Source organism: Apium graveolens, chromosome 7, assembly GCF_009905375.1.
Source record: "Apium graveolens cultivar Ventura chromosome 7, ASM990537v1, whole genome shotgun sequence".
Taxonomy (NCBI): Eukaryota; Viridiplantae; Streptophyta; class Magnoliopsida; order Apiales; family Apiaceae; genus Apium; species Apium graveolens.
In genome coordinates this window covers 238,704,193-238,776,281 of record NC_133653.1, presented here as the reverse complement: position 1 = coordinate 238,776,281, position 72,089 = coordinate 238,704,193, and the positions used below count along the sequence as shown (strand labels likewise).

General features: G+C 35.1%; 1 protein-coding gene and 1 long non-coding RNA gene across 5 annotated transcripts; one reads left to right on the top strand and one right to left on the bottom strand.

Annotated features, from left to right (window-relative positions):
* Positions 1 to 45,058: 45,058 nt before the first annotated feature.
* On the bottom strand, positions 45,059 to 47,404 carry LOC141672935 (uncharacterized). The gene is made up of 3 exons (XR_012555743.1): positions 46,938 to 47,404; positions 45,849 to 46,009; positions 45,059 to 45,676 (listed from the first exon to the last, which is right to left on the bottom strand). It is a non-coding gene; the product is annotated as an uncharacterized LOC141672935 (long non-coding RNA).
* A 2,466-nt stretch (positions 47,405 to 49,870) lies between these two features.
* LOC141674492 (uncharacterized) lies at positions 49,871 to 56,989 on the top strand. 4 transcript variants are annotated; one of them, XM_074481197.1, is made up of 8 exons: positions 49,871 to 50,029; positions 53,301 to 53,645; positions 54,551 to 54,715; positions 55,071 to 55,142; positions 55,328 to 55,386; positions 56,234 to 56,384; positions 56,469 to 56,539; positions 56,634 to 56,989. In XM_074481197.1, exons 2-8 carry the CDS (start codon positions 53,307 to 53,309, stop codon positions 56,803 to 56,805), a joined length of 1,029 nt encoding a protein of 342 aa, XP_074337298.1. In that variant the 5' UTR covers positions 49,871 to 50,029; positions 53,301 to 53,306; the 3' UTR covers positions 56,806 to 56,989. The 4 variants fall into 4 exon arrangements, with proteins under 4 accessions (XP_074337298.1, XP_074337297.1, XP_074337300.1 ...); XM_074481196.1 differs by having other exon boundaries at positions 55,053 to 55,142; positions 56,634 to 56,987; XM_074481199.1 differs by having other exon boundaries at positions 55,053 to 55,142; positions 56,469 to 56,535; positions 56,634 to 56,769.
* Positions 56,990 to 72,089: the final 15,100 nt, after the last annotated feature.

Here is a 72,089-nt window from a genome sequence, read left to right as displayed (position 1 = left end):
AAGATTCTTCTCGCAACGGTGGTGCCTTCGAAACGTGCAACGTTGGTTCTTCATCGGCTTCCATCAACTGGTTGCCTCCGGCGTGAAGCTCGTCCTACTACCTAATTCTAAGTTAAATCGTAGCTTCTCTTACACGAATTCTCACAAGAATCGATCGCATATTCTTCAAAACCACATGAATAGTAGGGTAACATACCCATTCTCCGTCGATCTGTTGATTCCTCATTACTGTAGGATCTGAGAACTCACTATACCTACAGTGTTGCGATATTCTCCTTACACTTCCCTCAACAATCATGGCTTACCCATTCCGTATCAGACCTGCTAACCCTAATTCGCACTCAACTGAACTTCACCTGAGTATGCCTAGGGTCTTTCCTATCCTGTACGACCTATCATCCCTATGTTACTTTCACCTATTCTTATTTCAGTGACCAATAACCTGCAGCTCAGATACCAACTTGTAACAACCCAAATCCGGGATCAAGATTTGGTGTCATGAAACAATCTTTACATAAAATAAAAGAATGCTCAATTAACCCCTTTAATCCGGATCGTTTACAGGTTATGGTATGAAACAAGAATCTAATCTTCTACAACTTACAACAACTAAAATACAAATGAGAATACCTTTGTCCTAACGCTCTTGTCATATTCCTCTAATTTCTTCAACTTCTCGCAACAGAGATTTCTCTAACTTTTGCTGTCTATCAAAGCTATTCACTTTTATCCTTATCTGTTTCTGGCAGAAATAAGAATTTACAAAGCAAGAGTGAGCCAAAAATACCCAAGCAAGTATATAATTTGAGTTTCAAGCATTAATATCAAAAGAAAGACTTCCGGAAAAAATCTTAAAACAGTTTTAAACAATTCTATTTATTTTGAGTGAGTTGAGCGAATAAACGTTGGCTGTCACCAGTCTTTAACTATAAATTCAAAAATGACAAGCGATTCCCCGATTCATCTCCTGAATCAGGGTTTTGTCCGGTTTTGGAATCATAAAACCATTCGAGAGAGAATGTCGTTAATGGCGATCAACAACAAATTAGACTGGACACTAGTTCGGATCTATATCCTGTTGATCAGTCAGGATACAGTGCAGATCTATACCTACCTGTATAGATCCAGTCGGGTCCCCAGGCACTACGGCCCATCTCAAGGCACCGGTTATGTTTCGGTCCTTAGGATTAAGTAAAACTTAATCCCCAAAGTATCACTATCCAGCCCATGGAGTATTTTGATATCAAATTATTTTGAATTCAAAACATCCCAATTCAGGGTTCGCAAATAACCCGAAAGAATGGGTATTTTCTCAAGAGAGCAATCGAATTATAGGAACAAGAATAAAAGAACATGCATAATCAGAGTAATTATAGTGAAATGTAAAACATTTAACTATTCTGAACTTAGAATAGGAACGAATAAATATTTGCACTAATTTAAAAGAAAAATCAGGAATACTTGCAGTATTTAAAAGAAAGTTCGAGAATACTTGCCTCAATAAGTTTTAACCGTTATTACTGGTTGACTTTGGTTCGACTTGAACGTTCGGCTTTACCGTCAAACTACTATCCCGTTTTGGATACGATCCCAATAGTCGGGCCCTTCAATTGGAACTTCGTTGATCTCAACGTCTAATCACTAGATCGTTCCCAGCCCGATGTCGATACTTGGGTTTTCCGTCTAGGACATACAGGGTTGAAATACCCTAATTCAGATAACCGCTTAAGCTTAACATCAAATCGCTATCCTATTCTACCCATACGATTTCATAACCGAACTCATATTTATATATATTATTGAAATACACATAGCAATTATGGTTCACATCTTCGAAACTTGGTTTGGTATTTATTTTCGGAAAATACATATATTCGTCGTTTTGAAAAATAGGGCAATCGATTATTTGTAAATTATTTTGTCTCAATCGCACTTAAGTTCATATTATATAACTATATATGGTTATTCGACGTCTCCGATAATTATAGGTTACGTTCCCGTAATTTTGGAATTAATTTCCCGAAAATCGGGTAGCGTCTCCTTTGTTTATCGGCCTATCCGTCGAAATCAAATCGACGTCAAATCATAACAACAACCACAACACAATCCAATCCACAATCCAATTACCAATCCCAACCACCGACATGAATTCAATTATTATTTACTGTTATTCGTATTTTATATTTCATTTCATTTCGAAATTAATTTCTCAACTAATTTTATTTATTTATAATTTAGGACTCAGAATTAATCATCATCGTCCACCGTCGGCTCGCCAAGGCTCATCGCCGACGGTGATAAAATTCGTCGGTACCCGTTAGGTTCGGGTTTCCACACGAATTCCACCGATTTACAATTAATAATTTTCCCGCACGATTTTTTTTATTTCACGAAACTTTAATCAAATAATCCCGCAAAATTAATAAAATTAATTAATTAGTCCTGACAATATACACAAATCAAATCGGAAAAACAGAGTAGCACAACACCGTCAGCCAAGAATCAGAATCACAGCACCATCGGCCCACGCGTATACGCGCAGCCAAAGAAAGAACAAGGCAGAACCAGATAAACGCAAAGGCAACGCAACAAACACAGCAATACACACAAAAATCGCACACATACGCACAGATGTATACGACACGCGCCACGTAACCCCCTCACCGGAAAAGAAAGGGGAGGCGGCGACGAAAATAAAAAGAGAGGCAGCCACAAGGCAATTACCGGAATAAGGCGGCAGTGTTCGCCGGAAAAAAAAAGAAAAGAAAAGAAAACAACGGCGGTCGGTACTTACCAGAAACGGGAAACAGCGAGGGTGAGGAAGAAAAAGAAAGAGATTGAGGAGGGAGAGGGATTGGAGAAAGAATAGAGATGAGAGAGTAAAGAAATCAGTCGAGAGAGGCAAAGAGAGAATACCCGATAGGAAGGGGAAAAAGGGGGCGCGTGAGGAACAGGGAAAACTAGACAGTGTTTTGCTTTTTATTCTGTTTTGTTTTCGTTATTATCTATCCATTTTATTAGCTTCTGATTCATTTTTGCCTAACTTAACGAAATAATTACGCGTAAGATTTTGTCGAAATATTATAAATTATATACCCCACTTCTCGGAATATTTAAAAGTTAACAAAATAAAACCTTTATTATTTTGGAATCATTTTTGGAACTTATATCAGACCCGTATTTAACAAATTAACGAATAAACGTGTGAGTAAATAAAAGCCAGAAAATTTCCAGAATAATTTTAAAATTCTCGAAATGTTTAAAAGTTAATAAAATAAAATTTTCATGATTTTTGAAACATCTTGGAATTAAATATTGATTTTATAATTAAATGAAATCAGAAAATCATTTAGAGATAAATAATCAATAAAATATTTATTTCTAAATTTTATAAACTCCTAAAAATAATAAATAAAATTATAAAGCAACAAAAATAATTTTAGACACAATTTTTAGCATTTATAAAAATAAATATTCAATAAAATCACTTTAAAAATAAATTAAGTTCATACAACTCGATAATTATTTACAAAATAAATCTTCGCATCCAACAAATCACAAACAATGAATACTACAGCGACACATAGCTGACAGAACCATCACATATTTTATTTGTTTAATAATTCAATAATTATATGTACATATCGGATCAAAAAAATAGGTTATTTAGCCGCTAAGTAACTAAAAGATGATACCATTTTAATATCAGAATTGGATAATTATCAAAACAGAGACTCTTATAAAATACTTTATACGAAAATGAGGTAATAATATCTCGCCTTTTGGGAATACGAATTTTTATCGATCTATAAAATGATTTGCGTATCGGAAATTTCACACCGGGACTCGTACAGGTCAAACCGTACCCCGGATCGAAAAAGTCAAAACACGAAAAGTGTTCAGAATTATCAGATTAGGTTAGGAAGGAGTTTTCAGAAGAGTTTCGGGTTGTAAAAACGCAAAAACGATTGAAGTGGAACGATTTCTGATTCTAAAAAGTAAACGTAAAATAATCTTTAACAATTCTATAAATTCTTATAAAGTCATATAATAATCCAAAAATTACCAGAAAAATACCAAAATTATCTATATTTAATTCTGGATAATTAAAAATTAAAATATCTCAATTTTATCAGAAATAACATCCAAATACTATTATTCATCATCAAATAATTCACCAAAATTCATATAAAAATCACATAATAATTATTTATTGATAAAAATTATTACATAATATTTCCCAGACGTTACATGCCTGGCTCTCAAAAGATTTCTCTATAAACATGGAGGGGGCTCTCACACAATTTAAAGAGGAGTAAATTACCATACTTGGGAGTCATGCCAAGGTACTCACCTCACAGGAGGTATGTGATGCCATTACAGTGGTCTACAAGGCTCATCTCAAAGCCTTCAACTACATTGGTAAATCTCTAGAAAAGACTCTGGATGGTCATCAAAATAATGTCAAGAAAATGTTTAATCAAAGGACTGATGAGCTCATGCCAACCTTCACAGAGATGAAAGCAAAATTCAACAAATTCTCAGATAAGCTTCAAATTCTCACTCTCTTACACCAGTTGAAGAAAATATATCCAAATTGAGGGATTCTTTCATAACATTGCACAATGCGATCTAGACTCAAATTACCAAAAATAATGACACCAAGGTTAAACTGGATCAGTTGTACTCTACTAGATATGAACCATCAACCTTGGTAATGAAGGAGATCAAAAATGTTGTTCATAATTCTCTTGGTATTATCTTGGCATCCATTTTGCAGCCAATACCTTCTACATCCACAAACCTCCAAATCTAAACTCTTCAAGCTCAAGTCACAGATCTTCAACCCTCCAACACTTCTCTGTCAACTATAGTCTCACATCTTACCTCCCTTGTCATAAGTCAATAACAAGATATAAACTTACTAATAGACTCTCCGAAATACTTGTAAATGCAGACATTAGTGTCACTGGGAGCTATTATGGGTGCTTTAAACATACTGTAATAACCCCAAAATTCTGGACTTTTTGTAACCCTTATGAATAGTGATTTTGCAGATTATGCTGAATAAGAAAACTTTTCATGCCTCATCTTGTAGAGGTTCTTTTATTGTTATTCTGAGATCTTATTAGTACTCTATATGGTATATAAGTGTATGTAAAGATCGTCAGAATCCAAATTCGAACACTTTGATTTTTCCCGAAAATCCACCAGATACCGAAAGAATTGAGTATAAGGTAACAGGATAAAAAGGATTTAAACTCAAGGATTATAAGAGAGGATCATAAAAGGAATATAATGTATTGAGAAAGGTTAAGGGAACCCAAGTAATAAGATCCCGGGTATGATCCCTCAAACGATAAACAAAAACGAAAGTTAAGCGAACCGTATAACAGATCAGCGATCATTAGCCAAGTAATTACGAGTTAATCAAAGAGGTTAGTGATGATGATGTCATCACACCAACAAGAAGAAGACAAGTGTGGGAAGATGACATAAGAGGATGACATAAGCATGACACAATGGGAAGGAATTGTTGGTTGATTATAAGCCAAACAATTTAATTAAACAAAACAAAGGAAGCAAACAAGCCAACAATTCATAACACAAAATCAAATTTGAGAAGTTGACTTTGCATTTCTAAGAAGAAGCTCTCGGCCCTTTTCTTTTTCCAAAGAAGAAAAAATCCAAATTCAAGTTCCAAGCTTTGATAATTAGTGAGGTAATTATCTAAGGTTCCTTGTACATAGATATAGATATCCTATGAATCTAAGCTTCCAATTCCTTCACAATCTCTTCCAATAATTCATGGAAGAAGAGGATGAATAGTGTTTTCAAGAACTTGAAATTTTGATCTTGTGTTTTGTTTAGATAAAGCTTTTGTAAGGATTTTCCAAGGTTGTTTCAAGCTCATTAGTTACTCCTACTCACAAGGAAGGTATAATCTCTTAACCTAGCCTTAGTATTGAATGTTAAGAGCTTGTTATGAGTAGTATAGTTCATGAGAGGCATGATTATTGTATATTTAGAGATTGGTTGGTTTTGTAATGTTTTTGGAGTTGTAAATCTTGATTATTAGTTAATGAACTTAAGTATAAGCTTTTAGTTCATGATTGAGAGTAGTATAAATTGGAAATCTTGAGATGTTGGGGCTGTTGTAGTAGAGTATGGATGGAGTTTGGTTGTAGTAATGATGGTGGGATTGATTGTGGATTGATTTGGAGTGGTTTAAATTTGGTAATCGCATAAACATAATCGTCGTAATGCACGATTTACCTTAGACTGCTTTTGTTCTTAACATCAGGACCCGTGAACTCACTGTTAGGTTTTGACCATTACGATGATTAGATAGTTCATGTTACGAGCTTCGTTTTGATATGTGGTTCGCTTGAATCCGATGTACGGTTTAGGAGAAACGACCATTTTAAGTAACGGCGTTTCACGAATGAACCATTACCCCTCGCCTTACTTTGAAACCTTGGTTAAGGACCTTAAATGACTAATTGGGGTATGAAACAATTATGTAAAGTGGATTAGGCAGTTGGTAGGGTACTTGCGAAAGAATCACCTTAAAATTCTTAATGGTTAATTTATTAAAAATGGTGGAGCCGAGGGTACTCGAGCGACTTAAGTGAATAGTTAAGCGCAAAAGCGAACGTTAGGGTCTAATTGGTTAAAGTCTAGATTCTTAAGCGACTTTGGTTTAATTCCAACTTATATGTTGTTTATAGGTTACCAGACTCATCCCAGGACTTTTACCACCCCCAGTCACTCAGGCAAGTTTTCTACCCGTTATACTGTTGTGGTGATGTATATATGTATATGCATTATCTTGTGAATAGATGCATGATTGTTATTAGCAAAATCTTGCGATATATTGGAGCATGCTGATATGGTTTATATGCATGCATGTTTCATAATATTTATATCTAACTGTTGATTCCAATGCTTATAAGCAGCATAATACCTATGCTAGAGATAAGCAGTAGTTGCGTATACCCTTAGTATAGGGGACCCAAAGGCAAACATTTTCTAAAACCGGGAGTCGATGTTCCCGAGTATATATAGATATATATTTATATATATATATATATAGTTTTAAAACTATTAATCGAATAAGGTTTATTCGATAGCTTTATTTTATTAATGAATATTATTTTGAATATTCATTCGAGGACTTATGACTCCGTTTATTTTATTTAATGAATATTATTTTGAATATTCATTCGAGGACTTATGACTCCGTTTATTCTATTTAATGAATATTATTTTGAATATTCATTCGAGGACTTATGACTCCGCTTTTTTACTAAATAATATTCTTTAGTTTCGATAATCAAACTTATTTTTTATTATTCAAATAAAGATCGTACTTTCGTATAAGTATATCTTTGGTTATTTATTATTCATTTCAAGTATGAGTCTTAAAACTTCTACTTCCATTATTTTTATAGAAATTATCCTTTATGGGAATATTATTTAAATAATAATATTTAGATATTCTCCAACATATCGGGACTGATTTATTTTATTAAATCAGTATTACTCAAAACATTCTTAAAAATATTTTCGAGTCTTCAAAATGATTTTTAAAAGTTAGAGCGGATCCCAAAACTCGTTTTCAAATTTAAAGATCTTCCTTTTTGAAGGGGACTTGAATACTCGCTCAAAAATCTAAAGGATCTGGCTCTGTGGTATATTTATATTCACAACGAGGTTGCTGTTTTGGATAAATGAATTGATTACTTACTTAACATTCGGGAAGTAAGCCCATCTATTTGAGTCGGCATAAGCAACATGGGCTCAGTGGGCGTCCATAAAAGTGTAAGTGGCTCAGTGGGAGTCCATCAATGCGTAAGTGGCTGAGTGGTAGTCCAGCATAGGTCCTAATGCGGCCAGGGTGATGACCAGTGGGGAATTCGTCCATCTACTAGTAGAAAAGGTTACTTATTGGTATCTTTGTCTGATCAGCAAGATATCGGGTTTATGCCAAAATTCTTTTCTTTCCAAAATTCATTGGATATTACAAACTTTGTGCATACTTTACATGACAGAGGTTTCCAGGAAATGTATAAGAGATATATATGTGGATATATATATCGGGACTTAATGAAGTATCTCGTAACTTCATTTCATTCAATAATATTTCAAATATTGAATCTATTCAACTCTTAACTTGTGGTCTCATCTATGGGATGAACTTTTCAAACCTATTATACTTTGAACAGTGATAGTTCAAGTAGTTTTCTAAAATGGTATAAGTATAGTGAAGTAATTGGTAACTTCATCTTCCTTTAAGCTTATATCCAGTAAGTAATTACCTTACACTTGATAAAGGGTTCTAGTAAGTTATCCATTTAGATACTTGCATTATTGTTTACACTATATATTATCTTGCGAGCTGTAATGCTCACTCTTGCTTCATTTCTTCATCACACAACAACAGTTAGGAAAGATGGTCACACTCAAGCAGACCCAGCGCAAGCGCGTGGGAAGCGTTCCGCGTCTTCCCGTTGATATCGTAGTTGTTATAGCTGCAGAGGTAGATCTATTTGTAGATCAGGCATTCTACTTTTGGGAATCAATTATGTATAATTATAACTTGTGGCAGATAATGGCAATTAACTGTAAACTTATCAAGTAATCATTTTGGGTTGTAATAACTTTTAAATTGTGGATTCAAGGACTTGTACTTATTTCAATTTCATCTCTGAGACTATAACGTGTTGTGGTGTGTGTTAGTGTGGGGTCACATCATGAGGTTATTTATTATTAATTAAGTTAAGTGATATTATGGAAAGAAAGACCGTGACGACCCGGATCCCCGACCCCGGATCTGGGGGTGTTACAGAAATGGTATCAGAGCTAAGCGTTATAAACCTCAGAGATGATGCGACGATATAATAATAAACTCACAAAGATAATAAGAACTTTTGCCAAGTTCATAGTCGGACTACTTAAAGTAGCACTGACAATTAAAAACCTTACGAGAACCCATATAAGTATCATGATAGTAACTTAGCTCGTTTAATGTGTAGGCACATGAGATTGAGGACCCAGAGATGTTCAAGTGTGAGCATGATGAGGCACTGCTAGATGTCGAGGATCAGGAGGAGCCTGAGATGGAGGAGGAGGAGGAGGAGGTCCCCTTAGAGGAGTCAGAGACGGAGGTTATTGCGAGTTCAGATGAGGAGGACCCGGATGAGGTCCTAGTAGCTGAGGAGCATGTCAGAGCTATGGTAGAGTACACTGGTACCCCTTTACCCTCACTCCCGGTGGTCAGAGCTCCTACCCCTCCACCACTATCTTGGAGACCCTATGATGACAGCTCTGAGACCCATACTCCCGAGCCTAGGCAGACCGAAGAGGCACCCCCAGCGGCTCCGGATTCACCACCTCTCGACCCTGCCCATAGGCAGTCTTTGTTAGCTCACGGCTATGTTCAGGATGTACTGAGGACTCGAGTGGCTGTTGCTGAGGCCCGACTGGATGAGGTCAGGAGGGAGTTGGAGGTGGAGAGGGCTGGTAGGCGTGCCCGAACTTATGAGACTAGAGCTACCATACCCCGATCCCTGAGGAGGGAGCTAAATGGGATAGAGCTCACGACCCGTACGAGACTCCGATCACTCCAGGAGGACAGACATTGCAGGATCTCTAGTAGGCAGGCTGTATAACGACTCGTGTATTTTTATTTTATTTCTATTTTATTTGAAAGTGTAATAAAGGTTTAAGTAAATAAATAAAATGTGTATAATGGTTTTTGGAAGCGGTTATTGATTGTTATTTAATTAATTACGATTTGTTGATAAGTGGGATTGAATTGTGAGATTTATTAATGAGTTACATGATTTATTTTGCTTGTAAAAGTGATTTTATGGTAATTTTAATTCCATAAATATTTGGGTTGTCTTTAAAATTGGTTTTCTAATTTTATAATTTCAATAATTATTTTTAGGACTTTATAAAATTGAGAAATCAATATTTTGTTAATTATTCATTTTTAAGTAATTTCCTGAGTGTGTTAAATGCTAAAATCCATATTTAATTTTGGGAATCTTTAAAAATTATGAAACTTATAATTTATTAAGTTCGTATTATTCTGAGAATTTTAAAATTATTTTGGAAATTTTCGGAAATCGTTTTACCCGCGCGTCGTTTCGTTATTGGTTAAAAAGCGGGTATAAAGCGTACCTTAAAAATTATTTAAAAATTTTGAAATTTATATTTTTATTTATTTCGAGATATTTATAATATTTTAGCGCTGTTTTCGTAATTTTCGGAGGTTGTTTTATTTGCACCTCATTCTATTAATTTCGAGTTTCATGGGCAAAACAGACTATCAACCCTTCATATCTATCTCAATTGCAACGTGTCAGAATTTTAGAAAACTAGTGCTACGTGTTGCAATTGTAGTGCTACAAGAGAAAAAAAAACAAAACCCCCCACCCCCTTGTTTTTCTTTCCCTCGGCTTCACTTCCCCTGTATCTCGATCTTGTCTCTCTCTATCAATCTATCAGTTCTCTCTCCTTATTCCTCCATTTTCTTTCTTTTTCTCGTCTTCTTCCTCCTTGCTCTGTTTAATTCTTGCTCGGCTGCGTTGTTTCAGTCACCGTTTTCCGGTATCTTTTCCGGCTACTCGGTTCTTGTTTCTCTGATACATGTATATGTACCTGTGTGTATATATCGTATGTCTGTGTTAATTATGTGAGTATATGTGTGTGTAGCTGTGTTTGTTGTTACTCCGATTTGGTGGTTTTCGGTGGGACCTGATTTACACGCGCGTGTGTGTGTGTCTGTGCGTAGTCTGTGTTGTAAAATTTATTTACTATTTTTATTAATTTTAATTCCTTTGTATGCAGGAATTATTTGATAAAGCATTCATGATATTAATAATTCGTGCAGGAAATATTTTGGAATAATCGGTAGAATTTATTTGGATACCCGAATATTTTTGGGCACCAATAAATTTTGCCGTCGTACCACGATGACTCGTTACGAGCGGACGGTGGATGGTGATGACGATGTTCTGAGTCCTAAATTTTATAAATAAATAAAATGATTTTTCGTAAAATATTTTCGGACTTAAATAATTAATTGCGATTGGTGTTGGGATGTAAGTTGTATAAAAGGGTAAAATAGTATTGTGGATGGTTGAGAATTGTTGACGTCGATTGCAATCGACGGGTAGTCTTATAAATAAATAAGATGCTGCCAAAATTTCCTAAAAATATGTTCGAAAATATATATTTATACGTGTTACCCTAACAATATTTCCGACTATGTGACTATGTGATTACGGGTTTGTGTGTATAATAATAATACGAGTCGGGTTTTCGGATTTGGGTTATTAGGATTTGAGGATATCAAGCATGTCGGTATAACTAATTAGGGTATTCTGTAATTATAGATCCCAATCGAGTCGTTCCAGGATCGAAGTCAGCGTGAAAGCTATTAGGGTTTGTAAAGCGTTGCAAGGCAAGTACCCCTGACCATTCTTTTATGGTTCAGTGTATATGAATAGCTAAATGTTTTATTCTCGTAATGGAACAGAAATGTTTTAAGTTACGTATCCCCTGTAGTTATAAAATCATTGTTTTCGAATTGTTTTGGGGAAAAGTAACTTCGAAAGGTACCTGTCTCAAATGAAATGATTTGCGAAACGGATTTTATATGTGTGCTGGCTAAATAAATGATTTGAAAATGAGATAGGTACAAGTGTTTTTGAAAACTGGATAAAACAGTCAGATATGGGATACATTGGGGCCAGAGTAGGCCTATTGAGGTGGCGTAAGAGGCTAATTCGGTTGCACGCATTACAAAACCGATTAGTCCAGCAGGTCAGAGACCTAGCTAGTCTCTGAGTTCCGGTACAGGTAAATGGGATGGCAGTTAGAGCCATCTGGTGTTGATAGCCTGATCAGCTGTCTTCACATATCCGCTATGTATCTGATTGGGATTTATGAATTATATGAAAGCATGATTGATTGATACAGCGGTTTTATAAAATGGTTAGCATGCTAAAATTGGACTCTGGTATTACGCAGCACACTATAATGTTGATTTCACAAAGCATGCTAATTAGTGATATCCAGTTACTTCGATTATCATTATGAAATATTGATATCATGATTACAGCTCTGTTCCCATTATTGTTACATTGCTGTTTTAATCTGTTATTCATATTTGGTACTGCTGAGCGATTATGCTCACCCTTGCAAATTGTTATATACATTTCGCAGATGCCTAGAAGATCAGTCAGACCGACCCATGTTCCCGCCCCTACTTGACCTGGCTCCTCTGAGGTAGTTCGTATCAGACCATGAGGTCTGAAGAGTTGCTGAATAAAGTTAGTGTGTCGTAGATAGTGAATAAAGAGTTTGTAATATTAAGAATCTGAATTATACTTGAACCTAGACCGGATCTTGGTTTGGGGTCAAGTTAATATATTCTAATAATAATTCTGTTGTTTATAATTTTTGAGTAATTGTGTTTAGTGACGTCAACTCCTGACCCCGGAGTTGAGGCCGTCATAGTTGGTATCAGAGCTACAGGTTCAAGTCCCTGATTCAGGTTAGGGATTGTGTCAAGTAGGTGATAACGTGAGTCTTTAAGTGTGAGTCAGCAACTCATATAGAGGAGCAAATCTTTAGAGTCAGTCGAGGGTTCCGACGGCCTTACCCTGGCATCTATTAAATGTTTTGATAGAATTGCCTTGACCTGGTTGTGTCTTGCCTGTATATTTGTTATGTTGGCAGTGGCCTATTGCGATTTCGAGTTCTCCATCTCGGGCTTCTGATTCGGATAGCTCAGATTCGGAGAAACCCCTTGATGCTGTTGCCGAGGAGACCCCTATGCCTCCTCCCCCAGTTCCTTCTTATGTACCTCGAGACATCCCTGGATCTGGTCCTCGTCCCCGTTGGGTACGTAGGTCTGTGTCTGCTGTCAGGGATTTCCCTCCCGGCTGCGGTCCCAGTTCTTCCATGATGAGACATCCGGCACCTCCTGTGGCCCCTAGTGGTATTTCTTCACCGATCCCTTATCATGTGCATAGGGCGGTGAATACTTCCTTTATCAGAGAGCAGAGTCCAGAGTTTGCTGCCCAGTTGGACCAGGTACCTATTACACCATTTCAGGGTATTTCTGCCCCTTCCCCTGAGGTGCGAGCCCGTGTGAGAGCATTGACCCAGATGGCTGTAGAGAGGGCTAGGTTTGTTGACCATTTCATTAGTTCAGAGTTCAGAGCTGTGCAGTATCAAGACCTAGTGAACGGGCTAGTATTTGAGCTAGGTTCCATTGGTGGCAGTGGTAGAGACTAGACAGAGCTGCAGTAGAAGGATGCAGAGCTCAGAGTTGACTTTTAGGAGTTCTGTGGTGGTTTTCTTTGTATATGTACATTATGTTGTGATAGTTCGTAGTAGGCGAGGCTGTTATGACAGCCAATTTTGGTGTGTATTCGGATGGTTCTTTATAGTTGGATTTTCAGTTGTACCGGTTGGATTCTGTTGGTTATTGTATTGTAGCTGCTTTATCTTATTTTTCAGTTTTTATATATTGTGCGTTGCTATTATTGTTGTTATTGTTATTGTTGATTCTGTTGCTGGCATTTTTAGATTATAATCATTCACTCAGGATGGATCCAATTATAATGGGGGATGAGAATATTGTCTTAGTGGCAACGCTCTCCTGATGCATGAATATAAACTGTTGGAGCAATCCATTTTCCTATATATGACTATTATGTTTCAGGAGATGCCACCAAAGAGAAATTCTCAGCCCAATAACGGATCTGTTGGGGATCCTTCCATGAGTGATTTGATGAACTTGTTGCGTCAGCAGACTGTACAGCTGGCCCAACAGCAACAACAATTCCAGCAACAGCAGCAACAATTGCAACAGCAACAACAACAACAACAACAACAACAACAGCTCATACAACAACAACAACAACAGCAAATCCAACAGCAGCAACTACAAATCCAACAGCAGCATGAGATGAGAGGGGCAAATCAAGGTGTTAGTTTTAAGTCTTTTCAAGCAGTGAAGCCCCCAGAGTTTAAAGGAGAAGTAGATCATGTTGCTGCCAGAATATGGTTAAAGGAAATGGAAAAGGCGTTTGCGCTCACTAAGGTGAGTGAGGATTTAAAGACTGATTATGAAAGTTATTTTCTGAGGAATGATTCGAATTATTGGTGGGAATCTACGCGAGCCCTGGAAGGAGAAGGTCCAGTTCCCTGGGCCAGATTCACAGAATTGTTTTTGGAAAAATACTTTCCAGCCTGTCTCCAAAGTCAAATGGAGATGGAGTTTTTGGAGCTGAAATAATGAAATAGGAGTGTCACGGAATATGAAGCGAAGTTTACGGAGTTGGCCTGTATAGCACCGGAATATGTGAGTTCAGAAGCCCAACGAGCAAAGCAGTTTCAACAAGGGTTGAAGCCAGAAATAAGAAGTGGAGTTGTAGCTTTACAACTCAATACATATACTTCGGTAGTTCAGGCTGCCTTGGTGATAGAGAGTGATCAGAAGTTAGCTGCAAAGGAGCAGGGTGAAAAGAAGAGGAAATTTGAAAGCGGACCTGCAAAGTCAGAAGCAGGAATAGTGAGTCGGAAGTTTCAGCGTTGGTTTGGCAGAAATAAGAATAAAAAGTTTAAAGGGCAGAACTTTCCCCAAGTTAAGCCCGGTACAACATCAGTTAACTCTGCCCCGACGAGGATGAGTAAGCCAGTGGTTGATTGTAAGACGTGTGGGAAAAAGCACAGTGGACAGTGACGAGAGAATGTTAATTGTTTTAAGTGTGGACATAAAGGTCACTATTCCACGGAATGTAAGTCTGAGATTTAAGGAGTTACTTGTTTTAGTTGCGGCAAAGTGGGACACATAGCTAGGAATTGCAAGTCAGTGACCCAAGGTAATGCGGGAAGGAGTGTGTCTCAAGGACCAGCAACCAGTACTGCGAGAGCTAGGACTTTTAAGATGACCCAGAAGTCTCCAGTTCATGACTCTGATGTGGTTGCAGGTACGCTTATTCTTAATTCCGTACCTGTTAACGTTTTGTTTGATTCGGGAGCGTCCAAATCTTTTATATCTGTCAATTATGCGAATAAGATGCAATTGATGCTAGAAGACCTAGATGAAGCCTTAACTATAGAAGTGGCTAATAAAGATAAAGTACCTGTAAAACAATTTTGTCCTAGTTGTTCCCTAGAGATTTCGGGGTATATGTTCCCTGTTGACTTAATACCCTTCGAGTTGGGAGACTTTGATGTTATTTTAGGTATGGATTGGTTGTCTCGATATAGGGAAAATATTGATTGTAAGAAAAAGAGAGTTGTTCTGTACACCTCAGATAATGGAAGAATCAGTTACCAAGGGCAGAGGCAAGATAGGAAGTTTCTCTCAGTGATGCAAGCAAGAAAATTGCTGAGACAAGGATGTGAAGCGTACTTGGCTCATGTAGTGGATACGAAGAAAGAGGCCCCTATTTTTTGATGACATCCTCATATATTTAAAGAATCCAGAAGATCACGCGGTGCATCTGCAGATTGCCCTTCAAAAGTTAAGAGAAAAGCAATTGTATGCTAAGTTTTCTAAGTGTGAGTTTTGGCTGACGGAGCTACAGTTTCTTGGACATGTGGTGAGTAAGGAAGGTATCAAAGTAGACCCGGTAAAGATTGAAGCCGTATCAAAATGGGAGCAACCGAAGACACCCATGGAAATAAGAAGTTTTCTTGGATTAGCAGGATATTATCGAAGGTTTGTGAAAGATTTCTCAAAGATTGCATCCCCACTAACTAAGTTGACCAGGAAGAATGAGAAGTTCGTTTGGACGGAAAAGTGTGAAGAGAGTTTCTAGGAGTTAAAGCAAAGATTAGTGACGGCTCCAGTGTTAGCATTGCCAGATGAGACATGAAACTTTATAATTTATAGTGATGCTTCTCTGAAAGGATTGGGATGTGTGTTAATGCAGCATGACAAAGTGATTGCATATGCCTCCAGACAACTAAAGCCTCACGAACAAAAATATCCAGTTCATGACCTTGAATTGGCAGCTATAGTATTTGCTTTAAAGTTATGGCGTCACTACTTGTATGGAGAGAAATGCGATATTTACACCGATCATAAGAGCCTGAAGTACATATTCACGCAGAAAGACCTGAACATGAGACAGAGAAGGTGGTTGGAGTTGATTAAGGACTATAATTGTTCAATTAATTATCACCCAGGTAAAGCCAATGTAGTGGTTGATGCCTTGAGTAGAAAGGAAAGGCTGAATATGATTAAGATTGCGGAAGAGTTGGCACAAGACTTAGAAAGAATGGGAATTGAAGTTCGAGTACCTAATGAAAGTCAGGAGCAGCTATATGAAGTTACTTTCCATCCAGCATTGATGGAAAAGATCAAAAGGTGTCAAGAAGGAGTTATGGAACAAGAGTTGGATACTTTGACAGGAGAAGAGCTGTGTACTCAAAAAGATAGTCAAGGTTTGTATAGATTTTCTTCCAGAGTTTGGATTCCTAATGTAACAGAGTTGAAGAACGAGGTATTGCAGGAAGCACATAACTCTAGGTTTTCTATCCACCTTGGTAGTACCAAGATGTACCAGGATTTGAAGAGAAATTTTTGGTGGCCAGGAATGAAGAAAGATATTGCCAATTGGGTAAGTAAATGTCACGTGTGTCAGACGGTGAAAGCAGAGCATCAACGATCGAGTGGATTGTTACAACCTTTGGAGATTCCCCAATGGAAATGGGAAGACATTGCTATGGATTTTGTAGTGGGATTGCCAAAGACGAGAGTGAATCATGATGCTATTTGGGTAATCATTGATAGATTGACTAAGTCGGCGCATTTTCTTCCGATTAATGAAAGATATTGATTGGAAAAGTTAGTTAAGTTATACTTGGATGAGATAGTTACCAAACATGGAGTTCCTGTTTCTATAGTGTCGGATCGAGACCCGAGATTTAATTCCAGGTTCTGGACTGAATTCCAAGAGTGCCTAGGAACGAAATTAAATATGAGCACTGCTTATCATCCTCAGACGGATGGCCAAAGTGAGAGGACAATTCAGACCATAGAGGATATGTTGAGAGTCTGTGTTCTAGATTTTAAGGGTAATTGGGATGAGCACCTACCTTTGATTGAGTTCTCATATAATAACAGCTACCATGCCAGTATAGGGATGCCACCTTATGAAGCTTTGTATGGACGAAAATGTAGGTCACCATTGTGCTGGGATGAGGTAGGAGAAAAGAAAGTGTTAGGCCCTGAGTTGGTTCAGCAGACTAGAGATGCTATAGTGTTGATTCGGAAAAGATTGGAAGTAGCTCAAGATAGACAAAGAAAATACGCAGATTTGTATGGGAAAGATGTGGACTTTGAAATAGGAGCGTTGGTGTTACTAAAGGTATCGCCTTGGAAATGGTTAGTACGATTTGGTCAGAAGGGTAAACTTAGCCCTAGATTCATAGGACCCTTTGAGGTTTTGAAGAAAGTAGGAAAGGTCGCTTATGAGATAGCGTTACCACCGCAGTGGCAGCACATTCATAATGTGTTCCACGTGTCTATGTTGAAGCCCTATATCCCTAATTCGAATCAAATCATAGAATATGAACCGATTGAGCTTCAACCAGATTTGTCTTATGTGGATCAACCGGTCCAAATTTTAGACCGTAAAGAATGAGTTCTTAGGAATAAATCGATTCCTATAGTAAAAGTTTTGTGGAGAAATCCTCGAGTAGAAGAGTCTACTTGGGAATTGGAGTCAGACATGCTTGATAAATATCCTCATTTGTTTAGTTAAATTAGATTATGGGGACAGAATCTTTTTAAGGGGGAAGGAATATAACGACTCGTGTATTTTTATTTTATTTCTATTTTATTTGGAAGTGTAATAAAGGTTTAAGTAAATAAATAAAATGTGTATAATGGTTTTTGGTAGCGGTTATTGATTGTTATTTAATTAATTATGATTTGTTGATAAGTGGGATTGAATTGTGAGATTTATTAGTGAGTTACATGATTTATTTTGCTTGTAAAAGTGATTTTATGGTAATTTTAATTCCATAAATATTTGGGTTGTCTTTAAAATTGGTTTTCTAATTTTATAATTTCAATAATTATTTTTAGGACTTTATAAAATTGAGAAATTAATATTTTGTTAATTATTCATTTTTAAGTAATTTCCTGAGTGTGTTAAATGCTAAAATCCATATTTAATTATGGGAATCTTTAAAAATTATGAAACTTATAATTTATTAAGTTCGTATTATTCTGAGAATTTTAAAATTATTTTGGAAATTTTCGGAAATGGTTTTACCCGCGCGTCGTTTCGTTATTGGTTAAAAAGCGGGTATAAAGCGTACCTTAAAAATTGTTTAAAAATTTTGAAATTTATATTTTTATTTATTTCGGGTTATTTATAATATTTTAGCGCTGTTTTCGTAATTTTCGGAGGTAGTTTTATTTGCACCTCATTCTATTAATTTCGAGTTTTAGGGGCAAAACAGACTATCAACCCTTCATATCTATCTCAATTGCCACGTGCCAGAATTTTAGAAAACTAGTGCTACGTGTTGCAATTGTAGTGCAGGAGAGAAAAAAAAACAAAACAAAACCCCCTACCCCATTGTTTTTCTTTCCCTCGGCTTCACTTCCCCTGCATCTCGATCTTGTCTCTCTCTATCAATCTATCAGTTCTCTCTCCTTATTCCTCCGTTTTCTTTCTTTTTCTCGTCTTCTTCCTCCTTGATCTGTTTGATTCTTGCTCGGCTGCGTTGTTTCAGTCTCCGTTTTCCGGTATCTTTTCCGGCTACTCGGTTCCGATTTGGTGGCTGTGTTTGTTGTTACTCCGATTTGGTGGTTTTCGGTGGCGCGTTATTTACACGCGCGTGTGCGTGTGTCTGTGCGCAGTCTGTGTTGCAAAATTTATTTACTATTTTTATTAATTTTAATTCCTTTGTATGCAGGAATTATTTGATAAAGCATTCATGATATTAATAATTCGTGCAGGAAATATTTTGGAATAATCGGTAGAATTTATTTGGATGCCCGAATATTTTCGGGCACCAATAAATTTTGCCGCCGTACCGCGATGACTCGTTACGAGCGGACGGTGGACGGTGATGAAGATGTTCTGAGTCCTAAATTTTATAAATAAATAAAATGATTTTTCGTAAAATATTTTCGGACTTAAATAATTAATTGCGATTGGTGTTGGGATGTAAGTTGTATAAAAGGGTAAAATAATATTGTGGATGGTTGAGAATTGTTGACGTCGATTGCAATCGACGGGTAGTCTTATAAATAAATAAGATGCTGCCAAAATTTCCTAAAAATATGTTCGAAAATATATATTTATACGTGTTACCCTAACAATATTTCCGACTATGTGACTATGTGATTACGGGTTTGTGTGTATAATAATAATACGAGTCGGGTTGTCGAATTTGGGTTATTAGGATTTGAGGATATCAAGTATGTCGGTATAACTAATTAGGGTATTCTGTAATTGTAGATCCCAATCGAGTCGTTCCCGGATCGAAGTCAGCGTGAAAGCTATTAGGGTTTGTAAAGCATTGCAAGGCAAGTACCCCTGACCATTCTTTTATGGTTCAGTGTATATGAATAGCTAAATGTTTTATTCTCGTAATGGAACAGAAATGTTTTAAGTTACATATCCCCTGTAGTTATAAAATCATTGTTTTTGAATTATTTTGGGGAAAAGTAACTTCGAAAGGTACCTGTCTCAAATGGAATGATTTGCGAAACGGATTTTATATGTGTGCTGGCTAAATAAATGATTTGAAAATGAGATAGGTACAAGTGTTTTTGAAAACTTGATAAAACAGTCAGATATGGGATACATTGGGGCCAGAGTAGGCCTATTGAGGTGGCGTAAGAGGCTAATTCGGTTGCGCGCATTATAAAACCAATTAGTCCAGCAGGTCAGAGACCTAGCTAGTCTCTGAGTTCCGGAACAGGTAAATGGGATGACAGTTAGAGTCTTCTGGTGTTGATAGCCTGATCAGCTGTCTTCACATATCCGCTATGTATCTGATTGGGATTTGTGAATTATATGAAAACTTGATTGATTGATACAGCGGTTTTATAAAATGGTTAGCATACTAAAATTGGACTCTGGTATTACGCAGCACACTATAATGTTGATTTCACAAAGCATGTTAATTAGTGATATCCAGTTACTTCGATTATCATTATTAAATGTTGATATCATGATTACAGCTCTGTTCCCATTATTGTTACATTACTGTTTTAATCTGTTATTCATATTTGGTACTGCTGAGTGATTATGCTCACCCTTGCAAATTGTTATGTACATTTCGCAGATGCCTAGAAGATCAGTCAGACCGACCCATGTTCCCGCCCCTACTGGACCTGGCTCCTCTGAGGTAGTTCGTATCAGACCATGAGGTCTGAATAAAGTTAGTGTGTCGTAGATAGTGAATAAAGAGTTTGTAATATTAAGAATCTGAATTATACTTGAACCTGGATCGGATCTTGGTTTGGGGTCAAGTTAATATATTCTAATAATAATTATGTTGTTTATAATTTTTGAGTAATTGTGTTTAGTGACGTCAACTCCTGACCCCGGAGTTGAGGCCGTCACAGGCTGACTACATTTTCCGTCGTGCGATGGAAAGAGTGTGGGAGCTGACCCGCTCCGGTGTGTGATTCTGGACCAGTGATGTGGTAGTCTAGTCGTCTAGTTAGTCGAGGCCATAGTAAGAGCCAATTTTCTGGGATAGTTGACTTGTATATAGCATCCCTTTCTCTGACTAGACAAATAGACTCTTGTATATCACTTTTAGGCAGATGACTGTAGCACTGTTGTACTTTTGACCAGATTGAACTATGTATTTCTCGCATTATGTATATTTTTGTTTCCTTTCAGTTTAGTTCCTTAGTGACGAGATCACTATTTTTATCGTTATTATTACTACACTTCTTATTAGAACTGTCATAATATAATAGAATTACGAGATACATTCTCCCCATTATAGAAACTGTGCAAAGCACAATTTTATGTATGATTGTGACCTAACGTTGAATTTTCCCAAAAATTTATCAGTATCATGCCGCCAAGAAAGATTGGAACTAGGGCGAACCATGGATCTGAGGACCAGGGAAGCCATAACCAGGATGGTAGGAACCAAGAACACAGTGAAGAAGAAGATGAGGATTATGTTGAACAGGATTACTCCCTGTATAAAGAGGAGGAGGAAACATATGATGTTGAAGGATTTGAGATAGAGGTAGAAGAAGGAGAAACTGAGGTTGAGCAACCGGTACCAAACCCAGGCATGGATCCCATGGGACAGTTCATGCAACTACTAAGGTAGAACTTGGAACGTCAACCCAACCCATCCCCTCAAGGAAATAACAATGCTGTGGCAAACTTTTTCAGGGCTTTCAAGTCCCTTAAGCCCCCTGAGTTCCACGGATCAGCCGACCCAGTTGAGGCAAGGGCATGGCTAAAGGAAATGGAGAAATTCTTTGAGATTCTGAGTACCGATGAGGCACAGAAGACTGTATTTGCTACCTACCTTCTGAAAGGAGAGGCCAACTACTGGTGGGAGGCCAAGAAAAACATGGAGACAGATGTTATCATAACCTGAGAGAGGTTCAGTCAGTTGTTTTTGGGAAAATACTTCCCGAGGTTTATGAAGAACCAGATGGAGCTCAAGTTCTTGGAGCTAAAGCAGAATAATTTATCTGTGGCAGAGTATGAAGTAAAATTTACTGAGTTATTAAGGTTTGTGCCGGAGTTTGTGAGCACCGAGGAAAAGAAAGCTAGGAGGTTTCAGCAGGGACTGAAACCATGGATTCAGAATAGGGTGGCAATCCTTGAGCTTACAGATTATGCCACTCTGGTGCAAAAGGTAACAATTGTAGAAGCCGGAAGTGAACAGATGCAGAAGGAAAGAGAGAAGAAGGGAATAAAAAGGAAAAGTATGAGCATGGGTGGAGGTTCCGCAGGAGGGAGCTTCCCAACTAGAATTAATCGAGGACCAGTGTCTCTACCAGGAAGGAGTACTGGGTTTAAGCGGCCAGTGAGTGTGAATGTGAGCCAGAGCGGCCAGAAGTCAAGAATGTCCTATTCCAACCAGTCTCGACCCTCATTTCCAGCCTGTAAAACTTATGGAAGGATGCATTCTGGGGAGTGTAATGGAAAGCCAGTAACCTGCTTTAAGTACGGTCGAGAGGGTCACTATTGAACTAAGTGCCCTTCATCAACCCCTGCTGTCATTCCAACCACCACTTGTCATCAGTGCGGACGCCCGGGTCATTGGAAGAGGGAATGCCCAATGAACAAACCAGCAGCTTAAGGAGCAAGCAGAGCTGCTTCTAATAAGCCACCTACTGCGAGGACTTTCAACATGACAGTCGAAGATACTATGAAAGACTCAGATGTGATAGCAGGTACCCTTTCTCTAAATTCAATCAGTGCAAATGTTTTATTTGATTCTGGAGCAACTAAATCTTTTATATCGAAGGACTTTGCGCATAAATTAAGACTTAAGGCTGAACCCTTGATAGAACCCTTACAAGTGGAAATAACCAACCATGAAATTATTCATGTTAACCAGATTCACCGCGCCTGTGAGTTAGGCATAGGGGAACAATCTTTTAGTGTTGATCTGATTCCTTTTAAATTAGGGGAGTTTGATGTAATTTTGGGAATGGACTGGCTATCTAGCAATGTTGCTCAGATAGACTGTAAGGGAAAGAAAGTTAAGTTGAATATCCCAGGGAAGAAAGGAGTCATATTTAGAGGAAAGAGGCAGACGCAGAAATTTTTGACCATGGCCCAGGCCAATACGATGCTACGAAAAGGAAATGAGGCTTATCTAGCCTATGTGGTGGACACACAGAAAGAGGTGCCCAACTTGCAAGATATTACGGTAGTCAACAAATTTGAAGATATATTCCCACAAGACCTTCCGGAACTACCACCCGATAGAGTGATTGAATTTGCTATTGAGTTGGCCCCAGGGACGGCGCCAGTTTCAAAGGCACCTTACCGGTTAGCCCCATTAGAAATGAAGAAATTAGCTACCCAATTGCAGGAACTTTTAGATAAGGGTATGATAAGACCCAGTGGTTCTTCGTGGGGAGCATCAGTATTATTTGTTAAGAAGAAAGATGGGAGCATGAGGCTGTGCATTAACTTCCGAGAGTTGAACAAGCTAACCATAAAGAACAGGTACCCGTTACCCAGAATAGACGATCTGTTTGATCAACTAAAGGATGTTGTTTACTTTTCCAAGATTGACCTGAGAACTGGATATCACCAACTAAAGATTAAACCCGAAGATATTCCCAAGACCGCGTTCCGTACTAGGTATGGGCACTATGAGTTCTTGGTAATGTCCTTTGGATTAACCAACGCCCCAGCGGCTTTCATGGATTTAATGAACAGAGTATTCAAGAAGTACTTGGACAAGTGTGTGATAGTTTTTATCGATGATATTTTAATCTACTCAAGGACCGAGGCAGAACATGCAGAGCATTTGAGGATAGCTCTAGGAATACTCAGAGAGGAACGGTTATTTGCCAAATTCTCGAAGTGTGAATTCTGGCGGAATGAAGTACAGTTTTTAGGACATGTGATCAATAAAGAAGGAGTATTGGTCGACCCCTCCAAGATAGAGGCGGTCTTAAATTAGGAAAGGCCAACCACACCCATAGAGGTAAGGAGTTTCATAGGATTGGCCGGCTACTATCATAGATTTGTACAGGACTTTGCGAAGATCGCAGCCCCTTTGACACGACTTACTCGAGACAGAGAAGTTTGAATGGGCGGAAAAATGGGAGAACAGTTTTCAAGAATTAAAGAAAAGGTTAGTAACGGCCCCGATGTTGGCATTGCCATACGGAAAATGAGATTTTGTGATATATAGCAACGCGTCGCACAAAGGATTAGGGTGTGTGCTTATCCAGCACGGTAAGGTGATTGCGTATGCATCGAGACAACTGAAGGAATACGAGATTAGATATCCTACTCATGACCTGGAGCTCGCGGCAATAGTTTTTGCCTTAAAAATTTGGAGGCACTACTTGTATGGAGAGAAGTGCGAGATTTTCACAGACCATAAGAGCCTCAAGTACATATTTACGCAGAAAGAGCTCAACATGCGCCAGAGGAGATGGTTAGAACTAATCAAGGACTATGATTGTGAGATTTTCTATCATCCAGGGAAAGCCAATGTGGTGGCTGACGCCCTTAGCAAGAAGGAAAGACTCAAAATGATAATGACTTCGGAGGAATTGATAAGGGATTTCGAGAGAATGGAAATAGAAGTAAAGGTAACCGGAGCCGAAACTGAAAAGCTATTTGAGATCTCGATGCAGCCAGAGTTATTGGAAAAGATTAGATTGTGCCAAGAGAAAGTAATGAATGAAGGCTAAGAGTCAATGACTGGAGAAGAGATCCATAGTGAGAGAGATGATAAAGGGATAATGAGGTACTCCTACCGGATTTGGGTTCCGAATGTTCAAGAGCTTAAAGATAAGATTTTGGATGAAAGCCATTGTTCAAGGTATTCCATTCACCCGGGAAGCACCAAGATGTATAGGGATTTGAAGGAGTATTACTGGTGGCCCAACATGAAGAGGGACGTAGCAGAATGGGTAAGCAAATGTTTGACTTGCCAAAGAGTAAAGGCAGAGCACCAGAGACCCAGTGGACTTTTACGACCCCTGGAGATTCCCGAATGGAAATGGGAACAGATAGCCATGGATTTTGTTGTCGGCTTACCAAGGACGAAAGCCAATCATGATGCCATATGGGTGGTTATAGACCGACTGATAAAGTCAGCTCATTTCATTCCTATCAATGAGAGATACACGGTCGATAGACTGGTGGACATTTACCTTAAGGAAATAGTGACGCGACATGGAGTCCCGGCGTCCATTGTCTCAGACCGAGACCCCAGGTTCAACTCCAGATTTTGGAGGAGCTTTCAAGAATGTGCGGGGACCAAATTAAAGATGAGTACCGCTTACCATCCCCAAACGGATGGGCAAAGCGAAAGGACCATCCAGACACTAGAGGATATGTTGAGAGTCTGTGCAATAGACTTTAAAGGAAGTTGGGATGATTACTTGCCGTTGATCGAGTTTTCTTATATCAATAGATTTCATGCCAGCATCGGAATGCCGCCTTATGAGGCCCTGTACGGAAGAAGGTGTCGATCTCCCTTATACTGGGATGAAGTAGGAGAGCGGAAGATGCTCGGACCCGAAGTGGTCCAAAGGACCAAAGACATAGTGGATCTCATCAGAGGATGGCTGGTAGCAGCCCAAGACAGATAGAAGAAATATGTAGACCTAGCCCGAAAGGATAAGAAGTATGAAGTAGGGGACTTAGTACTGCTAAGAGTATCCCCTTGGAAGGGATTAATGAGGTTCGGAAAGAAAGGGAAACTAAGCCCGAGATACATTGGACCTTTTGAGATACTAAGACGGATTGGGAAGTTAGCTTACGAGCTAGCCTTACCCCCGAACCTACAACAAGTTCATAATGTGTTCCATGTGTCAATGCTAAGGAAGTATCATCGGGATGCCAGACACATAGTGGGGTACGAGCAGGTAGATATGCAACCAGATCTGACTTACCTGGAGAAACCTGTAAAGATTATAAATAAGAAGGAGCAGGTGCTTCGGAACAAAGTGATCAGGCTAGTCAGAGTGCTATGGCCGAATCATAATGTGGAAGAATCAACTTGGGAACTAGAGAGCGAAATGCTAGAAAAGTACCCCCATTTGTTTTCTATCTGATTCCGGGACGGAATCCTTTTAAGGAGGGGAGACTGTCATAACCCCAAAATTTTGGACTTTTTGTAACCCTTATGAATAGTCATTTTGCTGATTATGCTGAATAAGAAAACTTTTCATGCCTCACCTTGTAGAGGTTCTTTTGTTGTTATTCTGAGATCTTATTAGTACTATATATGGTATATAAGTGTATGTAAAGATCGTCAGAATCCAAATTTGAACACTTTGTTTTTTCCCGAAAATCCACCAGATACCGAAAGAATTGAGTATAAGGTAACAGGATAAAAAGGATTTAAACTCAAGGATTATAAGAGAGGATCATAAAAGGAATATAATGTATTGAAAAAGATTAAGGGAACCCAAGTAATAAGATCCCGGGTATGATCCCTCAAACGATAAATGAAAATAAAAGTTAAGCGAACCGTATAACAGATCAGCGATCATTAGCCAAGTAATTAGGAGTTAATCAAAGAGGTTAGTGATGATGATGTCATCACACCAACAAGAAGAAGACAAGTGTGGGAAGATGACATAAGAGGATGACATAAGCATGACACAATGGGAAGGAATTGTTGGTTGATTATAAGCCACACAATTTTTACCATGGTAACAATTTAATTAAACAAAACAAAGGAAGCAACCAAGACAATAATTCATAACACAAAATCAAATTTGAGAAGTTGACTTTGCATTTCTAACAAGAAGCTCTCGGCCCTTTTCTTTTTCCAAAGAAGAAAAAAATCCAAATTCAAGTTCCAAGCTTTGATAATTAATGAGGTAATTATCCAAGGTTCCTTGTACATAGATATAGATATCCTATGAATCTAAGCTTCCAATTCCTTTACAATCTCTTCCAATAATTCATGGAAGAAGAGGGTGAATAGTGTTTTCAAGAACTTGAAATTTTGATCTTGTGTTTTTGTTTAGATAAAGCTTTTGTAAGGATTTTCCAAGGTTTTTTCAAGCTCATTAGTTACTCCTACTCACAAGGAAGGTATAATCTCATAACCTAGCCTTAGTATTGAATGTTAAGAGCTTTTTATGAGTAGTATAGTTCATGAGAGGCATGATTATTGTATATTTAGAGATTGGTTGGTTTTGTAATGTTTTTGGAGTTGTAAATCTTGATTATTAGTTAATGAACTTAAGTATAAGCTTTTAGTTCATGATTGAGAGTAGTATAAATTGGAAATCTTGAGATGTTGGGGCTGTTGTAGTAGAGTATGTCTGGAGTTTGGTTGTAGTAATGATGGTGGGATTGATTATGGATTGATTTGGAGTGGTTTAAATTTGGTAATCGCGTAAACATAGCCGTCGTAATGCCCGATTTACCTTAGACTGCTTTTGTTCTTAACATCAGGACCCGTGAACTCACTATTAGGTTTTGACGATTACCATGATTAGATAGTTCATGTTACGAGCTTTATTTTGATATGTGGTTCACTTGAATCCGATGTACGATTTAGGAGAAACGACCGTTTTAAGTAACGGTGTTTCGCGAACGATCCATTACCCCTCGCCTTACTTTGAAACCTTGGTTAAGGACCTTAAATGACTAATTGGGGTATGAAACAATTATGTAAAGTGGATTAAGCAGTTAGTAGGGTACTCGCGAAAGAATCACCTTAAAATTCTTAATGGTTAATTTATTAAAAATGGTGGAGCCGAGGGTACTCGAGCGACTTAAGTGAATAGTTAAGCGCAAAAGCGAACGTTAGGGTCTAATTGGTTAAAGTCTAGATTCTTAAGCGACTTTGGTTTAATTTCAACTTATATGTTGTTTATAGGTTACCAGACTCATCCCAGGACTTTTACCACCCCCAGTCGCTCAGGAAAGTTTTCTACCAATTATACTGTTGTGGCGATGTATATATGTATATGCATTATCTTGTGAATAGATGGATGATTGTTATTAGCAAAATCTTGAGATATATTGGAGCATGCTGATATGGTTTATATGCATGCCTGTTTCATAATATTGATATCTAACTGTTGATTCCAATGCTTATAAGCTGCATAATATCTATGCTAGAGATAAGCAGTAGTTGCGTATACCCTTAGTATAGGGGACCCAAAGGCGAACATTTTCTAAAACCGGGAGTCGATGTTCCCGAGTATATTATATATATTTATATATATAGATATAGTTTTCAAAACTATGAATCGAATAAGGTTTATTCGATAGCTTTATTTTATTAATGAATATTATTTTGAATATTCATTCGAGGACTTATGACTTGGTTTATTTTATTTAATGAATATTATTTTGAATATTCATTCGAGGACTTATGACTCCGTTTATTCTATTTAATGAATATTATTTTAAATATTCATTCGAGGACTTATGACTCCGCTTATTTACTAAATAATATTCTTTATTTTATTAAAGAATAATGTTTCGATAATCAAACTTATTTTCGATTATTCAAATAAAGATCGTACTTTCGTATAAGTATATCTTTGGTTATTTATTATTCATTTCAAGTATGAGTCTTAAAACTTCTACTTCCATTATTTTTATAGAGATTATCCTTTATGGGAATATTATTTAAATAATAATATTCAGATATTCTCCAACATATCGGGACTGATTTATTTTATTAAATCAGCATTACTCCAAACATTCTTAAAAATGTTTTCGAGTCTTCAAAATGATTTTTAAAAGTTAGAGCGGATCCAAAAACTTGTTTTCAAATTTAAAGATCTTCCTTTTTGAAGGGGACTTGAATACTCGCTCAAAAATCTAAAGGATCCGGCTCTGTGGTATATTTATATTCGCAACAAGGTTGTTGTTTTGGATAAATGAATTGATTACTTACCCAACGTTCGGGAAGTAAGTCCATCTATTTGAGTCGGCATAAGCAACAAGGGCTCAGTGGGCGTCCATAAAAGTGTAAGTGGCTCAGTGGGAGTCCATCAATGCGTAAGTGGCTGAGTGGCAGTGTGACGGCCTCAACCCCAGAGTCAGGGGCTGACGTCACCAAAAATATGATAAATTATAACAAAAACTGCTAAATAAACTTTATTATAATACACGACCCCAACCAGGAGCCGAAACAGGTTCAAGTATTATTTAGGTTACAACACACACACTAACTTATTCAAAACCAGACATTCTCACTTATTACAGCAACTCATCAGACCTCAGGGCCTAATACAAACTACCTCAGAGGAGCCGGGACCAGAGGCTGACACTCTACGCTGACCTGGTCTTCTAGACATCTGCAATAAATAAATACAAAACAAGCTGCAAGGGTGAGCAATCAATTGCTCAACAGTACCTCTATATGAATAACCAGTAACAGGTTATATAAAACAATATAGGAACAGATATTAAACTGATATATGAGAAATCCGTAAAACAGGTATAAACTGGATATCAAAACTAGCATGCTTTGCAAAATAATATCATCTGTAGTGTGCTGTGTAAAAATACCAGAGTTCAATTTTAGCATGCTATTTCTTTTCCAAAACCACTGTCCATTGCTGGACCAATAAATCACCGGTCCCGTTACGGGGACTATAAACTATTCCAACTTTATCAGATATATAAAAGAGGATGAATTCTAGGGATAGCTGATTAGTCTATCCCACCACAAATTTCGTTCCGGAACTCAGAGACTAGCTAGGTCTCTGTCATGCTGGACTAAGCGGCCTACCAGTGCGCGCATCCGACTTAGCCTCTTACGCAACCACGCTGGGCCGTTACCTAATAACAGACCTATTACGCCAACTAACCATCCAATATCTGATTTACGTTTATCCAGTTTCCAAAACCATTTACACCTATCTCTTTTTAAACCATTACAGCACACATTCTAAATCATTTTTTAATTTTAATCATAATCTAGAGATAGGCATTTTCCGAAGTTACTTTTCCCCCAAAACCTCAGTTAACAAAACATATTTAAATACGGGGAATACGTAACTTAAAACGTTATGTTCCAGTACATCTTTTAAATAAACAATTATTCATATATATTGAACTGTAAAAGATTAGTTCAGGGTACTTGCCTTGCGAAGCTTTGCACTAACTTTGGCTTAACTCTAATTGACTTGAACTACCGGGTCCTTTGACTCGAACCTACGAAATCGAAACATCCTAGGTTAGACAACCGATTATGCTTGACTTTTCCTCACTAACTAATTACCCAATGCTATAATTTTTCAACTCGCAAGTATATTAATATCAATAACATATACTTAATAATGGTGCACATAACAATCAGAGTTTAATTTGTATTAAATGAGATATATGTACTCGATTTGTAATTTAAGGTAATTTTTAGAAAAATTGGACAGCGACTCCTCTATTTATAGGTCTACCCGTCGAAACATCAATCGACGTCAAATCCCAACAAAATCAATTTGAATCGTCACATAACTGAATTTTAGTCCTAAACATAATTTTTACAAATTTTATTTATTAAAATATTTAGGACTCAGAACAGGGTCATCACCGTCCACCGCGCGCTCGTAAAAATTCATCGCGCGCGGCGGCAAAATTTATTGGTGCCCGAAAATATACGGGTGTCCTAATAAATTTCACCGATTTATTAGAATTCCCACACAGAATTATCTATTTCACGAAATCAGTCAACAATATTCCTGCAAATAAAATCAAATAAATCACATCAAAACCAGTTGTACAATACTCGACCTAACCCAACTGCCAGGCCCAATAACGGGCCTCATATCACAGCCCAACAAAGAACAGGAAAGACAGAGGTGAAGCACAACCATAAACATGGCTGAAACAGGGCCGAAACAAGGCCGCACCGCACACACTAACACACACCAATGCACGCACACAGCACATACATACACATAACCGTATATATACATACAAGTATGCATGTTTATAATCTGAAAACAGGGAGAAATTGAAGGAATCACCGGAAAAATCCCAACCGGAACTCACCGGAAATCCAGAAACCGGGGGAAGCAAATCGGAAAATAGAGAGAAGAGAAAGAGGGAGAGGAAAGAGGAGGGACAGAAAGAAGAGATGGAGAGATTTCGAGATTATAGACGAGAGAGAGAGAGAGAGAGAGAGACGAGGTAACCGAGAGATGAGACCAGGAAAAAGAAAAAAAAATTGATGTGTTAACTCTCCAAAATTCTACTGTTATGCCACGTTTCAATAATTCCTGACACGTGTTAGAAAAATAACACGTACCTTTGGGACAATTACAAAGGTTCTGGAACCCGAAACTTAAAATTAACGAACCAAGGGGCACGCAAAATAATTCCATAAAATTACAAAATTAGTCTTATAATGTCACAAATATCCCGGAGTTATAAAAACATAAATTTTAAAATTTTAAAAACACTTTTCAAAACGCGATTTATACCCGCCTTTAACCAATAAACGAAACAAAGCGCAGGTGAAATTAATCCCGAAAATTACCAAAATAATTTTAAAATTCTCAGAATATTATGAACTTAATAAAATATGAGTTTCATGATTTTTGAAGAATCCTGGAATTAAATATGGATTTTACCATTTAAATGAATTCAGAAAATCATTGAAGAATAAATAAATGACAGAATGTTGATTTATAAATTTTTTAAAATCCCTAAAATAATTAGCAAGGTTATAAAATCATAAAAACAATTTTGGAGACAACCCAAATAATTTCGGGATTAAAATTGTCATAAAATCACTTTTAAAAGAAAAAAAATGAAATCAAAATAATGCTGTGCACCAGCTAATTATAAAACACACTACGTAATCCAACAATCGCATATAAATGATAATAAGTAAACACAGAGACCATGAGTGATATAAACTTCTTTATTAATTAACTACGCAATAATTACATATTTAAATATTACAGAAATATACGAGTCGTTATAGGCAGTCCAACATAGGTCCTAATGCGGCCAGGGTGATGACCAGTGGGGAATTCGTCCATCTACTAGTAGAAATGGTTACTAATTGGTATCTTTGCATGATCAGCAAGATATCGGGTTTATACCAAAATTCTTTTCTTTCCAAAATTCATTGGATATTATAAACTCTGTTCATACTTTACATGACAGAGGTTTCCAGGATATGTATAAGAGATATATATGTGGATATATATATCGGGACTTAATGAAGTATCTCGTAACTTCATTTCATTCAATAATATTTCAAAGATTGAATCTATTCAAGTCTTAACTTGTGGTCTCATCTATGGGATGAACTTTTGAAACCTATTATACTTTGAACAGTGGTAGTTCAAGTAGTTTTCTAAAATGGTATAAGTATAGTGAAGTAATTGGTAACTTCATCTTCCTTTAAGCTTATATCCAGTAAGTAATTACCTTACACTTGATAAAGGGTTCTAGTAAGTTATCCATTTAGATACTTGCATTATTGTTTACACTATATATTATCTTGCGAGCTGTAATGCTCACTCTTGCTTCATTTCTTCATCACACAACAACAGTTAGGAAAGATGGCCAGACTCAAGCAGACCCAGCGCAAGCGCGTGGGAAGCGTCCCGCGTCTTCCCGTTGATTTCGTAGCTGCTATAGTTGCAGAGGTAGATCTATTTGTAGATCAGGCATTCTACTTTTGGGAATCAATTATGTATAATTATAACTTGTGGCAGATAATGACAATTAACTGTAAACTTATCAAGTAATCATTTTGGGTTGTAATAACTTTTAAATTGTGGATTCAAGGACTTGTACTTATTTCAATTTCATCTCTGAGACTATAACGTGTTGTGGTGTGTGTTAGTGTGGGGTCACATCATGAGGTTATTTATTATTAATTAAGTTAAGTGATATTGTGGAAAGAAAGACCGTGACGACCCAGATCCCCGACCCCGGATCTGGGGGTGTTACACATACCCCTTCGGGAAACAACTCAACAAGTAAGGACCCAAATCCCTCAATATATCACTATGCTTGTCACAAACCCTAAGGGGGAGATGGAGTCCAAGCTAAAATCCATCCAAGTTTCAAGCAAAAATGAAGATGATGTTGGATTGGACAGACTCAATAGTGCAGCTGAAGGACCTTGCCTTGATAAGGAATTTGATCAATTCCTTGAAGCCTGAGAGTCTCTCTAAATTTTAACCATTTCTCCTACAAGAAGGTTGTGGATAAAAACAACAATTTCCTGAGGGTGATGATGGTGACTAAGGGAAATTTCAGGGAGAAGAGAGTGTTTGTTAATATAAATGACTCAGGTGTGGACAGATGCATGCAGGTGTCTCTCTCTTTCTTACAATCAAGAAAAGCATCTGAGCAGGATATCTTCATCAATAGAGTAAGTGTGGTGATTCCAAAGGACACTCTCCTTCTTAATGAGCTCAAAAAGGGTCAAATAGGTGCATTTCCTGAAGCCTACCTACAGCCAAGTAAGGGAATGGCCTAAATCTGTTCAAACACCAAGAAATACAAATATTTTCAAATTCCAAAACAGTGGCATGGGAAACAAGAAGCTAATGATGATCTTGGAGACATAATTAAAGTTAAAGAAGATCAAGACTTTTGAGGATGTTGAAATGATTAAAATTATAGCCAAGTACTTGAAATATGCTGAAGCCATACTACCTAGAAATTAAATCAATACAAAAGATGATTTAGATGATGATAACAGAAGAAAGATGAGCATAAGTCTTCTGGCTCAAATCCAAGTCACTCTGGCAAAACTAGTAGTAGCAAGGTAGATGATACAAAGAAAAGTAAGGAGGAGAGGAAAGGAAGGGATGAAGACAAGAAAAGGAGAAGATATGGAGATGATGAAAAGAAGATACGGAGAACACCAGACATCCAAATATCAAAAACTCTATCAGCCCTAACTCAAAAACCTAGCCAAACACAATCTCAAACTATCCAAACCCCTAAGCCTAAGTACCTATACAAACCAACTACTAATTCTCTACTCAAGATTCCTATCACAACTTGCCAAACCTCACTAAAGAAAATACCCAAACCACCTTCATTCAAACTTCCAAATAGATCTCACTTCAAGACTGCAAGAAGAAAGCCAAGAAAAATTCAAGCTGAAGCTGGTGCACATTGGAATCGTTTCAATCATGATAAATTTCTATCGATTTCTAAAAGAATATCAGATGATGATTATCACCAATAGTTAGCTGAGGAGATAGTCAAAGTTTGCGTTGTTACTCTAGGAAAAGTCTGGATTTACTACAAAGATGACACCTTCATTTTGCTGAATAGGGAAGTTATTGAAACATTTTTAACTGGAGAATTGGAGAGAGTGATTAGTTTGATGAATGCAAGGGATTCATGTACAAGAATGAGGAAGGATGTATTGGCTGAGAGGTTGAGAGAGAGGAATATAAGGCATGCAAGGGAAAAGGCTGAAAGGGAAGAAAGAGAAAGAAAATATATTGAGGAGATTGAAATGTTTGGGAAAAGGTCAAATGAACTGAATGCAATGGGGTTGAGCAGTGTATCTAAAGATGGACATTTTCTAAACATAAAGACCAATAAGTTTGCAAGGTACAGGTTTCATTTGCTAAACAGTTACTTATTAGCTGAGTGGCTCAAACTGGTGGAAGTTCTAAGAGGGGCTGAGATTATTGAAGAACTTGAAGTATTAGTCAAATTCAAGGACCTTATTAGAAAAGAACCTGGTTATGAGAAATTCAAGTAATCCTTGTAAATCAAAATTTGATGTAACTGCAAGTTGTATAAAAACGTACTTTGTAAATTTGTCAGTCCAATTGTATTTGATTTTAGCTTGGGGTTAGTCTTTTTATCAGGCATGAATTTGTGACAAATAATCTTCTCACAAATTTGGGGAGATTGTTGTGCAAGACATGCCTGCATATAACAAGACTAAGTCATATTGACAACCCTAAGAATAAGTTGTATGATAATCTATATTTGTATTTTGTAATTGTATACCTTGAGTCTGTAATAATATTAAGTATATTAGACTGGAGAATTTTTCTGTGAACAACCTTCAAGCTAAGGAATAAACTCTGGAAGAAGATCAATTCATTATCATGCCTCAGAGAGAAGTGTATCAGCTTGGATTTGAATTATACTGTTTTAGGGAAAATGTTGTAAGTCAGATATCGACAAGTCACAGATTAAGGAATATCGAGAAGTCTGTCGATAAGTCCAAATTTACTTGTAGAGACATCCCAAAAGATATCGACGACTCATTTTTTCATGTAGAGATCTCAGATATTGAAAGTCATTTCTTCATGTAGAGATCTCAGATATCGACAAGTCAAATATTCATGTAAAGAATAGAGATGTCGACAAGTTAAAAGGCTATTTAAAGAACTGGAGATGCCGACAAGCTATTCTACATATAGAGAACTGGAGACCTCGATAAGTCAAAGACACATGTAGAGAACTCAAGATATCGATAAGTTATTATACTTATCAATATGTGGCATCTCTACAAAACAAAAGAGATCTCGACAAACTATCTAAAAATTCAGAATATAGACAAGTTCAAGATTTAAGATTATCAGTCAAGAAACAATTCATTCAATGAATTGGAAAGACTAAAAAAGTAGCTTGAAGAATACAAGATGAAGGGAAAAGATTCATTGAACAAAGGATGGTCACAGACCTACAAGATTTTGCATAGATTTGCTAACACCAAAAATAAAAATAGACAAGATAGCTTTGGAAAATGTGTTAGTGCATTTTGGTACGAGTTTTGTAAACCCGTGTTGCTGGTCTATAAAGAATGCACGGGTCCTTAGTTTAGTGGTAAGAAAACAGATCTAGAAAATATCTTGTATTCTCTCAAGATTTGTAGCTGAGTTCTTATTCCTAAGAACACAGATTTGTAGCAAAATAAATTTGATTATAACAATTAAGTGAGTTTTTGATATTTTTTTGTGTGTGCTTACTGTCAAATAATTTATCTCTACAAGTTCATATATGTTTTGTTCAATCTAAGCCAAAAACTTTTAAAGTTAATTAAAATCCAAAGAAACACATTCACCTCCCCCTCTGTGTTATATTTCACTGCACTCAATGTCTAACAATAATTATTCATAACAACAGTCATCGCTGATCATCAACACATGTGTAATATCTTCATGGAAGATCATTAACATACATAATATCATCATATTTATCGTGATAGATCATCAACACATGCATAATATCATCATATCTATCATGGCAAATTATCAATATGATATTAACATCAAAATTAATAAACACACAAAATAAATTAAAACCTTTCGCAAGTAGCTCTGATGCCATTGTTGGGTTTCGAGGCATAAAACACAGCGGAAACAATGTTTAAAAACTGTAAAAAACTAGAAAAATCGAAACCCGTCGAAGGATCCATGCGAAAAGATAATATTTAATTCATCGTGAAACAATCTACATCTTGAAGAATGGGTCCTCTCCACCCATTTTTTAAAGGATCCATGCGAAAAGACAGTATTCGGTTGTTTAATGGACGTTCAGGCTTTCAACAAACACCACTTATCCCGTCGTGAAATAATCTACGCCTTGAAGGTATCCACACGAATGATTAAATGAAGGATGAGCGTGTACTAGCACTTGTAAATTAGAAGTCGCCTTCTCTCTCTCTCAAGCTGCTAGGATTTGTGTTTTTTCTTATAAAAATGTAAAACCTTAGTTGAGGCTTAATAAGATATTATATAGAAAAGGGAAAAAGACTTCTAACCCTAAACTAATTTAGACTTTTAATAAATCCAAAAATCCTATTTATTATTAATTAACACTTACTTAATCATCCAATAACATAATTTTGGATTTGATAGTAAATTCGAATTTCTTATTTATTTAATTAATTAAGTTTTACTTAATTAATAACAAATAATTTGAATTACATTATATTTAATTTAAATTAAATAACCCTTCAATCATTCTTTGTGTGACCCTTTAGGTTATTATTACGTTAACAACAATTTTAAATCTAATTTAAAATCGTAAACAATGAGCGACATCTAATAATACATCATTGCTACCCAAGTAATAATAATTAAATCGGTGATCAATTAAACCTTTCGTGAATAATGTACAATATAGTTTAATCCCTTTAACCATATATTATAGATTAAACTCAAGGCATGTTATGTGTCATTCTTTTCATGGTTTAATCCAGGTTTCTTTGATCATTGTGTAGACAAACTGTCATTTCAAATCAACATTTAAGCGTGGCGTCACGCATTTCATAGTCTAGCTCATACAAGAGACCAATAATATCTCTCCAAAATTAGGAGGGTTAAATCCTTTCTAGATCATTCATATTTCTCACACGATTCCTAATATACCCAAAGTCCACTTTGATCGTTACCCTGTCAAAAACAACTTTTGATATAATCAAAGTATATTAATCATCCTATAGAAATATAATGATTTCAAGTCGAAGGACCCTTACATAATTATCACTGTGATAATTACTTATGACACAACAGATTTGTAGAATCTCATATTGGGTCTATCCAGAACCATGTATATTTATATATGGCTGTGTTTTCGACTTTGGTATCAAAATATCTATGATCAATGAGATGTGATCATTAGTCAACAAACACACTAGTCTTAGTGCATTATTATTCTCCCTTAATAATAATACTCGACAAGGGATATTTGGGAATATCGATACTATTCACATAATCTCATTTCTAAGTCACGTACATAGAGATATAAAATGCATATTATATAACAATGATATTTATTAATTTAATATTTATATCTCAGTAAATTAAGACATAATAAATTATAAAAAGAATAATCGCTAGAACATACAATTTAATAATCCAAATGTCATAAACAAAATATAATAGTGTTGTCTCTAGAGCACAAACACTAACAGTTCCTTCATTGGCTTCTTCCCTTCAGCTTTAGTACCTAGAATAGTTTAATTTATTTTTATATTGGTGAATAAACACGTATAAGATTTGTACCTTTAGTGATTATATTAATTTACTGATCTTGAAAGGGATAATACACATATGGTTGTTGAACAGTGATATGTTTTGTTTTTCTGAGAATGGATTGTGGTTTATTCTGTCTGGAATACATTTGGGAGAGTATTTGCAGACAGAGGAGACAATGTAAACCGTGTATGGGAGCAAACGGTAGCAGGAGTACTTGGAGAATGAGAAAATGCTTTGGTAGAGGTTAAAGACAATAACTTTCTTTTTCTAACCAATTTTGGCCTCTTTGTGTTGGCATGTTTGTTCTCCCGGAAGGGTTTGCATGCCTCCGTAATTCCTGAATAAGGATATAATTTAATGGTTCAATAACAACTGAATTATAATTTTTTGAGAGTTACATTTGAAATATACCTTTTTTCGGTTATTTCTGAACATATCGACTTCTGTCCCCCCCTCAGAAATTAACTATTTTTTCTTCTATTATTTTGTTCCTGAAAGTTTCAGTTTAATCAATGAAAATATATATGTAAACTCAAAGTTATGCTTTGCAGGACATAATTTGATATTTAGGGATATCAGTTATATTTTTAAGTTGCTAAAAAAATCTGTATAGCAATAGAGTTCTCTAGTGTACAGAAATTCGGCATTGATGTTGTTGGAGATGCCTTCCCTAAATCATATTTCTCTGTCATTACTGAAGTGTCATCGCCAACTACAAGAAACTCAGAGACATGTCATGTATGTTAACATAAGTGAACTATATGATTTAAAATATGATAGGTAACATACAAACTCATCAACTGGGGACCAAATGCCTTATTCTGTCTCCATGATTGTTCATAACTTTAGTCTTCAACTAAATTTACTAACCTAAATTGAGAGAATGCATGTATGGCTACTGAACGGTGGTATATTTCTTCTATCTTGGAATCGTCGGTAGTTTTCTTGGTTGTAGAATGGGGACATGTCGGCTTTTTGAACCACCTGGCATTGACAGAAGATTTGAAGACAGAGGAGACAATGGCAATTGGGTCGGAAATAAATTGGTAGCAGGAGTATTTGGAGGTTCCGAATACAGTTGTGGAGAAGTAGGAGGCTGAAAAGAACCACTGCTTTGCAATTTGTGGCCCTTTGTGTTTTCGTGTTTCTTCTTTTGCAAGGGTTTTCTCGCACTCCGTTGCCTTTAATCATTTTTCATATTTAAGGTTAAAATAATACCTATTGCATTATTGAGAGTGGCATTTTTAAAATACCTTTTGTTGATTGTAATTTTTTAACATATGGTCTTCTGTCCGGCTGAGAACCCCTGGATTTAATCTTTTGTGCTTTTCTCCCTTCAATAAAAGTGCAATCAGTACTATATTATAAATTATCACAGAGTCATGGTTTGCAAGATGTAATTGTTGGGAACCACGGACTTGGGGTGTTATTACATTTTACGATAAAGATTATGAAAAGAAAATCACCTTGTTAATGGTTGATTCCACGCTCTTCTATTGTATTTCCAAATTCCCTTGAGTGAAGTGTGGCCTCCGTCTTCTCAAGTTATCCTCTCTTCTTGCTCCTTGGTGGCTACAATATGTTTTCACACCCTCCCAAGCAAGAAGAGAATAAGAATATATATAGGCTACAATAGGGACCATGGATAATTAGGTTGGGCCTTCTAATTACATCTTGAGCCTAGCCTAATGTAATTAAATATTAATTCAATCCACTAAAGAATTAATATTTGCACTACCTTTCCTAATACCGCAATTTAATTAATTCGGTTCCAATATTATTTGCTTATTAAATTCCCCATGTTTAAAATATCACATGTCCATTAATTAAATAAATTACTGATAATTTATTTAATTAATATCTTTTATCCTTGATCATCCACTCAACCTTTATTTAATTATGCCAGAATAAATTTCACCTGCAGGGTTTCACGTAATTAAATCTTTTTGAGCTTTCAAGGGGACATCATTAACCCGAATATTATCAGGACATGGATTCCTTCAATAAATAATATCCACCATGTATATAATTCCATCACCCAAAATATAATGATATAATTCAAAAGAATTACTTCATTTATAAATCAAAGCATGTAAATAATATACATGTGTCAATTATTATTTCCGGATTAAGAACCCAAGCATTAATAATAACATAGAATCTTAGTTCTCCTTCTTAATCAGTATTAAGGGAACAATTCTAAATTTGATCCTGTTCAATATACACAAAGTATACTAGTATTATTTTATTGGTCAATATAAACTAATCTAAATAATACTACAGCCATACCAGTGGATTGTCCAACACCACCTGTGCTGTGAACCTTATTATATTATATAACCGTATTTAACAATCTAATATTCTGTATCCCATTTGATACTAGATTGTTCACAATATATAATATTAGACAACATGTAAACATTCAAATGATTCTCAATTAAACTGGCCAGAAATAAATGTATATACTTCAAATAAATATTTTCAGTATACACTAACAATCTCCCACTTATAGTCAAAATATTCTATGTGTACATCGGTGTTTATTTAATCCACTATTACATAAAAATCTATGTGTCCATCCATCTGACTCCTATCGCTTCCACATGCTTGTCAAAAATCTTGGCTGGCAAGCTCTTTGTGAAAGGATCTGCCCGGTTGTCTTCTGATGATATGTGAGCCACAACTATATCCCCTCGCTTTACGATTCCTCGTATGAGATGATACTTACGTTCAATATGTTTAGCTGCTTTGTGGTCTCGCGGTTCCTTTGAATTTGCCACAGCACCAGTGTTATCACAATACACTGTCAAGCTCCTAGGCAAATTAGGTACCACATCTAAGTCCAAAAGGAAGTTCCTGAACCATACAGCCTCCTTGGCAGCCTTAGAGGCCGCCACGTACTCGGCCTCCATGGTGGAGTCTGCAATGCATTTCTGCTTTACACTCCTCCATAAAACGGCTCCACCTCCCAAAGTAAAAATATATCCCGAGGTTGATTTCCTCTTATCCCTATCTGATTGGAAATCTGAATCAGTATATCCCAAAGGAAATAGATCTGAGGCCTTGTAAATTAACATATACTCCTTAGTCCTTCTCAGGTACTTGAGTATAGTTTTTACTGCACTCCAATGTTCCTGACCTGGGTTCGACTGATATCTACTAACCATGCCTACAGCAAAGCAGATGCCAGGCCTCGTACATAACATAACATACATTAAGCTTCCACATGCTGAAGCATAAGGAACTGCTTTCATGCTCTCTATATCCTTAGGTGTCGAAGGACACCGCTTCTTAGATAGAGTAACTCCATGCTTAAAAGGTAGAAAACCTTTCTTGGAGTTCTGTATGTTAAAACGGGCTAATACTTCATCAATGTAGGGCTCTTGAGATAAAGCCAACATCCTTTTCTTGCGATCCCTTATAACTTTGATCCCAAGGATGTATGCCGCTTCACCTAAGTCCTTCATGTTAAATTGTTTGAACAACCATGCCTATACTGATGACAACATCTCAACATTGTTTCCAATGAGTAAAATATCATCTACATATAGTACTAGAAAAACCACTGCATTACCTTCACTTCTCTTATACACGCACGATTCGCTTGGACTTTGATCAAATCCATATGACTGGACTGCCTGATCAAAACGAATATTCCAGTCTCTAGAAGCTTGTTTAAGTCCATAAATAGACCTCTTAAGCTTACATACCAGATGCTCTTGGCCTTCCTTAATGAATCCTTTTGGTTGCTGCATATAGATGGTTTCTTCAAGACTTCCATTAAGAAAAGCTGTCTTGACATCCATTTGCCAAATCTCATAATCGAGATGAGCTGCTATAGATAAAAGAATACGGATTGACTTAAGCATGACTACCGGTGAAAAGGTTTCCTCATAATCGATACCTTCTTTCTGAGTATACCCTTTCGCAACAAGTCTTGCTTTCCAGGCTTTCACCTTTTTATCTAATCCCCTCTTTTTCTTGTAGATCCACTTACATCCAATAGGTTTTATACCTTTGGGTGGTTCCATGAGCTCCCAGACCTGATTAGAATACATTGATTCTATCTCAGATTCCATCGCCTTTTGCCAAAGATCTGCATCTTTGTCTTGTACTGCCTCTTTGTATGTACGGGGATCATCATCATGTTCACCAGAGACCAAGTCTGCAGACTCTCCCAAAAACATGAATCTATCAGGCTGTTGAACAACCCTCCCACTACGACGAGGCACTGGTGCGGTATTAGTGACAGGTTGTACATTTTGTTGTGGTTGTTCTACTTGTACTACAGCTTCATGGGTATTACCTGCCCCTCCCACTAGTTCCTCTAAAACGACACTACTCATGGGTTTGTGATTCATTATATATTCCTCCTCTAAGAATCTTGCATTGGTGCTAATAATGACATCCCGATTCTTCGGACTATAAAATAAATATCCTTTCGTTCCCATGGGGTAGCCTACAAACAACTTTACTTCTGTACAAGATTCTAACTTAGTCGCGTTCTTGTTCAGCACATGTGCTGGACAACCCCATATTCGAATATGTCTTAGACTCGGTTTATCCCCGGTCCACAATTCTAAGGGGGTTTTAGGAACCGACTTAGAAGGTACTAAGTTCAGAAGATAAGCTGCTGTCTCTAAGGCATGTCCCCAAAACGACTGGGGTAAATCCGAATAACTCATCATCGATCTAACACTCTCTAAAAGAGTCTGGTTCCTTCTCTCTGCTACACCGTTCTGCTGGGGTGTGCCTGGTATAGTTAACTGGGATTCTATCCCATTTTCTGATAAATATTCCCTAAATCCTCCAAGCAAGTATTCGCCACCACGATCTGATCGTAGTGACTTGATACTTTTATTAAGTCGCTTCTCTGTTTTAGCTTTGTACTCTTTGAACTTATCAAAGCACTCAGACTTATGGCGCAACAAATAAACGTACCCATATCTAGAATAATCATCAATGAAAGTGACGAAATATTCATAACCACCTCTTGCTTGGATATTCATGGGTCCACATAAATCAGAGTGAACCAATTCTAACAGTTGTTTGTCTTTATTCCCCTTTGCCTTGAAAGGCATATTAGTCATTTTACCTTCTAAGCAGGATTCACAAACTGGAAATGGTTCCACTGCCAATGAGCTTAAAGGCCCGTCTACTACCAGTCTTTGAATCCTCCTCAAGTTAATATGACCTAATCTCAAGTGCCAAAGATATGTTTGGTTCATACTAGAAGGTTCCTTTCTTTTATTAGAGTTAGTAGATGTGTTGTTCAATTCCCTAAATTGCAGTTGCAGTGCAGGTTGACTAGGATTAATTATATACAAATTGTCTTGCAATGTACCAGAACATATAATTCGTTTATTCATCATAATAGAAACATTACGATCCAAACAAACATTATAACCATCCAAAGCAAGTTTAGAAACCGAAATTAAATTCCTTCTAAAAGAAGGTACATAAAGACAATTGTTCAAAACCAAAATCCTATCAGAACCAAAAGATAAATGAATAACTCCTACTGCAACTACTGCTACTTTCGTAGCATCTCCCATGAACACGTATATCTCACCATCTCTAAGCATTCTGGATAGCCGGAACCCCTGCATAGAATTATAAACATGATCAGTGGCTCCTGTATCTACACACCAAGTGCTCGTAGATATAACCGCTATAAATGTTTCTGTAACTAGAGAAAGAGACATACCAGTATTGTTTGTCTTCTTAGGAAGAGGACAATCCTGTTTCTAGTGACCTGACTGTTTGCATCTGAAGCACTTTCCCTTAGGTTTTTTCACACCACCCTGAACTCCCACTGCCTTCACAGCTTTCTGTGTCTGAGCCTTTTTCTTCTTCTTAATACCTTTCGGTTGGAGGAAGAACCTTTCTCAGCCACATTCACTTGAACACTCTGCCGAAATAATCCTTTAGCTGCCTGAAGTTCTGTCAGTAGTTCCGCAAGACTATACTGCCTCTTGTTCATGTTGTAATTCAAGCGGAACTGCTCAAAACTCTTGGACAAGCTCATTAGGATAATGTCAATCTGGGTTTCCCCGTCAAGTTCAGCACCAAGGATCTCTATCTCATTCAGATGTGACATCATCTTGAGAACATGATCCCTTACAGGTGTGCCTTCAGCCATCTGAGTGTTCATTAAAGCCTTCATGGCTACTTGCCTAGCAGCCCTATTCTGATCTCCAAAAAGTTCCTTGAGATTAAAGAGCATATCCGAAGCAGTGGCCATAGACTGATGCTGATGCTGCAAAACACTCGACATTGCTTCCAGAATGTAACATCGCGACATCTCATCAGCCTTAATCCACCTTTTATAATACTCTCTCATCTTCAGGAGCATCAGCAGCAGGCTGATCAGGCTTGGGTTCATAAGTGCAAAACTTGTACTCCTCAGCAGTCAACACAATATCCAAATTTCGTTTCCATTCAATATAGTTGGGTCCGGTAAGTTTGTTATCCTTAAGTATGGTGAATAGTGGATTAAAGCCCATTTTATCCTGAGAATCATGCATAAAAACATCACATAAGGGTGCATTAATTATTAAGAGCTATTGATTCCTCTAACAATTATTAAAATTAAATGCACTAACATCTAAACACCATAAGTTTCTGGTACGCCACGATGTGTGACATGTATACCACCTAATTTTGTTTAAATGTTACTTCGGTCCTATTACTAAACAATATGCCACGTTGGGGTGGACTATATTATTTTTCATAGCTAAGTGTATACCATCATCAAATCTTAAATTATTCGAAATCTATGGAACTTGGTACGCCACGATGGGCGGCGTGTATACCTTCCAATATTCGTAATTTTACCTTGAATAGAATACTTCAATTCAATATTCATCAATGGTTTGATTTCCAGGTAGTGGAGGAGTCACATCGGTCTCGCTTAATACCCACAGCCTTACAAGTTCGATGAACCCGTTTTTGACAAAATCGCCCCATATCAGAAATAAAGAAAATTCGTATTTATTCCTTTTTAAAATTTATTAATTTAAGAAGTTTGTTCTAGTAATTTCTATAACATTCTAGACACCATAAATTACATGCCACGATGGGTGACGTATATATAATTTATATTCGTCTTTATGTTAAATTACATACAAACAATAATGGAGACCATGGGATTTAATGTCATATTAATTCCCTCTTCCACTTAGATTTTTTATTAAAATTGAGGAATTTTAAAATTAAATGGGGCCCTATGTCGTTACAATTATGTCTAACATGCATTCAAAATACACACATAATTTTAACAACATATAATATTTAATTAAAGCAATAAATAAAATTTATGTCCATGTCATCTTAATTATGTTAAACATGCAATTTTAAAGGAATTACACACATAATTAACGACACACATAATCAATAAATTTAAAGCAATAAATAAAAAATCAATGGAAAAAAATAAAATAAATTTTCCACTATTATGGCCCTTTGAAAAAAAATCTAGCTCTCGAGAAAAAGATTTCTGCCGCCAGCACCTGTTGCGCATGCCAGACCTGCGTTACAGCCAATCTGGGTGTGTTGCGCAGGTACGGCCTGCGTTACAGCCAAAATAGGCATTTTGCGCAAGTTCGGCCTGAGTTACCGCCATAACTTCACCTGTTGCGCAGGTCCGGCCTGCGTTACCCCTGTTTCTCCAGATTTTGCACGCGCCAGCCGCCATTCCCTTTCTGTTGAGTTTTGTTTTGGTTTGTTCGATCCGAACACCAACAGCAGCCCCTTGTAATTGCACAACGGAACAAAAAACCACCGAAATTGATTTCCGATCGCACATAATTATTACAAAATACCCGAAATAATTACAAAAAAATAGATCTAATACAAAACTAATTTTGTAAAATCTATTCTAACACGATCAACCCTCGTGTAAATTACAACCACGATTAAACTACATGGAAACCAAAATAAAAAATTAACCACGATTAAACCACGTGGGATCCAAACACATAATTAAAATATACATGGCCATAATAGTGGATTAACAACCTGCATCAAAACCAATACAAGTAAAACACTATATACACGTATATATAATTACGACATAGACATTATATCATAAAACGTAGAACCCATTACCAGGCTCTTGATACCAATTGTTGGGAACCACGGACTTGGGGTGTTACTATGTTTTACGATAAAGATTACGAAAAAAAATCACCTTGTTAATGGTTGATTCCACGCTCTTCTATTATATTCCCAAATTCCCTTGAGTGAAGTGTGGCCTCCGTCTTCTCAAGTTAACCTCTCTTCTTGCTCCTTGGTGGCTACAATATGTTTTCACACCCTCCCAAGCAAGAAGAGAATAAGAATATATATAGGCTACAATAGGGACCATGGATAATTAGGTTGGACCTTCTAATTACATCTTGAGCCTAGCCCAATGTAATTAAATATTAATTAAATCCACTAAAGAATTAATATTTGCACTACCTTTCCTAATACCGCAATTTAATTAATTCGGTTCCAATATTATTTGCTTATTAAATTCCCCATGTTTAAAATATCACATGTCCATTAATTAAATAAATTACTGATAATTTATTTAATTAATATCTTTTATCCTTGATCATCCACTCAACCTTTATTTAATTATGCCAGAATAAAATCCACCTGCAGGGTTTCACATAATTAAATCTTTTTGAGCTTTCAAGGGGACATCATTAACCCGAATATTATCAGGACATGGATTCCTTCAATAAATAATATTCACCATGTATATAATTCCATCACCCAAAATATAATGATATAATTCAAAAGAATTACTTCATTTATAAATCAAAGCATGTAAATAATATACACGTGTCAATTATTATTTCCGGATTAAAAACCCAAGCATTAATAATAACATAGAATCTTAGTTCTTCTTCTTAATCAGTATTAAGAGAACAATTCTAAATTTGATCATGTTCAATATACACAAAGTATACTAGTATTATTTATTAGTCAATATAAACTAATGTAAATAATACTACAGCCATACCAGTGGATTGTCCAACACCATCTGTGCTGTGAACCTTATTATATTATATAACCGTATTTAACAATCTAATATTCTGTATCCCATTTGATACTAGATTGTTCACAATATATAATATTAGACAACATGTAAACATTCAAATGATTCTCAATTAAACTGGCCAGAAATAAATGTATATACTTCAAATAAATATTTTCAGTATACACTAACAGTAATTTGATATGTATTTAAACAAATTTTTCTTTTTAGAGGTGTAAAAATTATGCATACCATTATTAACCGAAGATGGTGTACACATCTCCAGTGTTGATGTTGCTGGATATATCTTCCCCCAAATCAAAATTCTCCTTCATTACTGAACTCTCATAGCTCACTGTACAAATCAGAAAAATGTCCATTAGTTTAACATAAGCCAATAAGATAGTTATCGTTCCATCTGTATTGAATGAACTAACAAACTCTAAATAAAATCCCTTCTTCTGTCTGCATTTCTTTTTTTGTCGATGACCATCTTCAAACCTCTCTGTGAGATTTTGCAGGTGTATGTTATGATTTACAAACATATGTATATTTTGTAGGTGTTTGCTATGCAACACTCACAATTATATGAGGGGTCTCCAGATTTAGATAGCAAAGACATATCATCCACTATTGTGGACAAATAATCTTCAGTACGGTCTCTACGAGCACTTTCTTCATTAACAGGAAGTTGACACACATTTGAGACATAAAATATGTCAATCATGTGGTTCTGTGTATTTATATTATGGTGCTAGAAAATTACATATGTGATTGTGACTACCTAAGGGTCAATGAGTGTCCCTTGATACATTCTTATCATGAATATGTCATAATTCCCTAAGGTGAAATTGAAGATTACAGAATATAAGTAAAACAACATCCCAAAAATGAAAATTAATTAAGGCCTTGCAATAAAAGACCCACAAACTCGAGAGAGAACAAGTTCCTCTGCTTGATTGTTGCTGTGATCCCTGATCACTTCATGAAATCTAAATAATTAAAAATAATTTACAATGATCAGTTGACATATAAAAAAATAACACATTGAGCTATGATGATGATCATCAATCTACATATATTATAGACCATATGAATATATGAAATAAGAGAGGAATTAACAACAACATTGAACATGATAATTTCCCTGATCACTTCATGAAATATAACTATTTAAACACACCCTATTAAATAGGAGAAGAATTAACAATAATATTTAATATGGAAATTTCGATTACTCATAGTCATTAGACAGAACAAGCGTCGCGCGTTTCGTGATAGAATTGTTTATATTCATTCCATTTCCTAATCTTTAACCAAGAACACAGACCCCTTGAAAATGAACACAACAAATATAAGCTTAGTTATATGTGATGATACATGAACAAAGGCAGAACATGCATTTTGAAATTCAAATTAGAGGGGGAATCATAAAAAGGGTCCTCAATTTTTATAATATTAGATAAAATTACAGATGATACATGATGATATATACATATCTTGTTTGTGAGGGAGGAAGATGCATTTGTATCTCTCCTAAATTATGTCCAAGAAGCGAGCTGATTTTTGAATTTAAATGAGCCACAAATCAGACAACAAATTGTCTTGTCTGGGCAATATCTCTTCATTTAATTTTCAAGTTTCATACATGTATTTGCTGATTAAATCATCAACAGTACTGGTGCCAATGTATTTGTATAGATTAGAGTGACATTGTACTGTAAATAAAAAAAGAAAGGACTTTGTAGTAATTACACCGAAAAACAGCTTTAAGCCTTATACTGTTAAGTAGATTATTACTTAAAATTGGACATGGTAATTCCCGAATTTGGGGTTGGCATTAATACTACATCAGGTTCAAATTACGGATATGGGCCAGGTACTTTAAGATTACATTTTAAACATATTTCAAAGAAATAAAATAAAATAGGTTACCTGTTAAACAAAGAATTCTTTTCGCATGGGAAAAATATAGGAGGATTCTGTGTTTCGAGTATAAAAATTGGAAATGAATTTTTCCGAGTAAATTAATATAAAAGTTTGAATTTTGAATTCATAGTATAAGACTGTATGAATCTAATTTGCTAATAAAGTTGTGACGTTAGTGTGTATTATATATCTTTAGTTTACCAAACCAAAAAATCATGGTTAAGAATTATAAATTGAAATTTGTTTATTATCAAGTTCTTAATTTTTGATTGGTTAAACATTAATATATGAATTTGTTAAGTAAAATAACTATAATATTTAAATTAGATTGATTTCGCTACCTGAAGTTAATATTTTTATAATCAAGGGATCGATGCCAATGACTAATTTTGTTTGAATTTAAATTTGATTAAAAGATGAGGAAGAAAACCTAATAAGGTAATATGATTGTATAAAATTTAGTATTGAGTTTTAGGTTTAAGTTAGAATGGTTAACTAACCGTGGTTGATATAAATGGATGGGAATGGTAAATATGGAAGTTTATTAATATAAAATAATTGGTCTAAAATGTAGGAATGTTCTTTGATTGGTTTAAAATAATTTAAAATTATCTGAATGGTTAACTACATAAGATAGTAGACTCCGGTATTATAGAAAAAAGAAACTCAGGTATTACGAGGAAGGGAATTTTTTAATATAATGTAATTGATTTAAAATTTAAGAATGTTAGATGATTCATTTAAAATAATTTAAAATTATCTGATTGATTAAATATATAGGTGAATAGATTAACGTATTATAATGTAAGAGTAAAGTTGTATGGTTACCACTATTTTATCGGAGATCACGGAGACCACATGTGTTCTGTAATTAAAATATTATAAAATATATTATTTTGTTAAGTATGTTCAAAAAATATCACTAATTCATTAAAATTGTTATATATCCAATAAATTTAATGAGTGAAATGTTTATGTTCCGCAAACTGCAAACTAAACATGGTTCCTATAATTAAACATTTTGTAATGTTTTACGTACAATACATATATGATATTTAAGATTTTAAATAAAATAATGAACTCTGCAGATCATGATTTACAAAATAATATGTTTTATAATTTTTTTCGCAGAATATAAGTCGTCTCCGATAAAAGGTGCTCTCCATATAACTTAATTGCATTTTTAAAAACAATATTGTGAGTAATTTTTAATTTTTGGTCAACAATTAGTCAGAAAGACACGGAGGAAGGATAAAGGACAACCCTGTGAAGTGTCCATTATATACTTACAGCCTACAATGCAAAGTGTATATACAAACACCTGAAAGAGAAAAACTAATTAATCAACCAAATAACAAGCGCAAAGTAGAGTTGGAATTGGGCGAGGAACAAGCTAAGATCTCATAAATTTATAGGTGATTTTAATTTTCCTCTTCTTTTAATTTTCTTGATTCAGTTCAAATTATATTCTGGGGTTTCACATGTATTTTATTTGCACACACATATATATGAGTTATAATGATGATAACAATTAGGGCTTGCTATAATCATGCCAAATTGGTTTCATTTTTAACTCATGTTTTTACCACATTCTTAATTTTCGGATTCTTCAAGATTTCATTTTTTTTGGCTTCTTTAATTAACCGTCTTTGCTACTTGTTCCTACTGTGGCGATTGGCCTTTGCCCAATTTGTTTCAGGTGTGTATTGCATGTCAGTTAAATTAACCAAATTATGTATTTACTTTAGTTATTATTTTTTTATTTTATCAACTTGTCGTTATAATTAAGTCCAAACCATTTATGGGTTAGGAATGCGTGCTTGTGTGTTTCAAGTCAAGATTTTTTTTTAATTTACTGTGTAACCTGCATGCCGAATTCCTATACTCTCTTGAAATGATTTTGGATTCCTATTCAAGAATCTAAATTTTGCCAAATTTGAAAAATTCTAAACTTGCCATGTTTGGGACTTGCACCCTAGTCCAGGAAACGTAGCTTCACAGTAATGGATATGTACTTTATACAACTAATGTAGTCAGTTTTATTTTATAGTCCAAGATATAGATCAACAATAACCGCATTTTAATCATTGTAAGGGTCTTTAATGTGAAAGTATTCCATTGACCGCAAGTCATTATTGGTCTTATGTTTTGTTACTAAGATGGTCATTCTCTGAATATAACTCGCAATGTATTTGATTGCTCTGTGCCTCTGCGCTAGTAAATATAAGATGTAGATATATACAAAATAAACAGAGGCCAATAGGATTAATTTCCTCAGATGAGAAATTGAATCACAATCAGGTTTTTATTAAAAAATTTAAGGGTAAAGATCTAAGAGCCCTAGAAATAATAACGAGATCAATCTTACACCTAGAAATAATAAATTCCAAAAACAAGTTGGGCAATAAACTAACCAAGTACAAACTGCAAGACTTATGTTTGACTATATGATAGGTCAGGTGTCCTGTTGTAACATTGGAATTACCTAAAACTGATAGATGTATATAAAAAATTTACTGCTTTAACAATTTAATCATAGGTAGTCTAATTAAATTACATATTGAAGCACTTAGAGAAACGAAGAACAACAGTAAGTAACAGATTAACCTCTTTAGTTTGCACAATTTTCTGTCAGGTTATATTTTCTCTTTTTAAATTGGGATTTGTTTGTTTTAAATATAATTAAGTCCTGTTCAAATTGAGTTTTTTTAATACTTTTTAAGGATATGATTATTGATATGTGTTTTGGATTGTTCAGTAGGGTATTGTGGTTGTGCTAAAAAGTTTTCCCCGTAAGATCTTAAAGCTTAACCATGTCAATGAAGAGGAATAGAGTAGGTTAAGATTTGAATTTTGTAACTATCTAGAGTTTTTCTAAATAGAACCATATGAGTTCTTTCCCGGTCCTTAATTGGTTTCATGGTGTCCAGCACACTAGTAAATGCAGTGCAAGTCACTTCACATACTTCAAAATATTTTCACCATATTTCCTAATCATATTGTGGGGGCTCTTCAAGCATTTGAGTTACAAAAATACAGTTCTACAAAAATACAGTTCTGGGCTTTTTCTAGATGGGAATCGTAGAAGTATATAGGCTAATAACTAATGATATTGTACCCTTTTGACTAAGACAATAACAATATCATTGAATTTTATTAGGGGCTTTTAGTTTTTGAATCAAGGCGGTATTCTCTGTAATGGAATAACAAAAACTTACTTTCGTGCCAGTGAACTTATCTGAAATTATATTATTGAATTTTCTACTGTTCTGCATCGTAGAATATAATTGAGCGATATGGAAAGCAATAATCCCCAATAGTTTCCAAAATAATATATTTTGTGAGATGGAAGATCGAAGCTCTTTAATTTTAAATTCAAGGATGCAATTATATAAATAATGAGGTGATGACCTTTCAACTTGTTAGGAGAAAGAAAAAGAAATTTCATGAAATTGGATAGTAAGTTGGAGATTATATTTTCAAAATTATTTAAGTAACAAGGACTAGTTAATTTAATGTTTTACCAAGATAAAAAAACGTACTTTTAAAATGTTCATTTGCTGCATTATGATATTCAACTATGTTATTAGTTACCCTTAATATAATTTAAGTTTAAATTCTGTATTATAATGCTTAAGTTGTCCACGTTTAATTAGTAAGGTGTTTGGTGACTAAGCACCTTCGTTCTTTTTATACTCTATCTATTATTTTTTTTTAATTTTGTTATTAGTAAGGGCAAATTTGAAGAAATAGATATATTTCATTTAATGTTGTTGAAAACAATGTTAATTGAACAAATTTTATGGGACAAAGAGAGTATTAAATAGTTTAAGTGTGCATGCATGCATGGATGGATGCATGCATGCATGTGTGTGCAGGGTTTTCATAAGAATAAGTATCAATCTTTCATGTGATTAAGGAGCATTATGGTTAAATTATAACTTATGGCTATAAACACGTGCCCCCAGTCCCTTAAAAAATAATTATTTCTAAATTTTGGCGGTTTGAAGACAAAATTAATAATGAAGTTATGGGCTCTCTCTCCCTTGGTAAAGTAGTTGGGAGGAATCAGTCAAAGCTTAGATGTCGCAATACATAACTTAAAGTGTTAATAGTATAATCTTAAAGCTAAGTGAGACTTGGTTATAGCTGGTCATAAAATTAATTAATTAATTCTATAATTATTATTGTGTGAAATTATGTTGGGCAGGAGGATTGTATCGGATCGTATATGCAGCCAAAGATACTTGTTTTTTCAGTGATGATCTGAGGGGTTGTGAAGTATAGTGGTTCACTCTAGTTTCTTCTACTAGTTTATCACAGATAGTCTAAATAGACAATTTATTTGTTAGCTTCAGTACTTAGCTAATTTCTGTGAGAGGAGATTTAAGTTTTTTCTGTGTTATAGTCAGAGGTTTTTCTGAACATGAATAAACTCAGATGAAGTGTTTTTTTTAAGATTTGTAGCTACCTTCTTTCTGTCTTTTTTTTAATAATAATAATTTTTGAGCTTTTTTTCGTGGACTACATGATTTTGGCTCTCTAGAAGTTTTCTTCACAGCCTGACATGTTACTTCCTCGAATAGCAGTGCTCCCAAGTCCAGAGTCTGTTTTATATAAATTTACAAGTGTATGACTTTGCTGATCGTAACAACTTCTTGTTGGCTGTGCATCTTGTTTTCTTAGATTATAATGGAAGCTTCAGGCGATGAGGACTTATCCCCAGAGCAAGATAAAATTGGACCAGATTATTTTGGTTACTATACACGTGAAGTTGCATACCTGCTTTCGCTAGAAGAAGGGTACTTCCCATGTGCATCTCAGACTTTTGAATTGGCTGATAGAAATCGTGGAATCATCAGCGAGATAGATTCTTCTAAACACATTTACACAGGAAAAGATGAAAGTAGTTCTGGGATCAGTGCCTTGTTTTGTAATGCTCTAGGAGCAAGCTTTTCTGATTTTAAGAAGGAAAGATTAAATGCATTGCTTCGACAGAGTGTGCCTCTTCTCACACAGGAAGTTAAAGAGGTATTTGTTCTTCTTTCTATTTAGTTTTCTTTACTTTGTAAAACTAAGTTGTATGATATGCATTACAGAATTAGCGATAAACACTTTAGGAGTTTCTTTAGGTTTTGTTATGCATTGGTTTTAAATATTTAAGTTGAAATGAATATAGACTACCAAGCGTTACAGCAGCTCAAGTATAAGGATATAAAATAACTTGGTGAGATTATCTTTCTCTTTTTAATATGTTAGCAGAATGAGTACAAAAGTTGTGAAGTTGTAATCTATGACAAAAGGATAATTCGGTAACTAATGTGGTGCTTTGTATCTATTGACGGAAATGTGTATTTTCATTAATTGGATATTGGTAATTGATGATCGATGAAGTATTATGTAAAATAGAGTTATGGTCTATTTAGATGTTGGGACTGGTTTTACAGATAAAGCCAGTTCGAGCTTCGCTGAATCCTCAAGCTTGTTTATTAAACCCAGATTAAATAATTTATTTTGTTTATTTAATAACAGTTTAAGCTTTGGCCTAGACTCGCTTAACTTATTTGATGGTAAACGAAGCTCTATTCAAGTAGTTGGACGATGTTTGTTTATCTATCTCCGGTTCAAGATTCGATAAGCTTGAGCAATGAGAACGGTGGATGTGAAACCACATCTGACGTGCTATATTCAAGCTCAAGCACCATGTTTGACAAGTTAATTAGTTAAAACTTGCATCAGCTTAAATATCGTTAGGTGATTGTTTGCTTCAAGTGTTTTATTAGTTGATGGAAATAATTGCTTTGTAATCATCAACCAAATCAGTTAATATTCAAGTAAATTAACAAAAAGATGTATGTATTCATAATCTTGCTTGTTACTGCTTTGATTTTAAATTTCTGTTTATGTCGTGGACCTTGAATAATTTTTTAATCTAGATTGAAGACCCAGTCATTGCTTTGCATCGAATACAAAGATATAAGGAGAAAGTTTCAACCTCTCCTGCGGCGAATGGTGGAAATCCTCGTAAAAAACTCAAGCTGTGTTCTTCATCATCTTCTATCCGTTCCACTAGTCCTACTAGTTCCAATCATAGTATAGAGGTATGTTCCTACTACCTCTCTTTATTCAATTGTACATGTTTTTTACCTAGACTGATTCATATTTTTTTAATCCCGTCAAAGTGTTATCCTTAAATTTATAAATGTAGGTTGCTTAGAGATATAAAATCAAAAAAGGTAGGTAATAAGAATTTAACCAGTTGAATAAATATAATATAACTAATTTTTAACATAGTAACATCAATTTGTTTCCGATTAATCATTTCAAAATCTCCCGGATATCTAATTAATGGTTAGGTTGCCTAGTTAGACCAGATCTGTAGATTATTAAAACACTGGATGAAGTACTGTTAGTTTTATGTTTTCTTGCTTTCTTCAGGTCAGTGATGATATGCAGGTGCTTCTTAGAACTGAAGGTCCTAAGGTAGAGGAAACAATGAAGAAAATGTCAGATGAACTATCTGTAATGGTAATTTCTTTTACGATTAGAAAGCTTCAAAGTTCAAATTACTGTGCCCTCTATGTTGAAAAGAATATCTATTGCACATTACTTTGTTAATATCTTATGGAACTTGTTTATAAGAGTGGAGCTTTCAACTTACAAAGAACATGTCAAAATTAGGTTTTAATTGACTTTTTTTTTCTTTCTCTCAGCTAGAACGCAAGAAAAAGCAGCTTGAACAACTTCTGGACATAGTTATGTTTAATTTCAGGTTTGTCGTTTTCCATCCATATAGTATCTTGAAGGTGATTATGTTGTTTAAAATTTTCTATTATTAATTAATGTTGAAAAGTTTGCCGTTGTGCTTCATATTTTTAACAAAAAGACCATGTAGTTTTACCATTTTTGCATCCATCCAGTTGATGTTTAGGCATGTTTCACTGTGTTTGGAAATTAGGGGTGTTCAACAAACCGCCCACATCGCATAACTTGCACATGCCGTACTATGTGGTTTCATTTTTCTGTGGTGCGGTTGCAGGTTGATTTTTGATAAACTGCGTGGTGTGGTGCAGGTTGCGGTTTGACATCTCAGTTGTGCTGTTCAAACTGCAAGCAAATCTTATGTCATATTCAAAAATTTATAATCATCAAAATATATGGATATTAGTTTATAAGTTCAGGCTCCTTAATAAATGACAAATGCAGTTATTAACTTATTATCTTAGATTTACCCCAAACATAGAATTGGGTTCATGAGTCCAAAAATGATTAATTTTGGTCAAATAATTGGAAAAGATTAGACTATTAATGTTTTTCGATTTTTAAGAGTAACAAAGTGAAGTCACTACTTAAGTTTATTGTATATAATGTAGACGCGACTGATTAGTGACTAATATTTATACAAACTTGTTGAAACGCAGACCATGTCCTTCCATATTTAATATAGTAGGAACAAAATGTCTAGGAAATATATAATCTTAAGTTCGTACATATCTTTTTAGCATACAACAGTTTTTAAAGAAAATACGTATATCTTTTTATACATGTGAATTAGTTTGAATCCTCCATCTGAATCTTGTTGAAGTTTCGACGCAAGGGTGCTTGATTTTCATTGGCAGGCCGATGACCCTGGTAGAAAAGCAACAGCTTCGGAAGCTGATATGGAAACTACCACCCAAAAATCTTAACCGTGTTGTGGAACTCATTCAGCATAGTCAACCTTCGACAAACAGTTCACCTGATGAGATTTTTGTTGATATAGAAAACTTGGTAAGCACTGCAACACGAGCTCTGAACTGTTTCCATCCCCGGTTGATCTTATGACACTGATGTTTCTGTTTTAAACTTTTTCAGGGTAACACCACACTTTGGAGATTGTATTACTATATTCAAACATTTGAGACCGCTCAGAAAAACCGTCGTTTGTAACTTTGCCTAAGCATTACAAAATCATTGTATTACTTTAACGTCAAAAGAGTTTTGTTATTCTCACAGTGTCTCTGTTTTAAACTTTTTCAGGGTAACACCACACTTTGGAGATTGTATTACTATATTCAAACATTTGAGACCGCTCAGAAAAACCGTCGTTTGTAACTTTGCCAAAGCATTACAAAATCATTGTATTACTTTAACGTCAAAAGAGTTTTGTTATTCTCACAGTTGTAGCGAAGAAAGTATCTCACAGTTGTAGCAAAGAAAGTAAACTCAGTTCTTCCTCCTGTTTTTCAGGAGTGCAGATTGTTTGATGAAAGATGAGGAAGACAGCAGATAAACCGTAAGTCACAGAATTCTTGGTTTGACTTGTAATTCTTTGACCAAAATGTTAGATGAGACTAATTGAAGATAAAGAAAAGCTGCACTTTGATCTATTAGCATTGGTGCACATATTAACCAAAAAAATCAAGGGAAATTACCAAATACCTACATTATTAAACTTTTTTGAAAAGTACGGTCATTTCTAAACTTTATTATAAAAAGAATATAAATTTTTGAAGTTTTACTTTCAAAAATATGATCTACATCGGCACCCCAAAATGAAAATTTATTTCAATTTTCGAAAAACTGATCTTAAAGTTAATATATATTGTATCCCTTGTCTTTTTTTGTTGCAAATCAACCTTAAAATCAATTTTGAGAAAAGAAATTAAAGGCATTTTAGATTGCCAAAGTTATAAAGCGTATTTTTTAAAATGAATATTAAAAAATTGTGTTTTGAAAATTAATTTATATAAAACCGGATTTTTTAAAAAAAAATTATATTTAAGTGTGGTTTTTTTATTAAAAAAACCCGAATAGGGACTCAAATCACAAGTTAGGGTTTGGACGTTTGAAAAATCTTTTGGCAGGAGAAAATATGCAGAATAGTGCAGAGAGGCGAAGCTTTTTATGAGCTAGAAGATAGATGGAAATTCACAACCAAAGAGAGGATTTAAAGAATGTTACGTTGTTAGTTTGGGAGGGAGATAATAAAGCTGTTTTATTGTCAGTTAGCTGTTATCTTGGGTGTCACTCCAATGTCATTTTGGAGTAATTTTTTTTTCAAATATCACTTTTAAAAATAATGACCCAAAATGTCAATTCATCACGTCACTTTGCTCAGTATTTTGGGTTAACATCATTTTGCTGTGCGTTTTGCTTGTTTTTATCATTTAAATAGCAAAATGCTAGAGCATAAACTGGTAAGGGATAAAATGCTACATAATAAAACGTTCTGCTTAGTTTTTTAAAAATTTAAAAAATGGAAAATTTAGACGAAGTCGTGTTAGGGGCCAAAACGCGACTTTATAACTCGTTTATAGTAGTTTTTTTTTGAAAATAAAAAAGGTGTAAAAACTACATAGAAAAACGTAAGGCTGAAACGCTAGAATATAAACCGTTAAGGTGCAAAACACTACATAGTAAAAATTTTGCTTAGTTCTTTAAAATTTTAAAAAATGATAAAACGTTAGATGAAGTCACGTAGGTGGCCAAAACGGGAATTTATAGCTCGTTTACTGTAGTTTTTTTGAAAAATAAAAAAAAATGTATAAATGCTAGACGCCATAACGTTTAGCTTGCAAAATGCGGATTAGTGTCGAACCGCCCCTTTCTCTCTTTTTACATCCTCGTGGAAGGCTTCTTTTCTTAACTACTGTAAGTTCTTAAAAGTTTTAAAAAATACAAAATAAACACTAGGAACAGAATTAAAAGCATTGCAATAAAATTAACGATAGTAAAAGACACATATGCATAAAATGATTAATAAAAATCTCTAAATGCAACAAATATTTTTAGGTAATAATAATACTAAACAAGTTTGAATACTAATAAATTTCAGTACTTAAGAAGTCTCACTTCTAAATGTCTACTACGAATGCAACATAACATTAATTATACAACTCAATGTTCCCATTTGGTGCTTGAAGATCCATTATTTAATTTGGTGGACTTTCTTCTTCCATTTTTTTCTCAACATCTTTATCATGGATCACCTTTGAAAAGTTAATACCCGTCCGCCAACGAGCATCTCCTTTGCTCGGAATGGGTTCGAATACACCATTATAAAACATCAATATATTCTCTAATTTATAGTTTTCACCAACCAATGCTTCATGGCTCAACTTTACATAAACGTAACAAGCAATCAAATGAGAGTAATGGATACGATAAGTTTGTCATTTCCCACAAGAACATATAAACTCGTGAATTCTAACTGTATTGCCTATTACCTTTTTTTGTCAATCTTCCTAGTAACTACTTTAAACAAAAAAGAATGTCGATCAAAGACTTTGACACTATGTCCCCTAGCACGCACAATTGACCGACTCAACATCGTACTTGTATGATTAATAAACACTCAACCTCTAGATACCTCGGATGCAATATCCAACCGCCTTTCATCCAAATACTCAACGGTCTTTAAAAAATAGTGCTATAACCAAGGAACTAATCTCGATCTTTCTAGCTTCAAGAATCGTGTTGTTCCAACTTTCCCATAATTGGTGGTCATCATTCCAAAACGTTTATCTCCATCATGTGCTAAAAACCATTTACTCAATGATTTATCTTGAAACCATGTCGCCGACCGGGGCTCCTCAATCAACAATTTCTCCCATATAAAATCAAATTTCTTTTTTTGCACCTAAGAAGCCAACTCAACTACCCTATTCTTCAATCCCTTTTTCCTATTTGTAGCAAAAAAAATTGTAACAAAGTGTCTAATGAGTAATCTATTTTGGTCAAAAGACTCACATCATCTGGTCCGTTGCTAAGTAGCCATAATCCCAGCATGTCTATCAGAGATGAAACAAATCCCATGCCTCCTACCTACCACAATCCTCCGCAATCTATCCATAAACCACTCCAAACTAGACACGTTCTCGGCTTTGACAATATCAAATGCCATTGGAAGAATATGACTAAGGCCATCCACTGCCGTGACACTCAATAGTACACCATGATATGGACCATAAAGGTGAGTCTTGTCTATATGCATGACAGAGATACAATACTCAAATCCATAAATGCACGGATTGAACGCCCAAAATAGCCTCTTGAATGTCACTTCCTGTTAAAACATAGACACACATTACCCATTAACTACAAAATCTTACAAAATATGAAAAAGCACATAAACGTGAATTTAATATTATTATCAAAAAAGAAGAATACCTCTAAGCTCTCAAAATCTTCCGACTCATCCTCCTTAAAAAGCCAATCAACCTAGATTCGTACATTAACATTGCAACGCTTCCATAAAAAAAGGGAGGTCTTCATATGATCCCTCCCAATATCCATCTTCTTAATCCATTGGTAGCTTTTTGTCATCTCTATTCTTCTTCTTCCCTGTTGGTAACTGTTATGAATCAAACCTGAATCTTGATGATAAGTAAATCACATGGCATAATTATGTTAAATCGAATTATAGCCTTCAACTGGTAACCATCCTAAGGGAAAGCCGTTGAAGAAGTAGCCCATCAACTGATGAGGTTTTTGTAACATTTACTATGAGATTCTTGTTATAGATAATGATGTTGTTATTCATTCATAAGTCATGTTGACTCAATGGATAATTTAGAATAGGGTGGCTAATTATAAATAATTGATGCCATATAATTCTGATTAAGTGAAGTGAGCTATTAATTGCTAAGTGAAGCTACATCATCAATAACTAACTACATCAATTCGTCAACTACAATCCAATTGATGTCAACGACTCAAGAAACTCAAATAGCTTGTGATAGTGACTTGACAATGGTCAAATCTCGAGTCTCAGTAAAGAAAATGGAAGGCAAGACAAACTTTACATGTGATCTTGGATTCTGATAGAGAGAATAAATATTTTATTTCTATGCATCATAAATTGGAGGGATATTGAAAGTAATATATCAAGATAAAATCTAGTCTCGTTTGTCAAGCCTCATGGAAAAGAGTGCAGAAGCAATCTTGCTGGACCTAGAAGACTATTATCTAATTGTTTAGAAAGCATTGTAACTTGGTGGTATATTAACCAAGTTGTAGCAGTTGTATCACTTAAGAAATAGATTTACAATCTCAGGAGCGAAAGAGAGATATCCCTTCTTGAGTGAAAAACTATAAATTGCAGCTATGAGATTACTTTGTAATCGTACAAATTATTTTTTCATTATAAACCTCAGGTGGCTAGTCAAAAAATCAACCACCTGAAAATTTTGAATATATGTGTTCAGTCTTTAATCCTCAAATACAAAATTATGTTAAAAATTCTAATTTGTATTCAACCCCCTTCTAAAAATTAACCCAAGTTGATTTTCAGTGAATAACAATTGGTATCAGAGCAAACCTTCAACAAATAGAAGGTTTAAAGATCTTGAAGCTAATTCAATCAACCCTTGTGAAGGAGGTAAAAGTCAAGATTCTAGGATTTAAAAAAGAATTTTTAAATCTGTCACTCATGGCAAAAGATGATAATTCAGAGATAACCTCAGGAAGCAGTCAGGTAACCAAAACTGATCTCTCTAAGTTAAATAAGAGTGAATGTCAAGAAACTATCAATGATATGTCTTCTGAATTATACAACTTGCATGTCACTCTGAAATCTCTTAAAATGGAAAATGCTAAAATTAAAAATGTTAGTGCCCTGTTATTTGAGAGAAATACTTTACTAGAGACTCAGTTGCTTGAATCTGAGAATGCTAAGAAAGATTGCCTAACTGCCGAAGATGATTTGCTGATGATATTGAATAGAGAAGAAATTCTGAAAATGCGATTGAATCTTGAACAAGAGGTAATTTCCAAATGGAAGGAATCTAGGGATGTAGCAAGCAAATTCATAGATCTTGAAGGTGTTGCATCATTCTGTAAAGATGCTTGGAAAAGAAAGAAAAAGAAATTTGAACAAGATGATTCTATTAATAACTGTGCCTAAAAAAATAACTATCCATTGAAGGAAGAAAAATCAAGGGATAAGGATTATTTGTTGAAAGAGAATATCAGTATTTGTAGACTTGACAAGTTAAATGAGAATGATGGGCCGGTAAATAAGAAATCTGTGAAAAGAGAGAGCAGCAAAACCAAAAGGTTTGAGTAGAGCACCATAGGTTACCTGTCCAACAAGAAATTAAAGGATAAGTTAGAACTCAGGATAGGGAACAAAAGGAAAAATAACAGGAATGATAAATTTGGGATTAACAGGAACATCGATTACACCCCTGACAAATATGCTCCAAGGGAAAATTGTGTCAAGCATGGTATTGTTAATCAATTATCTGCTAGTTGTAAAATTATTTTCATCCATTTAATGTCTGTTTCTTCAATGCCTATGTGTTTCATTCCAAGTATGCCTAATGTGTTTAGTCAAAATAATAATAACATGCCATTCACTTTTAATCCTTATTATTCTGTATTTAGGATTCCATCAAATATGCAATGAATGAATAACATATTTGTATCTCCATTTAATGAGATGCCTTCTCAATCTTATACATCTGGCTTAAACATTAACATCTTTGCTCAAAAACCAACACCAAGGATAAAACTGGATTTGAATCCTCCAAAACCTAAGGCAGCTGATTTTCAAAAAGCAAATAAGGCATTTAACAAGATAGGACCCAAGAAAACTTGGGTACCAAAATCAAATTGAATTGGTTTTGTTCTGTGCTTGAAAAAGTAGGAATCTATGGTATGTAGACAGTGGCTGTTCATGTCACATGACTGGTGATTCATCCATGCTCACTAAGTTTGAAGAGAAAGTTGGCCCAAATATTACATTTGGAGATGACAACAAAGGCTACACTGTATGATATGGCATGATTTCAATACGAAATGTCGTCATTGATGATGTGGCGCTAGTTGATATTGAGGGACTTCCAGTCAATTGTGTAATAATAGATCTAAGGTCATTTTTGATAAGGAAGCTTATGTTGTCATTGACAAGAGTGACAACAAGGTCCTTCTATGTGGAAAGAGAAAAATGAAATGTGTTTGTAGCTGATTTCAACTCAACATAATGTTGAATCAATGGTTTGTTTGCTCAGCAATACAAATAAGGACGAAAAATGGCTAGGGCATAAGGAGCTGTCTCACTTAAATCTCTCAATAATGAACAATTTGATCAAGAAGAATCCAGTAAGAGGGATACCAAAGGATGGTCTCTCTGATGCTTGTTAACCTGATAAGCAAAAGAGGGCTTCAGTCAAGAGTATAACAGTGTCATCATTTGACAAACACCTGCAATTTCTTCATATGGATCCATTTAGACCAGTACATGTCATGACTATCTCTCAGAAAAAATAATACTATTTTGTGATCATTGATGATATTTCAAAATTTATTTGGACATTCTTCTTGCTTTCAAAATTTGAAGCTATTGAAATAATCATTAATTACATCAAGGTATTTTGTACAAGTGAAGGAATAACTCATGAGTTTTCCATACCAAGAACTCCACTATAGAATGGAGTAGCTGAAAATAAAAATAGAACTCTCAGTGAGGCAGGATGAACGATTCTTGGAAAATAAAAAATGCCTACATATTTCTGGGCTGAAGCTATCTACAATGTAGGCTCGACTCTGAATACTTCTTTGATTTAGGGATGGAAAAATAATCCGATCCGACGGATACCCGATCCGAAACCTGAAATTTTGGATTTACCGAACCCGATTTTTTGGATTTGCATTTGGATACAGATTTAATTTTTAAACACGGAACTTTTTGGATTTGGATTTGGATATTAGGTATACCGATCCGAAACCAGATCCGAAATCCGAAACTCTATCCGAACCCGAAATCCGAAAGAAACCCGAATTATATATATACATATTAATTATATATTATATATATTATATATATCTTAAATATATATATTAGAATTTTATATATTATACATTATAATAATATATATTTATATATTATTTTATATAATATACATTATACATATTATTGTATAATTTTTAGAACATATATTTTTATATTTATGTTAAAAAAGTTCAATGAAATATAATTATTCAATCATTTAATAGGGTGATAAAGTTTATATGGGTAACAAAATATCTTTTAGTGAATCTAAAAAATTGGGTATCAATTAAGTTGATATATTAAATATTAGATATAATTATAGTAACACAATTAATGATGTGGTGGAGTGGTTGAAGATAACACTTTAAAACTCTTCCTCCGCAAGTCGCGTGTTCGATACCAAACACTTGCAATACAATAATTATACAAATTTTTAGATTTCGGGTTCGGGTATGAATGTCTAATTTAAAAAATTTCGGGTTTCGGGTATACCCGACTCCGATCCGAAATCCGCGGGATCGGGTTCAGGTTTTCATTTTCGGGTATTTTTCGAGTTCGGGTCGGGTTCAGGTATGGATAAAATTTTCTGGTTTGGATTTGGATTCTGCAATATCCGACCCGATCCGACCCGATTGCCATCCCTACTTTGATTATTCAAGCACTTGAAAAGAAGCCAACATGGAAATTTCTTCATGACTTTGGCTAAAGATAATTTATCCTAAGAAATCAAGAAGAACTTATCAATAAGTATGAAGATAAAAAAGTTGAAGAAATATTTATTGGATGGATCTACAATATGAGAATCAACAAAATTGATATGTAATTAGTCTATGATCTATCCGATGATAAAAATATTCAAGGATTTGAGGATCAAAACTTTGAAGATGCTCTCAAAATAGATGATGTAGAGAATGACTGACAAGCAGATGATGTTCTCAGGAAAATGATCAAAGATATTGATAATCCAAGATATGTGGAAATAACAGTTGGACAATAAAATGGAGTATCCATTGATCAACTCAAAAATTTAGCCATTGATCAATATGAGCTAGCCATTGATGAGCTATTAGTTGATAGAGAAACTGAAATTTCGTCAACTGCTAATGCAGTTGAAGTCTCATACTCAGGGGGAGTTTCGAGGAACTTAGGTTCAAACTCCCTACAGCTCAATGAGTTTACGTCGTCAAGACTATGCTTGCCCCCTAAAAGAAAATGGATAAAAAGTCATCAATTCAATCTACATCTGTGAAAGTGGAAACCATAAGAACCACTCAAGAGGAATGTTCCAAGGAAGAACCCAGAAAGTGGAAAAACCTTTTCTGGAATTAATTGGATTGTAGCCAAGGAAGAAGTGCTAAACCAATTTAAAATGAACAAATTCTGGAAGCTGGTACCTAGACAAGAAGACGGTTTAGTCATTGGAATTAAATTGGTATTCAAAATCAATGTAGATGGGAATGGAATGATTACAAGGAACAAAGTCAATACAGGTTATAAATGTTACTTGCAGGAAGAGAAGATTGACAGTGATGGAACATGTTCACTGGTGACAAAATTGGAAGTAATCAGAATCTTTCTAGCCTATACAGTTCATGCCTGTCTCAAAATCTATCAAATTGATGCATAAAGTGCTTTTCTAATTGAAGAAATTGAAGAAAAAGCTTATGTGTTCCAATCCCCTGATCTTGAAGATTCAAGACTTGCAGAGTTTGTGTACTGGCTTCTTAAAGCACTTTATGGTTCAGAACAATCATCTAGAGCCTGTTATGATTCTCTATCACAATTTCTATCTGAAGGTCATTTTTCTAGAGGTACAATTGATAAAACTCTCTTCTTTAAAAATAATGTTAATAGCTCTAGTATAATTGTGCAAATTTTTTTGGATAATATAATCCTTGGCTCTACAGATGAGAAACCTTGTAAAAGGATTTTCAAGATAATGCTAAGTAGATATGAAATGAGCATGATGGTTGAACTCAATTATTTTCTTGATCCACAAGTTAAACAAGTGAGTGATGGAATTTTCTTAAGTCAAACTAAATATATGCGTGATCCTTTAAAGAAGTTTAACTTAGCTGATTGTACATCTGCAAAATCACCCATGCCAATTGTTGGATTTCGAGCACATAAACGCAACGGAAACAATAATTAAAAATATAAAAAAATAGAATTTTTGAAACCCACCGCAGAATCCATGCAAAAAATATATATTTAATTCGTAGATCAGATTGTTTACCTTAAGAAGCTTTACCAATTGGTTGACTAATGGAGATCCAAAGTTTGTTCAATCACCACGCATCCCGCTCTCGCAATCTACACTCTATCGGTATCCACACGAATGCTTGAACTCAAGGATTGGATATGTACTAGCACAAACCTGTTTCTTCTTGCTCTCTCAATCTTTTCTCTTGGTGGCTAGGGTTTAGTAAAAGTCTTTTTCACCCAAAAAATCAGCCACACAAGAGATATTATATGAGAGTAGAAAAACGAATTATAACTCTTAACTAATTAGGAGTTATTATTAATTCAAAATTCCTATTTGTATTGTAATTAAGTCTCACTTAATTATTTAACAAATAAATTTCATAATTAATATTAGTAAATTGGAATACCATTATTTAGCTAATTAATTAAGTCAAACTTAATTAATATTATAAATAATTCAAATTACTTTAATTTAATTTAAATCCAATTTAAATTAAATAATCCTTCAAGCATTCTTTGTGTGTGACCCTATAGGTTATTATTATATTGGCAATAAATTTTAAATCTAATTTCAAATCGTAAATAATGAGCGGCATCTAGTAATACATCATTGCTACCCAAGTAATAATAATTGAATCGGTGATCGATTAAACCTTTTGTGAATAATGTACAATGTAATATAATCTCTTTAACCAGATATTATAGATTAAACTAGAGGCATGTAATGTGTCATCCTCATCATAGTTTAATCCAAGTTTCCTTGATCAATGAGTAGACTATCATATCAAATCAACATTTGAGCGTGATCACACATTTCATAGTCTAGCTCACACAAGAGGCCAATAATATCACTCCTAAAATAGGAAGGTTAAATTCCATCTAGATCATTCATATTTCTCATACGATTCATAATATACCCAATGTCCACTTTTATCATTACCCGGTCAAGGATAACTTTTAATGGAATCAATGTATATTAATTCTCGTATATAATTATAATAACTTCAGGTCTAAGGACCATTACATCATTATCATTGGGAGAATTACTTATGACACAACAGACATGTAAAATCTCACATTGGGTCTGTCCATCACCATATACATATACATCTGCCTGTGTTTTTGACTTTAGTATCACTGTACCTATGATCAATGAGATGTGATCATCAATCAACAAAAACACCAGTCTTAATGCATTATTATTGTCCCTTAATAATAATACTCGACTAGGGACCTTTAGGAATATTGATACTTTTCTCATAATCTCATTTCTAAGTCACGTACTTAGAGATATAGAATGCATATCATATTCCAAGGACATTTATTAATCTAACATTTATATCGCAGTAAATTAAGAATTAATAAATTATAAATGGAATAATTGATAGAACATAAACATTAATAATCCTAATGTCTTAAACTAAAACATCATAGTGTTGTCTCTAGGGTACAAACACTAACAATCTCCCACTTGCACTAGAGCCAATCATCCATGTATCTAATACTCATGGAACTAGTATGACCATCGTGTTTATGCTGTAACAAAGCCTTAGTCAGTGGCAACACTATTATTATTATGCACTTTACATTTATATCTCCTTGATCATTAATCTCATTAATAAGGTGATATCTCCTAAGGACATGCCTAAACAGTCTCCTTGTGTGTTTCGAAACGTATCAATTTATTCGGCTTCTATTATAGAATCATCAATGTTCTTACTGTGAACCATTCCAACTAACATAACTTATATTTCGACAAAACACAAACCAGACATAAACACATAATCATCCTTGTCTATCCAGAAATTAGGTTAAGAAACTAGTAACAGTGTAACCCTTTACAACCAGTTCCCTATCTTCTCCAACCAAAAATAAATCTTTAGTCCTCTTTAAGTACTTAAGAATATTCTTGAAAATAATCCATTGACCCTCACCTGGATTAGACTAATATATGCTTGTCATGCTCAAAGCATATAAAACATCAGGATAAATACGTACACATTATAGATCCAATAGCTAAAGCATATGGAGTTTTCTCAAACGACCCTTATCATCTAATAATTTAGGGGGCAGTTATCTTTTGAGATCACTATCCCATGAGACATCGAAACATATCATTTCTTTATCTCCTACATCATAACATGATGCAATATTTTATCAATGTATGTACTCCGACTAGGTTGATTAATCTTTTCAATCTATCTCTATAAATCTTGATCCCTAATATATAGGTAGCATCGCCTAAGTCTTTCATCGAGAAATTATTTCTCAACAAAGTCTTAACATCCTGTAGAGAAGGTGTGTCATTCCTTATTTGTTATATGTCATCTAAATATAATACTAGGAATGTCATATGGCTTCCACTAACCTTCTTGCAAACACATGGTTCATCTTCGTTTTGAATAAAGCCAAACACTTTGACCGTTTTATCAAAAATGAATATTCATTCTCCTTAAGGCTTGCTTCAATCTATAAATATATAGAAGCAATTACAAACTATCTTAGCAAAATTTGGATCGACAAAACCCTCAGGTTGTATCATATATACATCCTCTTCAAGGCTCCCATATAAGAAAGCAGTTTTGACATCCTTTTGCCAAATCTCATAGTCAAAGTAAGCAACTATTGCTAACAAAATCCTGATGGACTTGACCATAGTAACCGATGAAAAAGTCTCATCATAGTCTATACCATGAATTTGTTTAAACTTTTTTCCACTAGTCGCGTCCTTATAAGTTTGTACTTTACCATCCATGTCAGTTTTCTTCTTGAAAACCTACTTGCACCCTATAGGTTTTACCCCTTCGAGTGGATCAACTAAAGTCAGTACTTTATTTTAATACATGGATTTCATCTCGGATTTCATGGCCTCTGGCCATCTCTTGGAGTCTGAACTGTTCATAGCATCCTGGTAGGTGAGAGGCTTATCATTATCCGTAAGCATCACATTGCCATCTTGAGTCAAAAGAAATTCATAATTTCTCCCGGGCTCATAGTGAATCCTACTAGATCTACGAATAACCTATATTTCTTGGACATAATTACTTTCAACATTTTGATGTACATCGTGATCTTATTCCAACTTTGATTCAATGTTATCCTGTGGTTCTCGATCTTCATCGAGATGTATTATCCTCCCACTAATTTTCTTAGAAAGTAGTTCTCCCTCAAGAAATACAGCGGCCCGAGCAACAAAAACTTTATTCCCGAAAGGATTATAAAAACTATACCCTAGTCTCACTTGGGTATCCCACAAAATAGCATCTATCTAATTTTGGTCCAAGCTTGCCAGAGGCTAAACGTTTTACAAACGCTTCACGTCCCTAAATTTTCATAAATGACATGGTTTGACATTTATCACTCTATATCTCATACGGAGTATTTTGAACCGTTTTAGTCGAAACTTGGTTAAGTGTATATGCAGCCGTTTCTAGAGCATAACCCTAGAAACTGAATGGAAGATCCGCTTGACTCATCATCGATCGCACTATGTCCAACAATGTATGATTTCTCCTCTTAGAATCTCTATTCCATTGGGGTGTTCCAGAAGGAGTAAGTTATGATACACTATCACACTCTTTCAAGAAACTCTTGAAATTGAGGTTTAAGTATTCTCCTCCACGATCTGATCGTAAAACTTTTATACTTTTCCCTTGTTTTCTTTTCTACTTCGGCCTTATATTCTTTGAACATTTCAAAAGAATCGGATTTGTTCTTCATAAGAACCACATATCCATATCTACTGAAATCATCAGTAAATGTTATGAAGTAGTATAAGCCCTCTTGCCATCATACGCATTCGACCACATAGATCATTATGTATAAGTCATAATCGTTCGGTGGCCCTTTCACCTGATCAGGTAAAAGAAGCTTTAGTCATTTTGCCAATGAGATAAAGTTCGCATCTTCTGTATGATTCAAAATCAAACTTATCCAAGTTTTCAATTATATGTAATTCAGAAATGCGTTTCTCATTAATATGGCATAACGACAATGCTAGAGGTAATGTTTGCTTTGAGTCAACTTAGAACATATAAATTGTTAACTAATTGTGCAACATTATAAGACTTATCATTGAAATAGAATAAAAACAATTGTTTAATTAATTTAAAATGAAAACCTTTCTTGTCTTGACAAGAAATTGACTTAATGTATCCACTAAAGGCAGGCACGTAATAACAATTTATCAAGTTCTCAATCTCGCCTTATGAGTAAAATTAGGTATCGAGTTCCTTCAACTAGAGCAATAACTTTTGCTCCAATTCTAACCCTATACCTGAAGCTTGACCATTGCTAGTCTTCTTCTTTAGATCTTCCAAATATGCTCGATAATTTAACTTCCATTCATCCAGTTATTTCCTCGGAAATGACAATCATCTCCTTTAGCAACACCACTATTAGGCTTCAAAATCCCTTTGGGATTGGACTTTGGTTTGGCATCGATTAAGATCAAATCTTCATCATGCCTGTCCACTTTCCTTTTCCATTTGCATTCCATGTGTACATCATCAATATGGATGTAATTCATGCCTTTACCATGTTATTTTTAGCAGTTCTAAACATGCTTAACAACTCAGTGAGTGTTCTGTCTATCTCATTCCTTTTGTTCTTAACAAACTGAGAATATAAGTTGTTAAAAGATCGTTTGATCAAATCAAGCTGAATCCCTAGACCATTCTTGAAACCCAAAATATCAAGGTACATATGCCTATCACCTTTAGAACATGTGGTCCAACCGAATATAATTCTCCCATTAATACAAAAGTATAGTGCCTTATTATTGTCAAATCTTTCTGATGAGCCTATCCTTCAAACATCTTTTGAAGGTGCTCAATCATATCATAAGCATCATTATGCTCTTGTTGCTTCTAAAGCTCAGCACTCATAATTACAAGCATGAGACATGAAACATCAGTTGCATAATTAATTTGCTTCTGGTAAGCATTTTGTTCTGTACATGTTTCATTCTCAGTTAGAAGAAATAAGGGAGGGGTTTTGTGGCGCCCTCCAAACCCGGGTCAGAAGTTTGGGGTCCACACACACACCTTATTTATAACTTGCTTATAACAATAATAAAGATAATAATAATAATATATGCAGTGACCCTACTTACCAACCACCACGGACCGCAACAGGTTAAAGTATGCACACAAGCCAAACACACTAATATATTACAAACCTTACAAATCCCAATCATTCAAACTCAAACTGAGTATTAAACTTTATTACAACTTTTACAAACTTAAACTATCCCAAAAGAAACCTACTAGCTTAGCTCGATCAGCCTGAACCCCTAGCTCTCGCGCTGGACTGGGGATCCGCGGTACCAACTGGTTCCTTCTTAACTGGAAAAGAACAGAAACAATATCGCACAAATGAGCTAACTCGCTCAGCAAGTCACAATGACAAAACTGAGAATAATGATCATCAAGTGAACATGTTTATGATATCAAGTGAACAATGGATTATAATTTAGAATTGGATATTATATTTTCAGGTTAAAAACCAAGGTTAGGCTGCTGATCAGTCATGCACTAACCCGAGCAAAGCACACAGCACTGCTCTAACTACTGGATCCAAGGCACACATTGGCCTAACTTGACCATTATATGGTCTGACCACGAATCTGGTCCACAATTTTATAAAAACAATCCAATTCTAACATAATAACAGAATAAGCAATAATAATCAATAACCAGAATCATTAACAACAATGAGTGTTTAACAATGAAAGAGTTTCAATCCTTGTAAGGATCAATAAGGTAATTTCAAAGCTTGGATGCTGGTAATGAAAGAATTGGATAACAAAGGAATTAATGTTTCAGGGTTTCAAGGATTTGGTCTTTCAAAGCATAAAATACAAAGATTTAATTGTGTAAGCAATTTGGTTCAGTGTTTAATATTTAGTTCGTATGTATTTGTGGAGTAGGATCGTATACTTGAGGTTCGTGTTTGGGTATACAACAATCAATGGTATAGAAAGAATCAGGTTATGGCTCAAGATCAATAACTGGAATCAAGGTTTAGGGTACAGTGCTTCAAAGCACTTGCAATATTAACAAGACTATCAAGTACTACAATATCTCGAGAAAGTTCAGAACACTTGCCTGGTATTAGCTTACTACACTGCACTCGCTTCCAATCACAATCGTCTTATTCCTCAACTACCTGTTTCCCTTTTCTACGCCTTGCCTCTTCTTTGATTCTGCAGTGAAACAAAGCTCAGAATCTGATAGAACACTTCAAATCCTTCGTTTTGGTTACTCAAGCTTTGAAAACAGAGATCGGTAACGCCTTCGTTTTGCTGTTTGATTCTTAGAATATTTTATGTAATTAGGGTTTTTTCTCTGAAAATTATAGAATTAACTATCTAAACGATTTTAATACGAAACAAAATACGGAAAAAGGCTATTTATATTTACGGAATATTAGTATCCCGTTGGATCATTCCGGATATAAAACGGTACGTTTATTTGTAAAAATTGATCCAAACGGTATCGGTTTTCGGGATAATT

Bases quoted from the DNA above. Each gene is read 5' to 3' on its own strand.
- LOC141674492 (XM_074481196.1), top strand. From the start codon at position 53,307: ATGGAAGCTTCAGGCGATGAGGACTTATCCCCAGAGCAAGATAAAATT. The intron at 56,385-56,468 runs GTAAGCACTGCA...AAACTTTTTCAG, and splicing joins TTGTTGATATAGAAAACTTG to GGTAACACCACACTTTGGAG. The intron at 56,540-56,633 runs GTAACTTTGCCT...AAACTTTTTCAG, and splicing joins GCTCAGAAAAACCGTCGTTT to GGTAACACCACACTTTGGAG.